We start from the raw sequence: 72,089 nt of genomic DNA, 5'->3' as shown, positions 1-72,089 counted from the left end.
TTATGTCAATGATATGCAGAAAGATGATCTTTGGACTGAGCTGAAGGCAAATTTCACCCTACCGCCAGAGGAGGATCCGGAGAAGCCAGTTATAGAGCAATTAATCAAGTCTCATGCTCTTAAGAAGATGGCAGACCTATTCAGGAGGTGGAAGAATGAGCTGAAAACGTTTGTCGACAAAGAAGAGACACCAGAATTCATCGGCCGGTATGAGAAGATCAGAGATCACTGGCCCGCATTTGTGGCCCATAAGACATCGGAAAAGAGTAAGAAGATGTCAGCGACAAACAAGAAGAATGCTGCGAAGAAGAAGCTTCACCATCGAACGGGGTCAGGTGGCTACCTCAAAGCCCGACCTAAGTGGGCCAATGCTGAGAATGATCTGCTTGAAAAAGGGATCGAACCACAGACAATGAACTGGACAGACCGTTGCCGGACTTGGTTCTTCGGGGCTGGCGGAACCTTGGACCCTGTATCAGGGAGGTGCGTTTGGACGAACGAGCTTTTGAGAATACCAGTCAAGAAGATTCAGCAATATATCGATAGAGCGCAGGAAGGGATGTTCGTTCCAGACAGAGAGAACGACGAGCTCACAATGGCCCTCGGGAATCCTGAGCACCCTGGACGGACACGAGGCATGCCAGGCTCCGTTCCGTGGAAGGCTGGTTTTCTGGACGCGGGCGGTTACAAAAGCCAAGAGAGGAGGAAAAAAGTGGAGCAGATCCAAATTCAGAAGCTGCACGAAAGGGTTCAAGCGCTAGAGGAACGAGACGGCAATCGACATGCCGAAACTGCCCCCGAAGCTACACCGCCATCTCAGCGGAGAAGCAGCGTGGCTTCCACCGAGCTGCTTCAGCTGGAGCATGCGGCTCCTGCTAGCTACCCCGTGGATGCTATCACGGAGTCTCAACATTGCCACCTTATGGCGGAATGGCAGAACTTCAAAGTCAAGGCGGCTGTTGGCTCTGTTTTACCTCCTGAACCCGGCGCAACCTACCACTGCCGGCCGATTCCAGAAGGATATGCTAGGGTGATGGTGGATGAAATAACGGAGGGATTTGAGGAGCTCCAGCTTGACCACCCTACCGGTGAAGGGGAGACTCGGCTGGGTTCTGCTCTGAAGACTCCATGCCTATGGCGGAAGGAGCTCATCAAGCTTCCGAACTGGACGGCTCCGGCGAGTAAGGGCACTCCGCCTCCTCCTCCGGCGAGTGATCAGGGCACTCAGCCTCCTTCTCCGGCGCGTGGCGGCACTCCGCCTCCTTCTCCGCCAGGGCCGGCGCACCAGAGCAGCCAGCCTCCTCCTTCTCCGCCTCGTCAGCAAGGGCGGAAGAGACCCACCGCCGCTGCGGCTGCTCCGGCGCGTCGTAGTCCTTCTCCTCCGCCTCGTAAGCAAGGAAAGAAGACAGCCGCAGCCGCTCCGTCTGCTCTGCCGGCGCCTAGCAGTACAGCTGCCAGAGGCGGGAGGCAATACAGATTCGGTCCTTCTCTGAAGACTCCAGAGAAGTTACCATACGAGAGGACCGAGGAGGAAACCAGGAAGATCGTGCGAGCCGAAGTGACAAACTTCTTTGAAGGGGTGAAAGCAAAGAAACATCCACCTCCGGAGGAGAAGGTAGATCCGGTGAAAGCAAAGCGCACTCTGGCTGCCCTGACAAAACCACCAAAGTCTCCGCCGAGAGGCAACTATGAGCGCATTCTTGCAAAGACATATGCCGAAGCGGAGCGGTCGGGAAGTACTGTCAGTGATAAAAGGTTAAAAGAACGACGAGCTGGGAAAAAAATTGCCCAGCTCGGCGAACAAGCGAACCAATCGTGCCCCCCGCTCAAGGTGTCAAAAGACATCGTCGCTAATGATCCGAGTATGGTGCCCGGTTATAGCAATCTTGGAGATTACCTGCCCGACGATGTACATTATGAAATCATAGAGGTGGACGAACACAAATACCATTACGGGAAGCCTCTCGTCAAAGATGAAAGATCTCTAAGCACGATGATGCGAAGACTACATGATTGGTACATGAAAACCTGCAGAGAGTCTGATGGGATGGATACTTTGACGCTGAGAGTTAAACCGGAGCATGACCTCGTTGGAATTGATCTGCTGAATGTTCCATTTGAGGATTTCTTCCCGTTTTACAATCAAAAGGCCCTCGATAAAACAACGATCACTTGCTACTGTCTGTAAGTAGTACTACTTCTGTCATTAAGTCTCTCTATATATGTCAGCTCTTTCATTGCATGTATTTATACTTATCCTCACTATATTATGCAGATTGAAGATCGCCGAATTGAAGAAAAGACAAATCGGTGATATTGGGTTCATTAACACAAATCTCATAGATGCATATACGGTTGAAAAACATCCCAAAGAAGCCGAGGCCAACTTGCTACAATCGTTGGTATTAAATCAAAACAAAGATATAATACTCTTTCCTTACAACTTCAAGTGAGTGTTACTGTCTTGTGCATATTCGGTTTCCCTTATTAGTCCAGGTTATGGTAATGTAATTGATGACTTATGCATGCATGCGCAGGTTCCACTATATTCTCCTAGAGATTAAGCTTGAGGAGGGAGTAGTAACCGTCTTAGACTCGAGACGAAAAGATCCCCAGGACTATGCGAACATGACTCAAATGTTCGAGAAGTAAGTTAAATCGATCATTATCCACCATATCAGCAACTTTGTTCATTTCCTGATATCAAGTAATTGTTTTCTTTGTCTGGCAGGGTTTGAAGAAAATTCACCTCAAAAGCTCCGGGACTGCCAAAGAAGCTGCAATTTAATCACCCGAAAGTAAGTACTATAGTAGCATATTCCGCGCATCTCCTAGTGATTCAAGCGCTAGTTTCATCAATATCATTTAGCATGCTTTCTTATCAGTTTGATTGACCTCTATTTCTTGTATAGTGGTTGTGGCAGGAACCCGGGAATAATTACTGTGGATACTACGTTTGCGAGTCCATCCGCTACACGACCTGTGAGCGGGGCTACACTGAAGAACAATATGAAGTGCGTAAGCAATAATATTCACAATTTTATTTTATTACCATCATTTGTGTTGAGTTTCATTTATTCATATATATATGTATTGACCCCCTTCTTCAAATTAGATGTTTCGGAAGCGGGATGAACTCCTAGCACCAGATCGTATGCGAGGAATTCAAGAGGAATTGGCGGCATTCTTCCTTGACCATGTGATCGCTGAAAACGGAGAATACTATGTGGACCCTGTGTTCCTACAATTTAATTAGGAGATTGTATTGTAAGAGATAATTATTGTATATATGTAGCCGGTAGTGTCGGATAGATATACGAGAACTTGTTGTTCGACCAATATCTCGGAAAAGGAGAGGTGGTCGATATCACTTCTCTCTGTATGCATATGTTCATGACGATCTTCTGTTTCCTTCATTTGATTACTAGCTAGCGTGTCTACTCCTCTCCATACGTATATAGTACGTAGCGTCGACCAAGCACGGAGATAAGAGAGGACACTTCTCTCTATTAATTAGCTAGCTAACACAATATACGAAACACCTAAATTAACCCCCCAAAACCCCTAAACCACCCCCTTTAAAAAAACAAAAACCTCAGCTCCTGCCAGCTGCTGACACGTGGATGCCTATTGGTCCCGGTTGGTGACACCAACCGGGACAAAAGGCTCTGCCTATTGGTCCCGGTTGGTGGGCCTATTGGTCCCGGTTGGTGGCACCAACCGGGACCAAAGGCCCTCCTGTCTAGGCTCCCGCACCGGCCACGTGGACGGCTTTTAGTCCCGGTTCGTGTAAGAACCGGGACTAAAGGGCTAGGGCATTAGTAACGACCCTTTAGTCCCGGTTTCAATAATCGGGACTAAAGGCCCTTATGAACCGGGGTAAAAGCCCCTTTTCCTACTAGTGATGCAACCCCTCTAAATACCACAAGAAACATATAGACAATATGCTAACACGCAAACATATATATTCATGTATGTCTAGTTTTGTGCCATTTTAAGTTCCATGGGTTTCCAGAACTATCCGATTATACTGAAGTTCAGACTATATATATACCACATGTGAGTCGTCTCCCAAATCTCAATAAACTCATGTGAAAATGTGGCAGCTCAAATATTACGCATAAATGTCGACCCTTCACTCCGATACCAACATTTTAGGTATGAAAAAGCAGATCATCGGACGCACACTGTACTTCAGTCTGTATCATAGATTCATAGTAATGCCTTGTGCTTGAGGAATTGAACTGCTGCTGCTTGTCTAGCGGAAAAGAATAAATAAAGAACTGTTGCTATCTGAATAATGGTCAGTTGGTCACCCTACCAAACTTCTGAGCAATGCACAACTCCTAAAATGCAGAAGGCAGGCCAATCGTAGCTGAAGAATCGAACTGTTCCTATATGAATGAATGGTCCTCTCTCTCTCGTTTCTGAGCAATACGCAACTCCTATCCAACTGCTAGCTAGGGGCAGCGCTTGCAGATTACTCAAAACTTACTGTCTGCAGCACCCTCGCATACGTACTACGCAGCAAACAAAGCAGCTAGCTCCTGCGTCGATCGCCGCAACGGCCGGGCTGCATCGATCACGCCAAGAAACGGCCGGGCTGCATCGATCCAAACCATCGAGTATGGCAGTATGTTGCTTTGTTCTCAAGACAGCGCCCCTGACTGACAGGGATCCCCTTAAGTAAAACCCTAGCTGCCTGACTACGAGGCGCGTGCATGCATGGGCAGGCATTGATGGCTGCGCCATTGTCGAGGATGAGCCGCGGGAGAATCTATGCATCGCGATCGATGCGACGCATGACACCGATGCTTCCGCAGCAAGCGTCGGCCTGCTTAATGGTCATGCTGTGTTGGCTAGCTGTAGCAACTGATCGAGCGGAGCCATGCATGCATCATGCGTGGATGTGCGCATGGAATAGCTAGTTAGGTCAGTCAGCCACTGCGTGGACACGAAGGGACCAAGATGTATGGTCTCTGCTTCATGCTGTGAAGCGTACGTTAGCGTTGGCACAAGATCTTGCCTGCAGATGCAGGAGATATAGTGCTCTCACGATTTTAGGGTCCTGCAGGCGATACTTTAAAAATAGACTTCCTGCTGATTCTATGCAAAAGAAAACAGGAACACTCCGATGCTTGATTTAAACTTCCGAGCTACGTGCTGAATTACTGGTCAGGAGCTATGAATAATAGGAGGGAGACTATGGAGAGCCTCGCAGAAAGCAACACAGATCAACTGGAACTTCGCTGCAAATGTATGAGTAGTTGTCTTGGGTGGTGAAGCTGAGAAGGCCCTTTGGCTTCAGCTTCTTTTCCTCTTTTGTTCTTATGTGCCCTCTTTTCTCCGGCTGCTGCCTCGGGCAGTCTTGTACAGTTTTTCCCTCTAATATAATGAAAAGGCAGAGCTCCTGCCGTTCCAGTCAAAAAGAAAAAAGAAAACAAATGTATGAGATTTTATGTGCTCATTTGGCTATTTAATTCAGCATTTCTGACTTGATTATGCATGTAATGCAACGAAAAGTGCTCTTGAGGGCCCAAATACTACATGGAATAGTACATGTTGAGATTTTTATCGTCCCCTTTTCATGACTGCTGACGGGAAAGAATTGCAAAACGTACCAACATACGTTGGATATATCCTAGAAAATGAGGATGGAAATCCGTATATGGAAAGTTACTATTCACACATTCTACGTAATCAGTCATCCAAACAGTGTCCAATTGCGCAAATTAACAAAAACTGTACACTACGTACTACACCGTGTTGAGTGAGTTTTTAACACTGATTCACATAATAAATACTATAAGGTTGTCAGAAGATTGACTTCCTCTCGTTCTCCTTCCCTAACCCTAGGCAGCTAGGGCAAGTTCTTCCCTCTCGGCTTCATTGGCAAGCCCGTGGATTTGCCTCCCCACTGCCTACAGCTCCGGCGGCGGGTGGTGGGGAGGGGAATCCCGGTGCCTCCGCTCTGGTTAGTAGTTTAGGTTAGAGTTTTTAGGTACTCGCAGGCGCGGCACTAGGGCGGATGGCGCTTCTTCTTCAAGTTTGTCTTCCAGGCTTCGATCCTCCTCGAGTTCATCCGTCTGGACGTAATCGACGGAGCTCCGGCGTAGATTCTTTTCGTTTCCTTGGGATGGTGAGGTTAGGATTTCTCGTCATGTGGCGAGATTTGGCATCGATTGCTTCAGATTTATGCAAGAGGGTTCAACGGCGATGACTGCGGCTCCAGGGTTTTGGTCCTTAGGGGCACATGCACGAAGACTTCCTGGCTGAAATCGACAAGGTCAAGCCGGCTCCAATAAGGGGGCAACGATAGCGGCGCGTCGGTGGCTCATTCTGGTGGCAGTAGTGGTCGTTCGGTGGTCACACGATCTCGATGTAATTATTATTATGTTTGAGATGCTTAGTACTGCCGGTGAACTTTTATAATAGATATGATGCTTCCGCAAAAAAAAAAGTTGTCAGAGGAAACTCTATACCGTGTACTAAAACCAAAAGTTTCAGCCTTTAAAGTGTGCAACTTTTAAAACATGCAATCTTGAAAGTTTGCAATATGAAAACATGATTTAGTTTTTCATTGAACAAATAGAGTGAGGTGGAGATGACAATGATTCTATGTTTATCCAAAGACTTGGAGAGATGATTGGGATTTTAAAAACCACAATGTACTTTGAAATAGAAAACCTCGTGGAAGAAAGTATATGTTTGGATGTTAAAAGGTGTAAGAAGCATCCATTTGAACTGAAATTTCTATATAATCTTGATTGACTCAACAATGAAGAACTTGCATCGTTACCTTGTTGAAGCCATTTACTACATGCGAATGTTTAGGCCATCGTTGGCTGGCCCTGGCACCAAGGATGAAAATCTTGGGTACCAGACATGGTACCCGAGATGCAGACAAGAAAATCTTGGCACCCAGGATGAAAATCTTGTCATGCGAGTCTCCAGCCAGACATGGTGATGGCGGTGCTAGCGCTTTATCACTTCCTAAAGACAATTTTGTGGAATAAGTTGACTTAGTCATAAGCGTGAAAAGATAAGGTAAGAAGGAGCATGTTAAAACTACTCCCTTTTCATATGGTGAATGATTCTGCCATAGTTTTCTATGTTTTGTATTCTACATGTTGGTGATTTTTGCTACATTTTCTTGCATCAACTTTAAAAAAAATATGGATGTGTGCATCTGAGTATGTAGAGGCCGGGAGGTTTACTTGAAAAATCTAGTTGTTTGCAGAAACTTGTATGTATTCGAAGTATGTAAGCATATGACTAATTAGCAGGCCAAAATGAAAATGGTAAGTTAGGCAACGTTTCAACTTCGAAACATGCATGGAATATTTTTATGCAAAACTAAAGTGAAAAATTATGTTCAACAAAACAATTATCTGAACATGTTTGCATAAATACCAAAGGCAATGGACAATTAATTAATCGAATTGAGCATAGGTACATAATGAAGTCCTTTCTGTCCCCAAGCCATAGGCTCACATCTATTACGAGATTGCATATATATAGTTGGCCTTTCCTGGATATATTTTTTGAACAATCACTGGGTGGGTGGGAGTTCCCCACCTGAATATATTTACCACCTGAACATTGCAGGTACCATGTTACAATAGAGAGGAGAGGTGCAACTGCAAGATATGGCGGTGTCCTTTTGAGAGATGTCATTTAATCTAAAAATCCAAAGCAAAAAGTCTAGAACAATGTTTCTAATGGTGCTTCTGGAGCTATGTGACTACGCTCGGAATGAAGTGGTGTTCCTTAAGTCCCAAATCTTCCATAGAATAGTGAGAGCGACCATTGGCCAAATGCTGGGGTCGAGGCCCGAACGAGAAGGCACATCCCAAATGAGTTACATGGATGGAGGGGCAGCAAGGCCAAAATCAAGCCACACTTGTGAAGCTTCCGGACAATGGAGCACAATATTCTTGGCATCTTTCATGAGGGCATCACACCTAGGACAAGCTGCTGAAGAAACAATTCACTCGTGCAACAGGTTTGCCTTGGAGTTTAAACGATCCCTCAAAATGAGCCAAGCGAAGATCTTTACTTTTATGGGGTCATTAGAGGACCAAATGTAGTCGGAGTTGCACTCGACTGGTCAGTGATGATTGTGTAGGTGTTGTGAGCGGAGAAGGGCAGTCCATGAAGTAAAGAGTGTTCATCATTGGGTTCACTTCAGGGGAAATCCCGCAACAAAGACAAAACGGTATTTCCTGATAATTATAAATGTGAATGCATGTTTAATCCTCATAATATATTCATAAGATATATCTGATATGTAGTGTATCCATTTAGAAGTAAATAATAATAGCCCCGCAAAAAAAAGGCGCCCATGTGCAAGAACAATGGATTAGCCTACACAATACCCTAACTTGCGTACCATGACTATTGACCAATAGGTTGCTGAGATTCCTTGGTCAAACTAAGAGGCTAAGCTTCCAATTATATATAGACATATAACTACTGATTGCATTCATGCACTTATATTTTAAGATATATACTACTCCCTTCGTTCCTAAATATTTATCTTTTAGAGATTTCAAATGGACTACCACATACGGATGTATATAGACATATTTTAGAATGTAGATTCACTCATTTTGCTCTGTATGTAGTCACTTATTGAAATCTCTAGAAAGACAAATATTTAGGAACGGATGGAGTATTTAAGTAAAGTATGTGGCTGTGCATGCATGCATGCGTCGATTAGTTGGAGAGAATTTGGGAAAAGGGAATCTTGGCTTCATTCACAGAATGACCATCATTTGTCACTTTGCAATCCATTTGAACAATAAGCTTCCAGTGAAGTGCATCAAGTGTTGTATACTTGAAGTGCATCAATTAATCTAAAAAAAGTGCATCAATCCGTTTGCATCAAGGGTTTCATCAGAGAATGGCCATTGCTTGTGGAGTACTTTATAAATAAAGCAAACCACCAAGGCCACAAAGCTGCTAACCTTGGTACAAACATGTTATCCTTTTTATATAGCTGATCTAAACTATTCTCTAATACTACAATTCAAACTAAATTAATTAGCAACTAACACTCTTGTGCCACTTTAAGCCCCACTTAGATAGAATATTGCAAACACAATAATAGGAGAAACAGAATATTACTATAGAATGATTCCTCTATAGGATGTAATGTCTTGTGGGTTCCTGTAGAAATTGAAAATGCAATTATTACAGAGTAATTGTTTAGATGCTTGGGTATCCCCAGGCCTGAAGCTGCAAGACATTTCTAAGCTTTACATAAAAAGCTGGGCACCATTGCCTATTTCCTATTAAAAAATGTTTAGATGCTCTACAGGAAACGGCAATAAAATGTTTCTCTAACTGAAATTTAAAAAGGGGGAAAGGATTACCCTCTTACTTTTTAACTTGTCAAAGTGATTTAACACGAGCTTTGAACTCATGTTCTATAATCTCCTCCAAAGAAAAGGAAATTTGTATGTAGGATAATAATGGTGCATACATACAACCCAACAGGATTATGAACAAATTCTCATGTAATTTCAATTGTAAAATATTATTATATTTTTCTTCAGACGAGCCCTTTATGCATTTAATCCTGTCAATTAAGTAAGTAGTTGGCCGTGAGATTGCCAAGTGTGATCATCAAAAGCTTGCAAGTTAATGTGGTGCATGACACGTACGTAAAAACTGATTGACTTACTGGATCGACTAGGAGTAGATCAGTGGGATATTGTCTGTATTCGGGTGTTTACCTTAGCGTTCCGGCCATTGCTGGTTCGTCGATGGAGGACTGCGCACGGGCAGCGACGGTCGGTGTAGAGGTCGACGGTGAAGTGCATGAGTGGCAGCGGTGGAGCTTCCCCATCGCTTCAGTGCCTCCCTCTGGATCGGATAGGGTTAGGAGTGGGGAACAGTGGCGGTGACGAACCTCGTACCCCGTGCCCCTGGTCCCCACCTCCTCTTTATAGCACTGCGCGACAGGGGCCCACCAGCCTTGCTTGGGCTGGACGCCCCCGATCAGGGCGTGGGTCAAGGGCCCAATGAGCCGTTGGGCCCATTGGTGGAGAGATCAACCTAACATTCTCCCCCTTGATCTCATCATTATACTTTTAACTTTATACTTTGAAATAACTCTTTTCAAAGTACTTGTTCCATCACAGATTTGCATGTAGAGCATGTCTCAACATCACGGTTCATTCCCGATAGAATCAACACCTACAACACACTCCTCTGTTTTGAAACAGATTCTTTAACCTTGGGCCCTTTTATTGTCCGGAAATCTTAGACTATACCATAAAACCCATGTCGACTGTGTGTTCACCGAACACACTGGGCGGCAAGCCTTTAATAAGCAGATCTGCAAACACTTGTCTATTGCTTTTATGCTTCAAGCATTTCTACATGATTCCGGACTTTCTCCTTTACAACACATAACTCTGTGTCAGTGTGTTTGGCATCAACACTTGACTCGTTGTCATAGGAGCGAAAAACTTAAAATGGTTATCGCTGTTGTCAACCATTATCAATTCCGGGTACTTGTTTCTTTAACCTTTTTTGCCTGTCCCTCAGCCTCATATCATGTTGTACATTATCTTTACATCATATTAATGATAATTGATTCATTCTTTAGAGTTTTTCCACACAAAAACTCCAAGTGTGAAAGTCAGCGACAATTGTGGATTTCGCTGTATATTTCACGAGTCCTGTCTTTGTACTCACAATCTTTTGAGAGCACTTATTTCTTTCAGCATGAGGCCGATATCCTTGACTCCATTCCAGTGATCTATATCTGGACTGGACATTACCAAAACAACCCAGTTACGTGAACTGTGTCACTGTAATGTTATACTTTTGCATTCATTAAGCTTCCAACAGCTGAAGCATATGGTACCATATTCATTTGGTCTATTTCGTATTGACTTTTGGAACACTAAAGTTCCCAAAATCATTACCCTTTACTATAAGAACAGGCGTAGGTTTTCTCGCATGCACACTTTGGAAACTTTCCTTAGCATGCCCATGCGACACACCTAATACCCCTTTTATTCTTTTCTCGGTGAATCTTGATCCTTATAACGAGAGACATTCTTTTAAACTTTGAGGACAAGAACTTCTTTTCCTCCTGCAGTCGAATTAACATCACTACTAACAAGCAGAATGTTATCCGCATGTACAAGATATAGGAAATGAAATTCCCATTCTATAACTTTATACAAACACAATTGTTCTCTCATTTTCTTTAACCCAAAACAACATTTGATTGCTTTAGTCCATAAAAGACTTCTTTAGTCAGTATCCCCTGTGTTCTTTACTTTCATCTGATGTAACTCAGATCATGATGTGCTACCAACACTCATTGTAATCTATTCAGTGTAAAATGCGCTACAAACCTTTCGATTTTAGTCGTGTTTTACACCTTTACATATTTCCTTTGGAGTCACATTGTCCTTGTAGACTCTTTACAGCCTACTGTTTTGGCTCCATTGGAAATTACTCATGAGTCCCGAACATCGTCAGAATTCACCAATTTCATTTCATCTCACATAGTCTCTTATCATTTAGATAAGCAGACACTTCTCAAAACTCGATTGAGCGCTTTAAATGAGGTGGGATCAACCTCCATTTGAATTTCACTAACATAGACTTTATAGTAATCAGAAGTATCTGATTTTCTCATTCCTTGAGACCATCTGTGTCTCAGGTACTGGCACATCTTTCATATGGGGATGTTGTTGCTCTGTCATTGCCAAGAGGCAAATTAATTGTAGTCTTTCACTTCCAAGAGGCAATAGGTTTTACAGGGACCTCCTGTTTAATCATTCCTCCTTTATAGAGCTAACAACGGGTGTTGTATAGGTCATACAACATGCTCCCCCAGATACAATCTATTTGAGTCTTAGGTATCTTCATACCATGCTCCCCTAGATTACTCCATCTTCACAAAGAATGGCGTATCTTTAAACTTTATTATTTGGGTTTATTCTGTTAAAATTTTCTTCTTTATGGCACTTTAAGCACTGTCTTAGTATTCCTTAGTCTGCTTTCGGAACTGTAAAAGATCCAGGAATACATCTATTTCTTTTCTTTAGGGGTATTATTATGATCGTCGTACTCCCCCAAATGATCACATTCTTCATTAATGGATATCTCATATTTCTTTCTCCCCCTCGAAATGTGGCAAGAACTTTTCTGCCACAATTTCGAAAAACCATTCACAACTCTTGTGAATTGAGGAAACTTCGAGTATCTACTTCATGTATCTGATTACTTCATATGTAATGAAGTTATCTGTTAACGATATGGGAGTACTTTTTCCTTATTCCTCATTCCATTGCGGAAACTCAAAATAGTTCTTTATCATTAGTACTTTTGCAAGTCACATGTAACACCCTGAGAATCATGCTACAGTAACTCCCTGTGATTAAGCTAATCATGTTGCTAAACAGGGCTTGATCACATTTGAATCACCTTCCTTTTCAAACTCCTAGTTCAAACTTCAAATATAATTAAAGTGAAAATAAAAGTTTTCAAAAATTTAAACAAAAATGTTCGGTGGGTGTCAAATAATACGCTGGTAATTATGGTGGAGAAAACACATTTTTATAAAATACCTAAATACTTTTAAATGAAATAAAACAGAAAAGAAAATAAACAAATAAAAAGAAAACAGAAAACAGAACAGACAGAGAATTTTTTTTATAAAATACCTAAATACTTTTAAATGAAATAAAACAGAAAAGAAAATAAACAAATAAAAAGAAAACAGAAAACAGAACAGACAGAGAAAAAAAAAAGAAAAAAGAGAGAAGGCCCTTTCCCCCCACTGGACCCGTGGCCCAAACTGGGCCGCCACCCCCGACCCCCCGGCCCAGCCCACCTCTCCCCCCTCGCCCCCTTCCCTGTTCCCCCGACCGGGGTCGAACAGTGGCCGTCCCCGCCGCACCCCCTCGCCGGCGACGGGGAGGATAAGGGCGCCAGCACCCCTGCCTCCTCGGGCCTCTCTCCCACTCACCCCCGCTCTCCCTCTCGGCCTCTGCGCCTTCCCCCCCGCCAGATCCACCTCCCTCTCCCCTTCGATCCCCCACTGCCCGCGCGTGCTCGCCGCCGTTCACCGTCGTACTCGCGGCCACCGTGCCCCGATTGCCCCGACGACGTGCCCGGACGACTCCCCGCCGTCGACTACGTCGACTACGCCATCGGGAACGAGCCGAGCGCCTCTGCACCGACCTCCCCGAGCTCGTCTTCAACCTTCGGCTGCCGTCGTTCGTCGCCGATTCCGGCTACCCCGCGCCCTCCCCGAGCTCACTGCCAATCCCTACGGCTCCGCTGTGAGCTCCCGCTTCTCCTCCCCCTCTCCGTTAGCTCGCCCTCGTTCCCTAGCTGCTCCCCCACGCGCGCCCGAACGCCGCGCCGCGGAGCTCGCCGCCGGCGGGTCTCCGGTGACATTTTGGTCACGGGCTCAAGCCCGTTGCACTCCCCACCGTACGTAGACCCCCCCCCCAGCCCCTCCGCTTGCTCGATAGCCCGCCGTAGCCGCGTTTCCGTCGGGCACCCGTAGCACCTCGCCGCCGGCGAGCTCGTAGCGCTCGCCCCCGCCCGTTCCAGCCCCTCCGGCCACCACCGTTGGACGCGCGGCGCCGAGCCGCGTCGAACGCGCCCAGCCACGCCCCCGCAAACCCCCTGTGCGTGAAACCCGCACCCCTCCCGAGCCGCGCCGCCGCGTTTGGCTCGCCGGAGTTGCTCCGGCCGCCGTACTGACCTGACGCTGACGTGGCTGGCCTGGGGCCACCCCAGTGCCCCTGCCAGTGGGCCCCGTGGGCCCCGTTGACTGGGTCAACGTGCTGACTGGGCAGGCCCAGTCACTGACGTGCGGGCCCCGCCGCAAAAATAAAAAAAAAGAAAAAAAAAAGAAAAAATGTTTTATAAATAAAAATAATTAGATTAACTAATCACTCACTGACATATGGGGCCCACCCCTCTAATTAGACTGTTAGTTTAGTTTAAACAAATATTAGACTAACAGAGGCTGACATGTGGGTCCCACTGGACCCACCTGTCTGGTTTGACTGGTCAGCCGACCTGCTGACCTGCTGACGTCAGCATTGCCTCATGCTGACATCATAATTCATTTTTGCTTAATTTAAATAATTCCAGAAATTCAAATAAACTTTGAAAATTCATATCTTTTAAACCGTAACTCGGATGAAAATGTTTTCTATATGAAAGTTGCTCAGAACGATGAGACGAATCCAAATACGCAGTCCGTTCGTCCACCACACCTCCCTAACCTATCGAACTAGCAACTTTCCCCCTCCGGTCCGTCTGTCCGAAAACGCGAAACATCGGGAATACCTCCCGGATGTTCCCCCCCTTCACCGGTACCACCTACTGTCGCGTTAGGACACCCCTAGCACCGCTCATTGTCATGCCACGCATCGTCATGCTTATGTTTGCATTGTATTTACTGTTTCTTCCCCCTCTTCTCTCCGGTAGACTACGAGACCGACACTGCTGCTGCCCAGTTCGACTACGGAGTCGACGACCCCTCCTACTTGCCAGAGCAACCAGGCAAGCCCCCCCTTGATCACCAGATATCGCCTATTCTTCTCTATACTGCTTGCATTAGAGTAGTGTAGCATGTTACTGCTTTTCGATATCCTATCCTGATGCATAGCCTATCCTTGCTACTACTGTTGATACCTTTACCTGCAATCCTACATGCTTAGTATAGGATGCTAGTTTTCCATCAGTGGCCCTACATTCTTGTCCGTCTGCTGTGCTTAGTTAGGTGGGGCTGCAACGTGTTGATCTTACGAGGCCGGGCATGACCCAGGAAAGTGTGTCCGGCCAAATGGGATCGAGCGTGTTGGGTTATGTGGTGCACCCCTGCAGGGAAGTTTATCTATTCGAATAGCCGTGTCCCTCGGTAAAAGGATGACCCGGAGTTGTACCTTGACCTTATGACAACTAGAACTGGATACTGAATAAAATACACCCTTCCAAGTGCCAGATACAACCCGGTGATCGCTCTCTAACAGGGCGACGAGGAGGGGATCGCCGGGTAGGATTATGCTATGCGATGCTACTTGGAGGACTTCAATCTACTCTCTTCTACATGCTGCAGGATGGAGATGACCAGAAGCGTAGTCTTCGACAGGACTAGCTATCCCCCTTTTATTCTGGCATTCTGCAGTTCAGTCCATTGATATGCCCCTTTACACATATAACCATGCATATGTAGTGTAGCTCCTTGCTTGCGAGTACTTTGGATGAGTACTCACGGTTGCTTCTCTCCCTCTTTCCCCCTTTCCTATCTATCTGGTTGTCGCAACCAGATGTTGGAGTCCACGAGCCAGACGCCACCGTCGACGACGACACCTACGACACTGGAGGTGCCTATTACTACGTGCAGGCCGCTGACGACGACCAGGAGTAGTTAGGAGGTCCCAGGCAGGAGGCCTTGCCTCTTCGATCGTTGCTACTTTTGTGCTAGCCTTCTTAAGGCAACTTGTTTAACTTATGTCTGTACTCAGATATTGTTGCTTCCGCTGACTCGTCTGTGATCGAGCACTTGTATTCGAGCCCTCGAGGCCCCTGGCTTGTATTATGATGCTTGTATGACTTATTTATGTTTTAGAGTTGTGTTGTGATATCTTCCCGTGAGTCCCTGATCTTGGTCGTACACATTTGCGTGCATGATTAGTGTACGGTCAAATCGGGGACGTCACATCACACTTGCATATCATTCTTATCTTTAGGTTCGTCTGTAACTTTTATTCTCTTTGGATGACCGTTGCACATAAGGTGTACGGTCGATACTAGGAAAGCATAATAGCTACTCCATACTTTCTCCCAGAGTGGGACACATTAAACGCACATGAGTCATCATATCTTTCTCCTGTCACACAGGATAAGTCTTAGCCAAAATTTCTCCTGACGTATAGGATTTTTGACATAATACTATGTCAACTTTACCCAGTTACGCTGGTATTTTCTCAGGCTTTCCCCGCCATGCGGGTTTTATCATAATCCTCTTTTCCCGCTATGCGGGTAATTCCCTGTAAGGAACATAAATGCCAGAATTGGCTCTTTTGACTGCATATGCAATCATGAAATTCAGGAATAAATCCGAACGCTCTTTGACACACATGCTTAATCCGACGTTGGTCAAATTAAACACGCATGTTGCTTGTTTCATCTCAAAAAGTGTTGACTGAAAAATCTTCTTCCTATAGAATACATGAAAGACATTCGTCAACCAAGACTCTCAATGATCTATTTGTTTTCTTTTCTTGGATTAATATCCAAGAATTCTTTTCTTTTGAAGCCATTCTTTAGAGAGAACATACTCCCTCACGTTATGACCTTTCTTGGTCATCTTTCGGGTAACAAGTACCTAGCCATTCGCTTTCACGAATGAAAGCATGGAAAACTTTTAGTTTGAGAAAACTTAGCCAATAATCAACAATAATGAGCATAAAAAATAACCCTACGTTGGTCTGGTTAAAAAAATATGCACATTAAACTTTTTAAAACTTTCTTTATACTCTAAATCACCGTTGTGGTAGAATTAGAATAAAACTCGTTCTTCTACATTAATTCCATATCACCGTTGGGCGGAAATGGAAATAATGCATATAACTCATAAACAATGTGATGATAGTATTTCTATTAAACAACTTTGCTAAGAAATAATCATCATCATCAACTTTATTGCAGCGGAAACAAGAAATATGCATTTCTCTAGTTCATCTTTAACTGTTCTCTGAAAATTGATCACTTTGACACAAAATTTATCAGAGTTTAAGCTTTGAACATTAGACTCATAGAATTATAGTATTGTTATCATCAACGTTAGTCAGAAAATAACAATACCATATTTTAACTTTAAAACAAATATCTTTCTTTTGTCATAGCGGAAACTATATGCATCTTATTTCACCTGGATCTTATTTCACCCACAGGGGAAAAACAATGCTAAGAACAGTTCTTCCAATTAAATTTTCCCGTTGGTTCCAATTTAATTGGAGGATCAAACTTTTACTTTGCAGCGGAAACTTTACAATATTCTATTCAAAAACAATTTTATTTTTCTTTTAAAAGAGCACTTTTCTTTATTTTGCAGCGGAAAACATGAATAAAAAATTCATGGACTTTATATTCTTTATAGAACTTTTATTTGACCGAATAAACAAAATCATGAACTTTTTAATTTTCTTTATAAAATTCATGAACTTTTCTTTTTCTGAAAATTTTCTATTTGCATTTTCAGAAACTTTTTCTGTCACTTTTCTATTTTCTAGACAAAATTTTCGTTGGAAAAAATTGCATAGGAAAGCTATTTAAAATCTGCCCAGAAACTGGACAAAATCTGCAGCAGCAACGGCGTGCGGCTAAGGCCTCGGCCCAGCGCGCGGCCCAGCCGGCCTGGACCCGCCTATACTTTCGGCCCAAGAAGCCCGCTGTGCACTAGGGTTTTGATCCTGGCCGTTCACCGCGATCCGACGGCCGCGCGCGCGATGCGATCGAACGAAACAACCAACCGCGCCGCTCGGGACGAACCCTAGGCCATTCTTTCCCTCTCGCGCCGCTCTTCTCTCGCTCCCGAAATGAGCCGTTGCGCTCGACGCCGGCCACTCGGTCACCGTGCCGCGCCGGTCGCCGGCGACGGTGACGCACCACCGCGCCGTGCTGCGCCGCTCGAGCTCCCTTCCTTCCTTTTCTTTCTCCATCTCTTTCTTCCTCCGCCTCCTGCGACAGAGAAAAAGAGAGAGACACCGAGGGCCCCGTCGGCCGCCGGCGACGGCGTCGCCACGGCAGCGCGCGAGCACCCATTCTCCACTTTCCCCTTCCCCTTTTCTTCCTTTGATAGAGAGAAAGATGCGAGGCCGAGGCCACCTCTGCTCCCTTGTAGCGCCCGACGGTGTGGAGTGGCGGCGCCGTTGCCGATCCCTTCGCCGGTGGTGCGTTCCCCTTGGGGTGAGCGCGCCGCCGTCAAGCGGTTGGGCCGCGGTGCCTCCCTCTCTCTTTTTTTTGTCTTTTTTCTTTTCTTTGCCGGCATAACGTTGAGCTAGCTCCGGTTGTTCTTCGTCCGACGCCTCGGCTTGCCGATGCGCGTCCGAATCGAGAGGAATGACGCGGCCGTTGCGGCGGCGCAACTTTTCCGACGAGGAGTTCTTTTCTCTCTATCTGCTTCGATCCGAGATCGAAATCGTATCTGTGTTCGTTTTCTTTTCTCTTTTGATTCGTTTCCGAATCTTTCTTTCCCAACTTGATGTACTCACTAGACTGGCTCTTAGATACCATTGATTGACTTACTGGATCGACTAGGAGTAGATCAGTGGGATATTGTCTGTATTCGGGTGTTTACCTTAGCGTTCCGGCCATTGCTGGTTCGTCGATGGAGGACTGCGCACGGGCAGCGACGGTCGGTGTAGAGGTCGACGGTGAAGTGCATGAGTGGCAGCGGTGGAGCTTCCCATCGCTTCAGTGCCTCCCTCTGGATCGGATAGGGTTAGGAGTGGGGAACAGTGGCGGTGACGAACCTCGTACCCCGTGCCCCTGGTCCCCACCTCCTCTTTATAGCACTGCGCGACAGGGCCCACCAGCCTTGCTTGGGCTGGACGCCCCCGATCAGGGCGTGGGTCAAGGGCCCAATGAGCCGTTGGGCCCATTGGTGGAGAGATCAACCTAACATAAAACCTCCTTCAACTTCACGAAGTGTCTGGACAGTTAATTTTGTGAGGATAATCTACCTGCTACGGATCAGTTGCTAACTTGGAATGAACAGATAAATTTACAATAATCCGTTATCTGTGATATATTCTAATCAGTTTTGTCTAGCTGAACCTCGCATATTGACCAGATTCCTGTAAGAGCATTTGTGCATCGAAGCGAGCGCGCTAGATAGCGTAAGAGGCACTTCAGCCAACAATGCAAGTAAGAGAAATAATCAGGTACTTCAGTCAACAATGCAACAAGGTTGTCTAAGTTAATCAAGGAGGACGGCATGTGACAGGAACTTATCCAAAATAAATACTTGGGAGATCCAAGAGTCTTAGGTAGAGTGGAATCAGGGAGTCTAATTTGTGGCCCGGCCTGATGAATGTAAAACGGGATTTTTTACGGCTTGGGATGTTTAACAACAAAGATGGCTCTCAAGTGAGATTCTGGGAGGATTATTTGGTTTGGAAACACATAGCTCACCAAAAAATATCTACGCCTTTACACATTAGTGAGGGTAAAAAATATCTAGATTTGTGCTGGTTGTGGCTTGTTTTTTATTTTTGAGTACTATGTTGGTGTTAGAGATTGATGGTCTTGAACTTTAATGAAATATGGTTGTGTGCATCGTAATGATGCAGAGGCCATCGGGGTGCTACAAGACTGGCACTAGTGCTGCAAGCCGTCATGAACTGCCAAAATGGGGACACCACCGACGCTTAAAAGGGGCAGCGTCGGTGTTGCAAAGTACCGTCGCCGATGCGGTAACCGAGGATGCTACAAAGATTGTTAGTGTTGCTGCAACCTATCACTGCGCTACTACAAGGGGAGGGGGTGGCGATGATGCAATGAAGTTCCTCGGCACCAACAACACTCACGGCGGTGGCAGCTACACCCAAGAGTACACACGCAAGCAAGCTAGGGGGGATTAGATCGGGTGGCGAGGTCTAGGGCAAGCACTACCCTAATTTTTAACACATATGGAGCGCCATAGGAAAGATACTACCGAAAACATGACTAATCTTGTGGGCAAAAAACGACGAGAAGTCGTTAGGAATAGTATGTGTGTATATAAAAAAAATTATACACATGGCAAACTAAATGAGTCTTAAGAACACGCCGACCATTAGATGATTCTGTTTTAGTTGATATTGATATATCATCATGTCAACACGATAGGGAAAAAATTGGTGGAGACCGTACGCAGATCTCCTCTTGTGTGTGCCCTCTACGATCTACCGCCACCTGTCAAGCTAGAGCATCCCATGTAATCCTTTCGCCACATGCATCGCTCCTTCCCTCGGCTCCTTTTCGCTTCTCGGCGTGTTCCGCTCGATCTTAGAAATGTGTCGAGGTCGTGCAGAACGTGCCAAGAAGCCATCGCGCGAGTCATGAACACGGGTGAGTGTCAGACACCTGTCACTTCGGTTAGACAGGTGTCGGCAGATCGCAGAGAGTGCACACGAGGAGATTTTGTTAGTCTTTGATGGAATTTAGTCTATTTTGGGTAGCCCAATAACTATTTCAGAAATTTCTAATAAATCCTAGAGGCCCATTTAACCCAATTGTGCAAGGCAAGGGATACTACTAAAGTTTAGTCCCACATTGCTAGTTTAGTGGGAGTTGGACCTTCTTATAAGGGAGGTTCTCTTGCGCCTATAAAAGGGAGGTCGCTCCTCTCAGAGAGACGCACCAGAACTCATTCTTCCTCTCGCCACCGGTTCCTGAACACTGCGCTCTGCGCGACTACTGACTTCTTCGTCACGGACACCCCGGACCCCGACGTCGACAACCTCCTCCACGACATGGCTAACGAGGACACCGACCCCAAGTCCAGTGCTACTGTTGCAGCTGATGTCCCGTACGTGTTCTTGTTTTTCCTGTTAGAGGTTCTGCCACAGTTCCTTGTTCTAGTCCTTGCCCTACACATGATAGGTTCTACTTCATATATGCTACTTGGTCTACTATCTACTCTAGAGATGTTCGGTTCTAGTTTATATTTGCAGATGTTATCTACCTTCTCTTTGTCAGATCGCATGACTTGATTTATCTCTGCTACTTTAGTCATGCTTTATCTAGTATTTCCGTTAATAAAATCATATGGTAAATTGCTCATATTTCCAACAATCCAAAAACTTATTATAGGCAATTTACCCCGAGTGGTTTTGCTGCTTCCATGAGACCTCCTATGTTTGAGGGTATCCACTATAAGAGGTGGCGCGTGAGAGCAGTCTTATGGTTTCAAACCATGAGTTGCTATGACGCCACTCTTGGCAAACCTGAAGGAGAGTTTGATGCTCAACAGGCACAAGCTTTTCAGAAAATGGATACTCTGTTTAAGGCTGCTCTCTTGAGTGTTCTTGGTGAGAACATAGTTGATGCTTATGCTTCAATTGATAATGGAAAAGATATGTGGGATGCACTCGAGGCCAAGTTTGGGGTCTCGGATGCTGGCACTCAGCTGTACATCATGAAGCAATTCTATGATTACAGGATGACTGAAGAGCGCTCCGTGGTTGAGCAAGCTCATGAGATACAGTCATTTGCTAGAGAACTTGAGCACTTCAGTTGTATGCTACTAGACAAGTTTGTTGCCGGAGGTATCATCACTAAGCTTCCTTCTTCGTGGAGGAACTTTGCTACCTTACTGAAACATAAGAGACAGGAGTTTTCCGTCCCGGATCTCATTGGCACTCTTGATGTGGAAGAAAATGTGAGAGCAAAGGATACATGTGCTCGAGGTATTGAGGGAGGATCTAGTGCCAATCTGGTGCAAATGGGTATTCAAGAAGAAGCTTAGGCCTGATGGTACTATTGAATAGTACAAGGCTCGGCTCGTGGCTAAGGGTTATACCCAAAAGGAAGGTGAAGACTTCTTTGATACTTACTCACCTATGGCTCGACTGAGCACTATTCGAGTTCTACTTTCACTAGCTGCCTCACATGGTCTTCTCGTTCATCAAATGGATGTTAAGACTGCTTTCCTAAATGGAGAGTTGGACGAGGAAATTTATATGGAACAACCAGATGGGTTTGTAATAGATAGTCAGGAAGGGAAAGTGTGCAAGTTGCTGAAGTCGTTGTATGGACTCAAGCAAGCACCCAAACAGTGGCATGAGAAGTTTGAAAGAACTTTAACAGCTGCAGGCTTTGTTGTAAACGAAGCTGACAAATGTGTGTACTATCGCCATGGTGGGGGCGAGGGAGTTATCCTTTGCTTGTATGTTGATGACATACTGATTTTCGGAACAAATCTGAATGTTATTAAGGAGGTCAAGGATTTTCTATCTCGCTGTTTTGAGATGAAGGATTTAGGAGTGGCTGATGTCATTCTGAACATCAAGTTGTTGAGAGACGATGATGGTGGGATTACATTGCTTCAATCTCATTATGTGGAAAAGATCTTGAGTCGCTTTGGCTATAGTGACTGCAAGCCCTCTCCAACACCATATGATGCGAGTGTGTTACTTCGAAAGAATCAAAGAATTGCTAGAGATCAATTGAAATATTCTCAGATTATTGGCTCGCTTATGTACTTAGCAAGTGCTACAAGGCCTGACATCTCTTTTGCTGTTAGCAAACTGAGTCGGTTTGTCTCAAAACCAGAAGATGTGCATTGGAAAGCTCTAGAGAGAGTTTTGCGTTATTTGAAAGGCACTGCAAATTATGGAATTCACTACACCGGGCATCCAAAGGTGCTTGAAGGGTATAGCGACTCAAACTGGATCTCAGATGCTGATGAGATAAAGGCCACGAGCGGATATGTATTCACTCATGGAGGTGGCGCTGTTTCTTGGAAGTCTTACAAGCAGACCATCTTAACCAGGCCAACAATGGAAGCAGAACTCACAGCACTAGATACAGCTACGGTCGAAGCAGATTGGCTTCGTCGGCTCTTGAATGACTTGCCGGTTGTTGAGAAACCTGTACCGGGTATCCTTATGAACTGCGACAATCAAACTGTGTTCACGAAAGTGAGCAGCTCAAAGGATAACATGAAGTCATCGAGACACGTTTAGAGAAGGTTAAAGTCTGTCAGGAAAATGAGAAACTCCGGAGTTATTGCATTGGATTATATCCAAACGTCTAAAAATCTGGCAGATACTTTTACTAAGGGTCTATCACGTAATGTGATAGATAATGCATCGAGGGAGATGGGTATGAGACCCACAATATGAGTTGTTCACAGTGGTAACCTATTCTTTGTGATCGGAGATCCCGTGAATTAGATATGGAAGACAAGCTGTTGGTCAACTGAGAGGAGAGTATCCTTACTATCAACAATACCACTCCATGAAGATGCAATACTCTCCTAATCTGCATGGCAGGTTGATGTATATCTTAATGTGTTCTAAGTGGCTCATTTAAGCAGAGATGTTGTCCTGCAGAACATCTTTTGAAGAACACACCTATATGAGTCTGATTGTCAAACGTCGCAATCTATGAGAGTAGGGTTCTCTTTAGTAAACTCATGAAAGGTCTCGGAGTATGACGCATAAGCTCCACCCGCGGGGAAGACCCACGGTAGCCACGTATCGGTCAAGGCTTTATGTGAAGCTAGATTCGCAGAAAACTTGCAGTTCAAGGCCCAGTCCACTGTTCAAGTTGCTTACTAGTGTAGCATAGAGTTCTAGGTGGAAGTTCAACTTAACAGTCTCCACTGCAGTACCGGTATATAAAACAGTGTTTTGGAACCAAAGGCAAATTTCTGTGTGCCTCTGGGATCTGGTGGGGGATTGCTGGAATTTCGTCTATTTTGGGCAGCCCAATAACTATTTCAGAAATTCCTAATAAATCCTAGAGGCCCACTTATCCCATTTGTGCAAGGCAAGGGATACTACTAAAGTTTAGTCCCACATTGCTAGTTTAGTGGGAGTTGGACCTCCTTATAAGGGAGGTTCTTTCCCCACTTGTATGAGCATGAGAACAAGAGGGACATCCACGCGTGCTCCTCCTCCGCCGCCCACCTCGCCTCGCCTCGCCTCGTCACGACGCGTCGCGGGTTGCGGGAATGAGCCGAGCCAATGTCTAAATTTTTGCCACGCACTACGGGTATACGAAAGGCCACTCGGGAGCTGGAAAGTTTTTGCTGTAGTGGATATTGAATACGAACGTTGCACCCTTCGGCTGCTGCCCGTTCGTTTCATCTCCCACGTTCCCTTCAGCTTCCGGCGCAGCCTCTCGCCTCCTTCTCTTGCGCCTATAAAAGGGAGGTCGCTCCTCTCAGAGAGACGCACCAGATCTCATTCTTCCTCTCGCCACCGGTTCCTGAACACTGTGCTGCTGCTACGATCTTCCTTATCCCGGCTTGCGGCGTGCACCGCAGGTCGGGACAGTAGGCCTCCGAAACCGCACCTCTTTGAGTCCTGTACGGGAGAAGGGTGATAAGGTTTTTGGGGAGCGCTCTGCGCGACTACTGACTTCTTCGTCACGGACACCCCGGACCCCGACGACGACTACTTCCCCGACGTCGACAACCTCCTCCACGACATGGCTACCGAGGACACCGACCCCAAGTCCAGTGCTACTGTTGCAGCTGCTATCCCGTACGTGTTCTTGTTTTTCCTGTTAGAGGTTCTGCCACAGTTCCTTGTTCTAGTCCTTGCCCTACACATGATAGGTTCTACTTCATATATGCTACTTGGTCTACTATCTACTCTAGAGATGTTCGGTTCTAGTTTATATTTGCAGATGTTATCTACCTTCTCTTTGTCAGATCGCATGACTTGATTTATCTCTGCTACTTTAGTCATGCTTTATCTAGTATTTCCGTTAATAAAATCATATGGTAAATTGCTCATATTTCCAACAATCCAAAAACCTTATTATAGGCAATTTACCCCGAGTGGTTTTGCTGCTTCCATGAGACCTCCTATGTTTGAGGGTATCCACTATAAGAGGTGGCGCGTGAGAGCAGTCTTATGGTTTCAAACCATGAGTTGCTATGACGCCACTCTTGGCAAACCTGAAGGAGAGCTTGATGCTCAACAGGCACAAGCTTTTCAGAAAATGGATACTCTGTTTAAGGCTGCTCTCTTGAGTGTTCTTGGTGAGAACATAGTTGATGCTTATGCTTCAATTGATAATGGAAAAGATATGTGGGATGCACTCGAGGCCAAGTTTGGGGTCTCGGATGCTGGCACTGAGCTGTACATCATGGAGCAATTCTATGATTACAGGATGACTGAAGACCGCTCCATGGTTGAGCAAGCTCATGAGATACAGTCATTTGCTAGAGAACTTGAGCACTTCAGTTGTATGCTACCGGACAAGTTTGTTGCCGGAGGTATCATCACTAAGCTTCCTCCTTCGTGGAGGAACTTTGCTACCTTACTGAAACATAAGAGACAGGAGTTTTCCGTCCCGGATCTCATTGGCACTCTTGATGTGGAAGAAAATGCGAGAGCAAAGGATACATGTGCTCGAGGTATTGAGGGAGGATCTAGGGCCAATCTGGTGCAAATGGGTATTCAAGAAGAAGGTTAGGCCTGATGGTACTATTGAAATGTACAAGGCTCGGCTCGTGGCTAAGGGTTATACCCAAAAGGAAGGTGAAGACTTCTTTGATACTTACTCACCTGTGGCTCGACTGACCACTATTCGAGTTCTACTTTCACTAGCTGCCTCACATGGTCTTCTCGTTCATCAAATGGATGTTAAGACTGCTTTCCTAAATGGAGAGTTGGACAAGGAAATTTATATGGAACAACCAGATGGGTTTGTAATAGATGGTCAGGAAGGGAAAGTGTGCAAGTTGCTGAAGTCGTTGTATGGACTCAAGCAAGCACCCAAACAGTGGCATGAGAAGTTTGAAAGAACTTTAACAGCTGCAGGCTTTGTTGTAAACGAAGCTGACAAATGTGTGTACTATCGCCATGGTGGGGGCGAGGGAGTTATCCTTTGCTTGTGTGTTGATGACATACTAATTTTCGGAACAAATCTGAATGTTATTAAGGAGGTCGCTGTTTTGAGATGAAGGATTTAGGAGTGGCTGATGTCATTCTGAACGTCAAGTTGTTGAGAGACGATGATGGTGGGATTACATTGCTTCAATCTCATTATGTGGAAAAGATCTTGAGTCGCTTTGGCTATAGTGACTGCAAGCCCTCTCCAACACCATATGATGCGAGTGTGTTACTTCGAAAGAGTCGAAGAATTGCTAGAGATCAATTGAAATATTCTCAGATTATTGGCTCGCTTATGTACTTAGCAAGTGCTACAAGGCCTGACATCTCTTTTGCTGTTAGCAAACTGAGTCGGTTTGTCTCAAAACCAGAAGATGTGCATTGGAAAGCTCTAGAGAGAGTTTTGCGTTATTTGAAAGGCACTGCAAATTATGGAATTCACTACACCGGGCACCCAAAGGTGCTTGAAGGGTATAGTGACTCAAACTGGATCTCAGATGCTGATGAGATAAAGGCCACGAGCGGATATGTATTCACTCATGGAGGTGGCGCTGTTTCTTGGAAGTCTTGCAAGCAGACCATCTTAACGAGGTCAACAATGGAAGCAAAACTCACAACACCAGATATAGCTACGGTCGAAGCAGACTGGCTTCGTCGGCTCTTGAATGACTTGCCGGTTGTTGAGAAACCTGTACCGGGTATCCTTATGAACTGCGACAATCAAACTGTGATCACGAAAGTGAGCAGCTCAAAGGATAACATGAAGTCATCGAGACACGTTCAGAGAAGGTTAAAGTCTGTCAGGAAAATGAGAAACTCCGGAGTTATTGCATTGGATTATATCCAAACGTCTAAAAATCTGGCAGATCCTTTACTAAGGGTCTATCACGTAATGTGATAGATAATGCATCAAGGGAGATGGGTATGAGACCCACAATATGAGTTGTTCACAGTGGTAACCTATTCTTTGTGATCGGAGATCCCGTGAATTAGATGTGGAACACAAGCTGTTGGTCAACTGAGAGGAGAGTATCCTTACTATCAACACTACCACTCCATGAAGATGCAATACTCTCCTAATCTGCATGGCAGGTTTATGTATATCTTAATATGTTCTAAGTGGCTCATTTAAGCAAAGATGTTGTCCTGCAGAACATCTTTTGAAGAACACACCTATATGAGTCTGATTGTCAAACGTCGCAATCTATGAGAGTAGGGTTCTCTTTAGTAAACTCATGAAAGGTCTCGGAGTATGACGCATAAGCTCCACCCGCGGGGAAGACCCACGGTAGCCACGTATCGGTCAAGGCTTTATGTGAAGCTAGATTCGCAGAAAACTTGCAGTTCAAGGCCCAGTCCACTGTTCAAGTTGCTTACTAGTGTAGCATAGAGTTCTAGGTGGAAGTTCAACTTAACAGTCTCCACTGCAGTACCGGTATATAAAACAGTGTTTTGGAACCAAAGGCAAATTTCTGTGTGCCTCTGGGATCTGGTGGGGGATTGCTAGAATTTAGTCTATTTTGGGCAGCCCAATAACTATTTCAGAAATTCCTAATAAATCCTAGAGGCCCACTTAGCCCATTTGTGCAAGGCAAGGGATACTACTAAAGTTTAGTCCCACATTGCTAGTTTAGTGGGAGTTGGACCTCCTTATAAGGGAGGTTCTTTCCCCACTTGTATGAGCATGAGAACAAGAGGGACATCCACACGCGCTCCTCCTCCGCCGCCCGCCTCGTCACGACGCGCCGCGGGTTGCGGGTTGAGAGACGCACCAGAACTCATTCTTCCTCTCGCCACCGGTTCCTGAACACTGTGCTGCTGCTACGATCTTCCTCATCCCGGCTTGCGGCGTGCACCGCAGGTCGGGACAGTAGGCCTCCGAAACCGCACCTCTTTGAGTCCTGTACGGGAGAAGGGTGATAAGGTTTTTGGGGAGCGCTCTGCGCGACTACTGACTTCTTCGTCACGGACACCCCGGACCCCGACGACGACTACTTCCCCAACGTCGACAACCTCCTCCACGACATGGCTACCGAGGACACCGACCCCAAGTCCAGTGCTACTGTTGCAGCTGTTGTCCCGTACGTGTTCTTGTTTTTCCTGTTAGAGGTTCTGTCACAGTTCCTTGTTCTAGTCCTTGCCCTACACATGATAGGTTCTACTTCATATATGCTACTTGGTCTACTGTCTACTCTAGAGATGTTCGGTTCTAGTTTATATTTGCAGATGTTATCTACCTTCTCTTTGTCAGATCGCATGACTTGATTTATCTCTGCTACTTTAGTCATGCTTTATCTAGTATTTCCGTTAATAAAATCATATGGTAAATTGCTCATATTTCCAACCGTCTCCTCCCCCTTTTTCCCCAAACAATATTAGTGCTCTTCTACTCAGAGAGGGTCACTCTCGATCGTTGTGCCGACGTTCCACGAATTGCTGGCTAGCTAGCTTGCCATCGTGCGTACGTAGGTACTCCTACATGCGTGACTACGACGCAGAGATGAGAGATAAATCACGAACCCCATGCGCAAGCGCGTACGTGGAAGTTTTCGTGTCTTAATTCATTTCTTCCTAGCTAGCTGTGCATGCAGTGACTGTGTCTCTACGTTGCTTTGATTCCCTATGTCACCTTGATCAATGTGCTGCACTGTAGTACATGTAGCACTTCAAATACGCCATCCCCCGGCCCGTATATATGTGATCTTTTACCCCGTGTGAGTTTCATGACGTACGCCTTCCTACATACGCTGTAATTAGCTGTAATTATATGGTCAATCATGATACGTAGAGATCCTAATTCCTATGCAGAAAACTTTATGTGACTTATATATAACCTCTAGAAAACGCATATAAAATCTCATAGTCGTACGTTAATTGTCATATACTACTATATATATAGATCCAGAAAGTAGTAGTACATCATACCGAAATGCTACACCTTTTGCGAATGAAATGCTACACCTTAACCATATATCCAGAAAGTTACCAGTTGTCTGACTGGACAGACAGTTGACAATGTGCTAGCTCGTTAAGAAACTTCAAGACGAGCTGCCACGCAAAGTCACTAATTAGTAACTCAGCTTTCAAATTCACCTAGGCTGAGATCTCTAATCGGGACGAGTAAAGTAACAAAAGTCATTCCCATAGCCAAGACAAGAGCGCAAGATTGGGCATTAATCTAAAGCGCAGCGCAATAAAGTAAGGCGATTTGCAGGGAATAGAAGAAGAATGGAGAGATTGGGATTTGGGGCGATGGAATTAGAGGTTTAATTCCCTTGTTCCCCTGACTCCCACGTGCAAAGTCCAAACTGGAGCACAGATAGTCTACCACTCTACCGCATAGTACTTCTTACAGACTAACCCTTGCTCACTTTGCTCTCTCCAACACATTTTTTTCCTTTGAGAGAAAACAAACACCAAGTCTAGATAATAGGCCTCGATAATTTTTTGTGGCAGGGGCGCATCTGCAAAAGATCACACAGGAATGATACATTAGTGTTCCAGATGGAGACACCAGATCGCTCCTTCTGAGGCCAGTTTTGGGGCAGGGTCCCCTAATCAAGGGACAATAGCCCCTTCTTTTCATTTAGTCCTTCCAAAACCGCCCCAAGACATGCCTGGTCCATATTACTACATGTGCATGGACGTTAGTTCTGTGATCCTATCAGTATGGTCAATGCTCTCGTAAAGAATTTAGCTACCTATATAGTATAGCACCAATGGCCAGCTCAAACCCATCCATGCACAGCCCAGGCAGTATATACAACATTTTATAGACCTAGGGTTTGTCTCTGGTGAGCATCTTGGACTGGCTAACCCTGCTGCCCCGCAGCTGCCCCTTCCCATATAACCCATGCACATCCTCTTCACTTCCCTTGCACCATCATCTTCCTCTTGTTTCTCTTGCTTCTCTCTCGCTCTCTCTATCCTTCGTTGGTTTGGGCACAAAAGGCAACAGGAGATTTTCCAAGGTTTGTGCTCTTCCTTTTGTTATATATTATTACCTCTATGCATGATGAGGAAGGTGGAAGGAGCTTCTGATTTGGTTTTGCTGATTGGTTCCACACACATGGTGTTTGCTTCTTCTTCTTCTCAGATCGATCTTAGGGCCGGCGAGGGAGAGAGCCAGCATGCATCCGAGTGGCGGCGCGCTGTCGGTGCCACCGGGCTTCCGGTTCCATCCGACGGACGAGGAGCTCCTCTACTACTACCTGAGGAAGAAGGTCGCCTATGAGGCCATAGATCTTGACGTCATCAGGGAGATCGACCTCAACAAGCTCGAGCCATGGGACCTCAAAGGTAGGTGACCAAGCCGGCCGAGGCATCCCGTATTCAGGCAGCTAATTGATAAACATTAACTCAATCGTGCTGACAAACTATATGCATGTGTCGTGTCATGTAATGGCAGATCGGTGCAGGATAGGCACGGGGCCGCAGAACGAGTGGTACTTCTTCAGCCACAAGGACAAGAAGTACCCGACGGGGACGAGGACGAACCGGGCCACCACGGCGGGGTTCTGGAAAGCGACGGGCCGCGACAAGGCCATCTTCCTCGGCAGCGGCTCCAGGAGGATCGGCATGAGGAAGACGCTGGTGTTCTACGTCGGGAGGGCTCCCCACGGCAAGAAGACCGACTGGATCATGCACGAGTACCGCCTAGACGAAGACAACGTCGAGGTCCAGGTAGGCAAAGCATTCATCAGACACGAACTGAAAGCAAGTCCCACAGATACCGGGCTGTCTTTTCTTACCAGTATAATTTGGTCCGAAATGCAGGAAGATGGCTGGGTGGTGTGTAGGGTTTTCACCAAGAAGAGCTACACGAGAGGCGTGAACCCGGCGGAGATGGCGGGGTACGACGACGACGAGCTCCTCCACCCTTTCCCGGTTCCATCTTCCACCGCCGGCGCAATGCAAATGATCACGGACCAGAAGCACATCATGCACAACCCCGGCCACCTCATGCAGCAGCAGCAGCAGCACTACGACTTCCCTTCCTTCGACGCGTCCATGCAGCTCCCGCAGCTCATGAGCGCCGAGCACGAGCAGCAGACGCTCTCCTCCTTCCTCCCCGGCGCACCGGCCGCCGTCGCCATGAGCTCGCACGAGCTCGAGTGCTCACAGAACCTGATGAAGCTCACGTCGAGCGGCGCCAACGGAATGCTCCACCACGGTGGCGGTGGCGGTGGAGGCGACCCCCGCTTCCCCGGCACGGATTGGTCCATCCTGGACAAGCTCCTCGCCTCGCACCAGAACCTGGACCAGCTCTTCCAGGGCAAGGTTGCCGCCGCAGCAGCGGCATCAATGGCACCTTATCAGCAGCAGCATCAGCAGCAACTCATGGAGCAGCTTGGAGGCAGCAGCACTTCATCCATGCAGAGGATGCCACTGCAGTACCTCGGCTGTGAGGCCGCCGACCTCCTCAGGTTCTCCAAGTAGCTAAATGGAGCTTTGCCTAGCTAGCTGCCATGCTATATAGTACTGTTGATCTGATCAGCTCCTGTTTTTCATGTTTTTGTTAAGACCTGGTTCATTTGATCGTCGATCTACCTTGGTACGGAATGCATCTAAATGTGTATAAAGGAAACTTTTGTATATGTGGCTTCGAGTTTGCCTTAATTTGCTTAACCTACAAAATTTGGAGCTAGTATTGTTTAGCTACACTATACCTATTAGAGCAGGTAGGGCAGTTAATTTGCTCCACTAAGGTTCTATATTCATTCAACAAATTAATGGCAAACTCGAAGTCACATTTACAAAGAAAAATCTAGCAATGCATACGGTGGTGTCTTTTGCGCTCTGTTGTGGAGCTAGCCTGGTTGGAGACGATGAGGATATAGTTTTGAAGTTTCAATTTGGCTGGACTTGCTTCGAAGGTTTGCTTGTTGGAGATATATGAGTGTGAAGAGAGAGTAGGGCCTTGGGGGCTGTTATATGCCCTGTACTGTGGGTACCTGTTCCCTTTCATAACTTCAGAGTATCTGGTTTCCATTTATTCCTTTGTTTACTAAAGATGATACTCCGCGGGTTGTTGCGGAAATTGCTTGCATTTATTTCAATCAGATTTGGTTGAATGAATAATTAGTATTTGAATTAACACATGAGAATTTGGAAGTAAAATACATACATTTTATTGTATTTAATTATTGTATAGTTTTAGAATATTTATTACATTTTTTAGTAAGAATATTTATAGCAGCATGCATGATGCATGTAAGGTAGGCCTTTTTCCATGCATAGTGGAATGATGAGTTGGCAATTGTATGTTGAGAGAACCCGTAAGAAAAATGCATGTTGAGAGAATTAGAGTTAGTGGGAATCAACTATTTAGGTATACATGATATAGGATTCAAGGGTGCTCATGAATGATTTGATTTATTTAGATCAAAAACATCAATGGATTGGTTTGAATGGTATCAAGCTGAGGTTTTAATTTGATTTTCAAATTACTAACTTGGGATCGAGTGGGAGAAAAAAGTTCAGGATTAGAACTAAGAACATTGGTTCGGTGGCTTTATGAGAAAAAAATATAAAACGATAATATACTTAGGGAAGACAAATAATTCAGTTTGGTCATCTGAATTTTGGATTGGAGTAAGGTGAAGAAAACGTATGATTTCTTGTTCTTTTTGTGAGGAAAGAGAATGTATAGTTTTGTTTACTATTCATGATGAGATGATCATATATGTTTGAGGCACATATCAATGGTTATCATATCCTATTAACTATGACAAAACCTTTGTCTTTGATTTCCCATTCTGTTCAAGCAATAAAAGGGGAGTATAAATCCAAATTCAAACATAAGGGTGAGTTTACAAGATCATTTGAAAACATAAGGTGAACAAAATTCAAATAACTAGGGAATAATTAACTCAATTCTTCATACAAAAATAAACTTTCTTCATGAGAAAGGGGTAAAATTGTTTTACTCGCCGTGGTAAACAGTTCTGCAATGGAATATATCGAGCTAGGCTTGTTAAGTTGGGCAATGGGATATATCGAGCTAGCCTTTTTAATTTCCGCAATGGATGGCGATGTTTTCCCCCCCTAATATTCCATGTTGCTGAAGGTGCCATATTTCAAATTATTGCTAGAACTCAACGTCAAAAAATATTGTAAAAAGGACTAAGGCCGTATATTAAGTATAACAAGTCTTTACAAACACATTCTTACACTAAAAACATTACATCCAATTCCTCAGGTGTGGCAAAATCTTCTTCATCCTGCATCTACTGTAAATATCAAGGCAAGATTACTATCGTAAATGTATCGGTTTCATGTGTCAAGCTTTTGATCTAGCAGGGTTTGTATCACGGAATGACACTAGATAAACTTTGGCCCTTTGTATTTTGGCTAGCCAAAATGAGTAGAGTAAGCTTTTTCTATTGAAATTTTGTCAAGCCCCAAACCGTTTCCTCTCCTAATCCTAGTGGGAGGCGATCCTCGGCGCACCACACTACCACTCCCCTCCTTTGGTAGGTCGCCGCCCCCCTCCTCCTCTATTGGCTCTGCAATAAAGACGTCTCTGGTGATGCATCATTTATAGTGGTGTTGCCATCTGCCGACGAATAATTATTCCTCGAGATATCCCATCTCGTCCGTGTTGCCTACGACAACATTGATGGTTCACGAGCATAGGTTTCTGTTGTCCATTCTAGATGGTGAGGCTAGGGTTTGTCGGCGGCGGCAGCTTCCCTTCATAGTTGGGTCCTCCGGCCTCATCGTTGTCACGTAGGTTCGGCCTCTGTACGCGGCGGGAGTGAGGCGTGCAAGATTATTTGGAGGTCAATCTCTTTGATCTACAGCTCTTCTTTTTTCGATAAAGGGCGACTTTATTATCTCAAAATGTAGCATCAACCGGATACAAAGCATTATGAGTAACACCCGGCCTCTGCATAATTAAGATGCACACAGCCAAATCCAGAAGTCTGACAAAAATTCATGAAAAAAAATCGATACATCGGCAACAGTAGAGTCCTTTAGACCGACTTCTTCTCCGGGGTGATGGTCCATGACCTCTATGACTTCCTGTCCACTATCAACAATGTTAGGCTAGCTCCGGTGTTCGAGTGGCTTGTGCCTGTGCACCGGGTCGTTCAAGGTGAAGAAGAGAGTCGCCCCCCAGGGACTTCAATTTAACTTGTTTAGTTTCTAGGGTTGTTTGTAGCGTCGGTTTGGTTAATAGATCTGAGTGTTTTCTCCCGAAAAGAATATTTTCTATTGATTCTTCTGTAAAATTATTGGTATTTTTATTTAATTTTTAGCTAATTATGTTATTACGGTAGGTTTTTATTACCGAAGTGATGAGGGTAAAAGAGGTGCCATAATTACACACACAAAATCTTGGTATGTCAGATATATGCATTTTACCTTCTCAACAAGAATTAGTTACTTTACACCCATGCTTATACAAGAGTTGGAACTTTGCCCTCCTAAATTGGGCAATTAGGTCACTTGTTACCTTTTCTTTCTTTCTTTCTTTCTTTCTTTCTTTCTTTCTTTCTTGTGTTACAACTTCAGAAAGGCCCCTTTGTGTTTCTGAACAGCCTGAGTCGGAATCTCGCTGCCACCATCCATTACTTGCACACTTGGCATGATCAGCTGTACACTGCAGGTCCAATTCAATTGAGCGGTGCTATGGGGACGATAAAGTTTGGACGACTTGTGCACGACGGTTAAATCCAGCCGAAGAATGTCGAGCACAGCCCAGCAGCGGCCGCTGGATCCGTCGATCGTGCAGTTATCGTCCAAACACTGTCGTGTGTGAAGCATTTTCGAATTCAATTTGAGCCCCTGCACGTAGACGGAGCTCTTCGCCGTGCGGTGCCTTTGTTTACTGAGACCAATGAATTTACCTATTTATGTAACAGTGTTAGAGTAAGAGAAAGCAACGCCAGATGCGTCACGCTTCCTCCTCCTCACCGTCTGAGTTAACTAATCGTCTCACCACGCACATCAAAGTCCCTGTTGATGAGTACATCAACATAAACATATACTACTATTGAAGCTACTTCTCTCTCTACTCTCACAGAAGAAACGGTAGCTGCCGCGTTGCAATGTCCAATGTGGTAGCATCAAGTCAGCAACCGTCCAGGCTCAAGCTCCGGTTAACCGGTGCAGAGTCAAATAAAGCGTTTGCAAACATGAAACATATCTATAGTGGTGGTAGCAATCAATCCACCAATTGTGTTGTTTCTTCACGTAAAGAACTACCATACATGTGGTCAATGTTGTAACAAAAGAATAACGGAAGTGGTTGTTGTTACAGTGTCGCGTGGACGGCTAAGCTTACAACAAAGCCTAGCAAGGCACCGACCGTGACCTGCGCTTCCGTGTGGCCGACGGACTCGCTCAGCCGGTTATACTCCTCTGTCAACTCAGTTAGCTCTGGCTCTGAGCTTTGGAGGGAGTTCCATCTCGGCGATCTGGTCGCATCCGTGCGCGTCGAGGAAGGCGCGGCGTTTGAACACTGCGACATAGATGCGTCCCGAGGAACGGAGACAAGCTCCGTGGCCATCTCGCGGTTTGCAGGGAGGGGTTCAGAGGTGGAATTCACCTGGCCACCACCGTCCTCCTGAACTTGAGTCGTCGTATGCTCCCGTAGGGTCCATAGCTTGTTCAAAAGCCTTGCGTGCTTGCCCACCTCTCTTCTGACTCCCTATTGAAAACAACAAATAAGCATGGCATGAGCATTAGCTACGGTGGTTTTAATACTTGCTTGTGAAAGCGCACAAGAAATTTCTAATCTGAAACGACGCTATCAAGCTTCGTGTGAGATTTTTGCGGGCCATTAACAAAGCTCAGATTTTAGTTTGGCATAAAATGCAGTATGGAGGATAAATAGATGGGAACACGTACTGCCCATGTACCCTAAAAACTTGCAACTGACAGGGATACCCACTACAGTGCCTCACAAAGAAAACATGGGTACTAGCTGAACTGGTCAAACTTTTTACAGCTGCATCCCACACCAAGCTGCGAAGAAATTAACCATGTTCAAATGCACTGTCAAAGAATTCGGTGGCACTGACAACGATATATACAATTACTTAGTGGAGGCTAGATCACACATGCACTGGTTTTATATGTGCACAGATGGAAACAAAATCAGAAGCAATGGGGGAAAATCTCAGATTGATAGCCCTGAAAGTCACGCTTCATGTAAAGGTACATGATAGTGATAGTGCTTCTGCTTCGTACTTCAGTGCAAACTGACATTTCTTTTCGTCAGAATATATCAGCTAATATCAGGGGCATCATACATCCATACTACAAAGTGCAGCTCAGCATGTTCACCATTTTTGGAAGTATTGGGATTGCAAATATACTAGTACAGCATAGTGTGAGGAAATTAGAGGCAGTCCACATGGCATGTCTAACAGATTCAAGAGGACAGAGGCAGAAAACAAATGTATCAGACCAATGTCATTTCTTTCTGGATTCTTTTTTTTTCATCTTAAGAGATGCGTGTGAAACATGATAGTTAAACTTCTAACACCTTTGACCACCCAGTTTCGTGAAAAAGAAACCGCAACAGCAATGGGGAGATCTAGGCCAATACAGCAGAAATGAAGAGTCCGCTGCGTATTAAGAGAGTTACATCCCTGATAATAGATCATGTTCAAGCATTTGTACTAGGTCTCGATCAAATCAATGTCAAACTTGAGTTCTGCAAGTTTCATGAAAAAACACAACAGCAACGGGGAGATCTAGCACAATACAGCAGATATGAAGAGTTCGCTGGGTACCAATAGAGTCAAATCCCTGACAATGCAACATGTTCTCATGCTCGTACCAAGTCTCGATCAAATCAATATCAAATTTGAGTTTACAATACTTTTTGGGATTTGGCAGATTGGACATGCAAAAAAGCTGAATCACATCACCGGCACACTTGAATGATCAATAAGCTGACTGATGTTGATAAATGGCCAGATTGATAATTTAGTCGACATAAGAGAGAAAATAAAAGCATTAAACCTACCATACCTGAGCATCATACATTACAATTGACGCAAATACCACCGACATCCCGAATATGGAGTCAGCAAACCCCCTGCATTCTAAACCCCGAATTAAGAATAAAAACACAAACACTAAGGACAAAAACAAGCAGAAACATGTCAGCCCTGAGCTAAAGCATGTTAAAGAAGCTAACCTTTCTAGCGCAAGCGAAGTAGTCACTGCCACAACTGCCTACAATATGAAGAATAATAGTCAGATTCAGACAAAATTGAATTGTCACTTTGGCCTTTACCTCTCAAATATATATGATTGTGCACCTGTCAAGGTTTACGAGTCGAAGAGTCGACGAGTCGTTCCAAGGTTGAGACTCATAGACTAATCGTGACTAGTCTAGACTAGTGCTGGACTAGTCGACATGGTACTGTAGTACTCAACTATTAATACCTAGTAGTAGTATGTAGTATATTACTAACAGTACAGTATGCAATAAAACCAGGAGTGCTAGGCGATGCTCGCCAGGCCCAGCCCAGCGCCACGCAACACCCCCCAGCTGGCCCATTTGGGCCCAAGTGGCCAGCCTACTTAGCCTCCCAGTCACTGGAGCCCTAGCTCCCGATCGATCCCATTGCCGCCGCCAGCACCATCACGCACAGGAGCACGCGCGCGCACGACCCGTGCCTCCAGCCGCCTTCCGCCAACCCCGGCCGCTGCCATCGACCACCGCCATGTCTCCTCCTCTCCTCTCCTCTATCTCTCTTACTTCTCTTTCTTCTCAGGGCCGCGCACGCCTACGTGCCACGACAATGGCCGCCGCCCAAGCATGAGCTCCGGCCGGACTGGGTGACTTATCCCCTCAGAATTTTGAGTCGGTCGACTCAAATAGCTCGACTAGTCCAGACTAGTCTGTCGACTGCTCGACTCAACCAAGTAGTCTACAAGAGATTTGTAGTCGGCACTCAAACTGCGACTCGTAGACTAGTCTGTCGACTAGTCTCGACTAGTCCCTCGACTCGTAATCAGTGGCACCTGTATAAAGAAGTAACATGTTGTGATGATACCTTTGATTCCTATTCCACGGTATATGTTTCCTAATGTAACCTTTCATTTTTACTAACAAAGCATCTCAAAAATCTAAACACCATCCTAAGTATTGATTTGTGATTCTAATCATGATGGTGCAAATGGATAAAGCATGACGATTCATGGGAGCAAAGAGTAGTCAGCCTCTGTACATAGGGAGAGTAGTGCGTAAGTATAGTTTCTGGATCTGTCCCCTTTTCCAACTCACAGTAATTCAGCTGCCTTATAATGCTTTCGGTGGCCATACAGGATTAGTGGGTGCCTTGTTGCAAAATTCCCTGGTTGTAACTTTCCTCGTATGATTGACAGTCACATTTGTGCTCCCTGTGATATCTCATGATTTGTGTTCACCCTTTTAAATACATGTCCCATGTGTCCTTAATTTTTTTTCTCTTTTTACGATGTTTTTTTAGCACTAATGCTTCATTTCGAATTGTGTTGTGCTTGTACTTCAGAAGCATATATTTAAGAGACTATTCATTAGATAGATGGCCACCGGAGACAAGTTAATTATTCAGCGTGACAGAGAAGATATGTACAATCGTCAAACGAAAATCTGCAACTAGTTGCAGGCACGGCCCATTGTGAAAATACAGTTTGTGAGCTTTCAAGGGAAAATACAAATGCATAATTTGCTGCAGTATGAGCATTTACAAAAATAAGTCATCCAAAAAATGTGATCACTCGTGAATCGTGCAACGACACGAAATCATGTATGTAAAACTGGTATATAATATGTAGTACAACCAAGATTTTATTTCAAAATGTTTTGAAACATTGAGATGCATATTCACAATATGGGTTGCGAACACAAGTAATTGTGGAAAATCCACATTTCCGTTCTATCTCCATTCTTAATTTCTTACTGGTTGTTGCCTAGAATTCGTGCAGCCCAACTTTACAAACCATTATGCTGTTTCATTCTTGCAATGGAAGGGACGAAAAGCCTTTGGCTCTAATTCTCTTCCAAAGTTCAACCAACAAGAGATAAGAACAATCCACATCATCAGCAATATAAAATAACAATCATTAAAAAATTCATTTGATGTTAAATTTTTCTCATCGTCTTATAGTGCTACCACTACATGTAAATGTGGAGTGCCCGTTTATAAAGTTGTAGAAATGTGATGGTGAGAATAGCCTCTGGAAGAATTTGACCCCTGTAACAGGAGCATAACCTTATCCCAGGCAGGGCCTAAGAAGAGACAAACACGCTCTTGCTCACTCCAGTAAAGCAGCAACACAACAAACTGAAGGAATTAATGGTCGGTAGACGATGGTCTCACCGCTGAGTGAGTGGAGGGCATCCCCCCTGACTGGGCGGCGACCCTGACGATGTCGATTTTGCCCCCACCCCTGCCGGAAGTGAAGGGCTTGGCCAGCTGCCCGATCACACCGGCCACCGTCGCCGCAATCAAGACCTTGAAACACGAGCCCGAGTCCTTACTCAATCGGAAAATGAACGCAGCAGTCCGTTAAGCTAGTTATACGGCGAACCTTGTTGTGCGCAAGCTCGGCGACGTCCTCCGGCCGGAAATGGAGGGAGGACGCGGCCGTGAGGGCCCGGCGGCGGCGCGGCCCGTGCCTCGGGGGAGACCAGGAGGAGGAGGAGGAGGGAGAGGTGAGCGCCGCGGAGGGGGGTGGGCGGCGAGCGAAGGACGACTGGGTCATGGCCATTGGATTCCCGGGAGCCTGCTCCCTGCTGCCGCCCGCTTCCCCTGCTGTTGAGAGAGTGGGACCGACCAACAAATGGGCTCTCCTCTCTTCTTTCATGTGGCCCTCCTCTTGTTTTAAACTTCCTTATCATTATACCATTTGCATCTCAAGGGCTTCTTTTGGATTAATGGAACTTTTTTTTTAGAAAACTTCAATCTATTCATAATCAATCATGTACAAAGAACATCAGATGTAACAAAAATTACAACCACATCCATGAACCATCTTGCAACGAGCAAGTCGAATGCGTGTCGTCGTCCCTTCCTCACCGGAGTCAGGCAAACCCTGTTGTAGCAGACAGTTGAAAAGTCGTCGTGTTAATGTCTCATAGTAGACAAAACAGCAGCCATCGTTGATGAAGAGTCTTAACTATATGTAATCTTCCAAAAGTCCGGTGAAATTTCTTCGATCCAAAGAGAGTCTTAACTATATGTTACTCCCTTCGTCCCAGTGTTTACGGGACGGAGGGAGTATTATTCTTGTAGGAAAAAACAGCTCAACTATCGTGAGAAGGGACAGCGACAAGCATTCTAATGCGTATCACGCTGAGGTATTCCGAATGAAACACAAATGTGATTCCTGGGTAAAAATAACTGAAAATGTTGTTGTGGGCATCAATCTTATAGTTCATGAAGATGATTTTTATAACCCAAGCACTTTTTGTAGTAAAGCGTCATTTGGGAAACTCTGCGCACGTGGTGTAGAAGAACCCTGTCCTAAGAAGGGGGCAAATGCGTGCAAGGACCAGAGTTTAGTGCAGCAGCGCTGGATAAGAATAAGATACCCGCACGGCAGTGGGACAGCGAAAGCTCCAACGACCAAAACAGGGGAAAAGACAAGCAAAATAGCAGCAGAATGTAACCCCAACTATGCCATAAGAACGACTCAAACCACGCATGAGAAAAAAAAGCACCCACTAATAATACAAAAAAAAAGCTTATGGAGGTTCATCAAATCATTCCATGATCACATATTTTGGCAAGGCAGGGCACCCACCCATACATCACATGTCCAGCGTTCACCATTTTTTGGTTAGTCACATGTATGCAGGGGATATTCAGGAAACGGGGTGTGGCGGTTGGTGAGTTCTGGGGACCAAAAGAGAAGAGTTCCATATCGACATGGCTCTGTGCAAAACGGTTACGAATGCAGCGCGGCGTAGGGCTTATTGGTGCTCCACAAAAGGTGCCACTGGCCGGAAGCAATATCAGAAGACACCGCCTTGCTGCTCAGAGAAAATAAGTGTTCCCATGTTAGTGACAAGAAGAATATATATACTCCCTCCGTAAAGAAATATAAGTGTTTAGATCACTACGCACTCTTATATTTCTTTACAGATGGAGTACTTTACAATGACGCAAAATAAAACAAATAGCTGCCAATGAACCACGCGCATTCAGGAGTTCGTTCAATGCCATGGACTTATGGTGGGGATTGATGGACTTAACAACCTTTGTCCCTTTTTTTACATGCAAGTTATTGGCAAGCGGTATAACTAAATGGAAGGAGACTGAAAAGCTAGCGGGTCACCATGGTACATACAGTATAGAGACAACTGAGTAAGTATCTACTCCTGGAGTCCTGTCTACTAAGTAGCAAGTGCAACCTGTGACTTCTGTCTACTGTCTACTCTCTCCGTTCTGAATTATAAGCTGTTCTAACTTTTTTCTGAATCGGATGTATATAGACGCGTGTGTTTGTTCACTCGTTTCAGTCCGTATGTAGTCCATACTGAAATATCCAAAACGTCTTATAATTCGGAACAGAGGTGATACTAATTAGCTAGTTAAAAAGGTACAAAAATTACTACTCTACAAAGACCAACAACAGATTAGGAACAACGATGAAGATTGATTATGCATGGGTAATTGACAAGCATTTGCCACTATCTTTAGGCTGAACCAACAAACACATGTGTCCATACTAGTACTGTAGTACACTACACAATCATTCTGCAAATCTCATGTACAATTTAACATGGCTACACACTACAGTCATTCTGCAAATTTCATGTACAATTTAACATGGGTCCACACTACACATAAGCATTGGATAAAATTGGTTTCTAGGTACAGCATGCCAAATACCTTAAGCATAACCATACAATGTATATTGCTTTGTATTTCAGCATCTGTAAACAAAGAACTTACCATGATAGCTTCAATCTCTTCCTCAGATAGTGGTTTGCGCTTGGGAAGCTGTGAAGCTGGCCCTCCAACAGCATTATGAGAAGGTGCGGAAGGCACATCTGATCTAAAGCGGTAATTCTTTTTCTCTCCAGAAGATGGTGCCTCTACTTTAGCTCCTGAAAATCAAATTGTAAAAAAATTAGTTACACCCCTTTCCATGTATTATGAGTAAAGTACTTTGTAATATTACTGATGAATATAAGACAAATTAGCAGTAGAAGTTAGTGCTAGAGGACAGCACCGATATCCAGAATGCCATTCTTTTGCCACTGGAGGGAGTTATACACAATGGGAGAAATGTAAATTTTCCCCAAACTTGATTAGCCTGTGCCAATTTCTCCAAGTTAAGCAGCCTCTTCTAACTTTGCCATGAGGCGCTTTTTGGAAAACAACTAGCAGCTATCTCCACCTCCTATTTTTCCCTGAAAACTTTTAATCTCAATAATTACAACCTGACCCAACACATTCCCTCGGTTCACTCAAGCGCCTGTCTCTCTGTTTCTCGCCAAACAAACTGCATTACCACAGTGAGCAATGAACTTCAAGGCGAACTTAAAGAGACTGCTGGGAAACTGACAAAGGTCAACCAACTGAGGAACAAATTTACAGTTCTCCCCATTATGACCTTTTCTCGACAGATGTGCTACCTTACTATACGCAGGTTTGCTTGTTTAATTTGGCAAAACAAAACTGCATGACCACAGTGGACAATGAACTTCAGGTCAAACTTAAAGAGAGATTGCTCAAGCTGAGGAAATTGATGAAGGCCGACGAACTGAGGAACAAATTTATGGTACTCCCCAGTATCAAAACTTTTCTGGACAGATGTGATATCTTCTTATACACAGGTTTGTTTGTTCTATTTGGCAAAACAAAACACAACTGCATGACCAGTTCAGTGGTTGCAGCAAAAAGCCAAGATAGCATGTGAAAGCAACTCACTGTAACACCTACTTCAGAGGTACAATATTACTAGGCCAGGCAACAATCAGTAGATAAATAGAATGCGGAAACCAAGTCATTGCAACACTGTCATAAATGGAAGGTGTGAAACTGTAGGGTGTTCTGTTCCAAGAGGATATGTTAGTTTGTAGGCAGTATGTATCTAGGAAATTTTATTTCTCTATTTATTTCCCTATTAGAGAGGCGACAACTATATCAAATATTTCCTTCTTTTCAATGAAATGATATGCACCGCCTATTCTCGTGAAGAAGAACCAGAAATCAGGTTGATAATGAGAAAATAGGTGATCAAGCTAGGACTTGGTGTAGTCAACCAGCTGTGTGCACTTGCATTCCAACTTCCAATTGCAAGCAACATTCCTTCTTCCTACAATATCTTTAAGACGGGAATGGGAGTCAAAATCCAGCAGTTGATCAGGCTCATCCACATCTTTGATCACGAATGATGGCAACTCAACCTATTTTGAGAGGGCAGATAGACCGATGGCCATGTAGGTGACCGAGCCTTCACCCAGATCTGCTCAATGATGCCAGCTTAGCATAGACGCCCGTGCACACTGCTGCGAGAGGGCTTGCTGGGTGGTTCTGGGTCGCAGATATCTTAGGAGCTTTGGGCATCCATGGCTGGGTTGAGTATGTCCCACTGTGGTGCACGGCGAGCACGGTCGAACTTATCATCGATGGAAATGAGCTTCAATGGCATTGAACTACGGACGGCAAGTACTCTGCACGCTCCTACTACGAGTCATTGTTCCAGGGCTCAGTCCTCTCCAATTCATGGAAGCTAAACTGGCACTCTTGGGTTGGCATGTCTATTCTGTTGCTGGGTGGCCGACCGCTTGGCACAGCGAAGCCTGCTGCCTAACCTGCTTGCTATCTGATTACGCACCAGAGACGATGTACAATCTCCTTGTGGATCATGTCTTCTCCCAGCAAGTTCGGCAGAAGACCCTACATTGGACAAGGTCCGCTAGGAAGCCACATGGACTAGGAGAGAACTTCATCGACTAGTGGAAGCAAACTATGTGCTCGTTCACTACGGCTCAGAGGAAAGGGACGGTGTCATTAATCCTTCTGACTGACTGGCTGATTTGGAAGTAATGCAATATGTGTGTCTTCGACAGGGAGCGCTCAGATATTCATGTCTGCTAGAGAAGATCAAGGCTGGGGGGGCCAATCTTGATCTGTGGCTGGCACTGCTTGCTTGTCGTCCCTGTTACAGTGTCACCGGCTAAGCTTTGGTGTTGTGTGTCGGATCTCTAAGGCTTGTACATAAAACATTTTCTTTCGATTAATGCAGTGACACACAAAGCTTTGTCAAAAAAAATCCTAGCAGTAACCAGGTAGCTGCTGATTACAGCTGACAAAAAGGACAGATCAGTACTAAGAAAACTGATGGTTGAATTGCAATCTCAATGAGAGAGATTGCAATTTCAATGAAAAATGTACAGTAGAGAAGACATCATGTCCTCTACTCCCAAACACATGGTTGGTTATAACAGTCTACAACATGACAACGACAAGGCCATAGAACGACATGGCAACAACAGTTATCGTGCAACACATTCACACATCCAATCCAAACCACCGAAACAAGGTGAAATAGAACGTTACTGCTTATTCATGGCCAGGAAGGCGTGGATCTTCAGTCGGTGACTAAAAATGACTAATGTCAAATCACCTTTAAAAGTTGAAAGCATCCATACAGATTTATTAGCATCAACCCTACATCTGAATGGTATAACACTATTGGAAATGAACAACTACAAAACAGAGAAATATCACGAAAAGCGTCTTGAATTCATCCTAATCCACAAAACCTTCTCTTTCCCATCAAGTTCCTTGCAAGCTCGTCTCACCCCCTAATATCCCAGTTTCATCTATCTTATGTGAACAAGAATAGCTTCAATTTGGCTTACACTCTGAAAAGCTACCTGAAACCAAATCACGTTCAGACTCTGCTAATTTGTGCAGCAAAATCACATCTCAAGCAAGCCAAACATGTTGCATAGATCAATCAACTGCTCCACAAAGGCGTAATTAATGACGTTTCCCAACCACAAATTACCACTGATAATTCACCCGAATCCAAGAAGAAAAACCTAGTTACGTTGCAGATTCGAGACTACTGAGCTTACCCAATCGGGACATGAGGGTCGCGTGCTGGTCTGCAGGCTGCGCCGCTGCGTCAAGGAAATCAACCCAAAGAGATACACGAATTAGATCTCCGACATGCTAGACCATAGACCAGCAAAATTTAACCCTAGAATCCCACATGAGTCGAAGGGGGGCAAAGGGGGAAAGAGGGCACCTGCTGGGGATGGGACTTTGAGATGCCTCTTGGGGAATCTGATCATGGGAATGCGCGGCATCTTTGCGCTGGAATCCGGGGAACAAATCCAACAAAATTTCTCCGCGAGACGCTTCTAGGGAAATCGCGATGCTAAAACCTGATGTTCCTCTCCGGTTCGTTCTTTTCCCTTCCGGTCGCTTTTCTTGCGGTGGGAGGCGAGGAACCGGGGCGGCGGCAGGTTTTGCGTATAGCTCCAGCGAAATTAGTATATTTGTGTACGGCTGCTTTTTCAAGTCTGAAAAAATAGAACCGGTATATTTGGGAGGTTTTTAGAAAGGATTATGCTAACGTCCGATCGACCGGAATATAGCAACAAATCCGAGAACATGAATTTTTGGGACATGATGGCACGCGATGCCGTAATCCTTGTCGTCTGCATGCGCATCGCCATTACTAATTAATATAAAGCTTTTTGCAATACGATGGCAGTCACTCAATGACACAGGAATATACGGCCGTGGGTGGGCAATGACGCTTTAAATTCGTATGATACAACATTGCCTGGTAGTTGAGTTATGGCACCCCATAATATGCAAGGGATGACAAAAACGATTCCCAAGCTCTTCGCGATGCTGAAATCGACGAAGATAAAAATTAAGAAAGAGCATCAAGTGTTGATGGTTAACAAGACCACTAGTTTTAAGAAAAAAGGCGAGGAAAAGAAAGGGAACTTCAAGAAGAATGGCAAACAAGTTGCCACTCACGTGAAGAAGCCCAAAGCTGGACTCAAGCCTGAAACTGAGTGCTTCTACTGCAAAGGAAATAGTCACTAGAAACGGAATTGCCCCAAATACTTGGCGGATAAGAAGGATGGCAAAGTGAACAAAGGTGTATTTGATATATATGTTATTGATGTGTACCTTACTAGTATTAATAGTAGCCCCTCGGTATTTGATACCGGTTCAGTTGCTAAGATTAGTAACTCGAAATAGGAGTTACAGAATAAACAGAGACTAGTTAAGGGCGAGGTGACGATGCTTGTTGGAAGTAATTCCAATGTTGATACGATCACCATCGCACACTCCCTCTACTTTCGGGATTAGTGTTGAACCTAAATAAATGTTATTTGGTGTTTGCGTTGAGCATGAATATGATTTGATTATGTTTATTGCAATACGGTTATTCATTTAAGTTAAAGAATAATTGTTGTTCTATTTACATGAATAAAACCTTCTATGGTCATACACCCAATGTGAATTGTTTATTGAATCTCGATCGTAGTGATACACATATTCATAATATTGATGCCAAAAGATGCAAAGTTGATAATGATAGTGCAACATACTTGTGGCACTGCCATTTTGGTCATATCGGTGTAAAGCGCATGAATAAAATTCCATGCAGATGGGTGATGCGTCTCCGTCGTATTTACTTTTCTTAACGATTTTCCTCTTGTTTTGGACTCTAATTTGCATGATTTGAATGAAACTAACCCGGACTGACGCTTTTTCAGCAGAACTACCATGGTGTTGTTTTTATGCAGAAATAAAAGTTCTCGGATTGGAACGAAACTTTGCGGCACGCTTAACAGAAGAATGCTCAATATTAGAAAATTCTAGGAAAATCCTTTGTATGCAAGGGTGCATGTGCATAAATTGCCTTTCAAGTTCAACTACAAGCATGGCAATAGCGTCCGCGAGACTACTAGTTCTATGAAGAATAGAACTACCCATAGAAGCCAAAGCACCGGCACAAGTTAAGAAATCTTGAATAACCCCTTTTCCAATAATATTACCACTACCAATTCGGAACTTTTTTGTATGTAAGATAGGGGGTTTTTCAGCAGGAGCATCAGAATTTTCCATGTTATTACTATTGTCCATATCGACAATAGTTTCCCCAGTTTCAGACATAACGACAGAAAGTGCGAGGAGCAAAAAGAAAGAGGGAGGCGAACGGAAAAGAGAGAGGGCGAATAAAACGGCAAGGGTGAAGTGGGGGAGAGGAAAACAAGAGGCAAATGGCAAATAATGTAATGCGGAAGATAAGGGTTTGTGATGGGTACTTGGTATGTTGACTTTTGCGTAGACTCCCCGGCAACGGCGCCAGAAATGGCTCATTGTCGGGAGTCCAAATCTTGACTTGACCTTGCGTAAGCCTCCCCGGCAACGGCGCCAGAAATCCTTCTTGCTACCTCTTGAGCACTGCGTTGGTTTTCCCTTGAAGAGGAAAGGGTGACGCAGTAAAGCAGCATAAGTATCTCCCTCAGTTTTTGAGAACCAAGGTATCAATCCAGTAGGAGGCCACGCACGAGTCCCTCGCACCTACACAAACAAATAAAATCCTCGCAACCAACGCAATAAAGGGGTTGTCAATCCCTTCACGGTCACTTACGAAAGTGAGATCTGATAGATATGATATGATAATATTTTTGGTATTTTTATGATAAAGATGCAAAGTAAAGAAAGCAAAATAAACGGCGCTAGAAATAGCTAGTTGACGTGAGATTAATATGATGGAAAATAGAACCGGGGGCCATAGGTTTCACTAGTGGCTTCTCTCGACAGCATAAGTATTACGGTGGGTAAACAAATTACTGTTGAGCAATTGAGAGAATTGAGCATAGTTATGAGAATATCTAGGTATGATCATGTATAAAGGCATCACGTCCGCGACAAGTAGACCGACTCCTGCCTGCATCTACTACTATTACTCCACACATCGACCGCTATCCAGCATGCATCTAGAGTATTAAGTTTAAAAGAACAGAGTAACGCTTTAAGTAAGATGACATGATGTACAGGGATAAACTCATGCAATATGATATAAACCCCATCTTGTTATCCTCGATGGCAACAATACAATATGTGCCTTGCTGCCCCTACTGTCACTGGGAAAGGACACCGCAAGATTGAACCCAAAGCTAAGCACTTCTCCCATTGCAAGAAAGATCAATCTAGTAGGCCAAACCAAACTGATAATTCGAAGAGACTTGCAAAGATAACCAATCATACATAAAAGAATTCAGAGAAGATTCAAATATTGTTCATAGATAAACTTGATCATAAACCCACAATTCATCGGTCTCAACAAACACGCCACAAAAGAAGATTACATCGAATAGATCTCCACGAGAGAGGGGGAGAACATTGTATTGAGATCCAAAAAGAGAGAAGAAGCCATCTAGCTAATAACTATGGACCCGAAGGTCTAAGGTAAACTACTCACACATCATCGGAGAGGCTATGGTGTTGATGTAGAAGCCCTCCGTGATCAATGCCCCCTCCGGCGGAGCTCTGGAAAAGGCCCCAAGACGGGATCTCACGGGTACAGAAGGTTGCGGCGGTGGAATTAGGTTTTTGGCTCCGTATCTAGTAGTTTGGGGGTACGTAGGTATATATAGGAGGAAGAAGTACGTCGGTGGAGCAACATGGGCCCCACGAGGATGGAGGGCACGCCCAGGGGGTAGGCGCGCCCCCTACCTCGTGCCTTCCTGGTTGATGTCTTGACGTAGGGTCCAAGTCCTCTGGATCACGTTCGTTCCAAAAATCACATTCCCGAAGGTTTCATTCCGTTTGGACTGCGTTTGATATTGTTTTTCTGCGAAACTCTGAAATAGGCAAAAAACAGCAATTCTGGGCTGGGCCTCCGGTTAATAGGTTAGTCCCAAAAATAATATAAAAGTGTATAATAAAGCCCATTAATGTCCAAAATAGAATATAATATAGCATGGAACAATAAAAAATTATAGATACGTTGGAGACGTATCAAGCATCCCCAAGCTTAATTCCTGCTCGTCCTCGAGTAGGTAAATGATAAAAACAGAATTTTTGATGTGGAATGCTACTTGGCATAATTTCAATGTAATTCTCTTAATTGTGGTATGAATATTCAGATCCGAAAGATTCAAGACAAAAGTTTAATATTGACATAAAAATAATAATACTTCAAGCATACTAACTAAGCAATTATGTCTTCTCAAAATAACATGGCCAAAGAAAGTTATCCCTACAAAATCATATAGTATGGCTATGCTCTATCTTCACCACACAAAGTATTTAAATCATGCACAACCCCGATGACAAGCCAAGCAATTGTTTCATACTTTTGATGTTCTCAAACTTTTTCAATCTTCACGCAATACATGAGCGTGAGCCATGGACATAGCACTATATGTGGAATAGAATGGTGGTTGTGGAGAAGACAAAAAGGAGAAGATAGTCTCACATCAACTAGGCGTATCAACGGGCTATGGAGATGCCCATTAATAGATATCAATGTGAGTGAGTAGGGATTGCCATGCAACGGATGGACTAGAGCTATAAGTATATGAAAGCTCAACAAGAGAAACTAAGTGGGTGTGCATCCAACTCGCTTGCTCACGAAGACCTAGGGCATTTTGAGGAAGCCCATCATTGGAATATACAAGCCAAGTTCTATAATGAAAATTTCCCACTAGTATATGAAAGTGATATCATAGGAGACTCTCTATCATGAAGATCATGGTGCTACTTTGAAACACAAGTGTGGTAAAAGGATAGTAACATTGTCCCTTCTCTCTTTTTCTCTCATTTTTTGGGCCTTTTCTCTTTTTTTATGGCCTTTCTTTTTTTTAGTCCGGAGTCTCATCCCGACTTGTGGGGGAATCATAGTCTCCATCATCCTTTCCTCACTTGGGACAATGCTCTAAAAAAATGATGATCATCACACTTCTATTTACTTACAACTCAACAATTACAACTCAATACTTAGAACAAAATATGACTCTATGTGAAGGCCTCCGGCGGTATACCGGGATATGCAATGAATCAAGAGTGACATGTATGAAAGAATTATGAACGGTGGCTTTGCCGTAAATACAATGTCAACTACATGATCATGCAAAGCAATATGACAATGATGGAGCGTGTCATAATAAACTGAATGGTGGTAAGTTGCATGGCAATATATCTCGGAATGGCTATGGAAATGCCATGATAGGTAGGTATGGTGGCTGTTTTGAGGAAGGTATATGGTGGGTGTATGATACCGGCGAAAAGTGCGCGATATTAGAGAGGCTAGCAATGGTGGAAGGAAGAAAGTGCGTATAATCCATGGACTCAACATTAGTCATAAAGAACTCATATACTTATTGCAAAAATCTATAAGTTATCAAAGCAAAGTATTACGCGCATGCTCCTAGGGGGATAGATTGGTAGGAAAAGACCATCGCTCGTCCCCGACCGCCACTCATAAGGAAGCCAATCAATAGATAAATCATGCTCCGACTTCATCACATAACGGTTCACCATACGTGCATGCTACGGGAATCACAAACTTTAACACAAGTATTTCTCAAATTCAAAACTACTCAACTAGCATGACTCTAATATCACCATCTCCATATCTCAAAACAATTATCAAGTATCAAACTTCTCATAGTATTCAACACACTCATAAGAATTTTTTTTACTAATCTTGAATGCCTATCATAATTAAAGCAAATTACCATGTTATTTTGTAGGACTCTCAAAATAATCTAAGTGAAGCATGAGAGAACAATATTTTCTATAAAACAAAACCACCACCATGCTCTAAAAGATATAAGTGAAGCACTAGAGAAAAACTATATAGCTCAAAAGATATAAGTGAAGCACATAGAGTATTCTAACAATTTCCGAATCATGTCTGTCTCTCTCAAAAGGTGTGTACAACAAGGATGATTGTGGCAAACTAACAAATAAAGACTCAAATAATACAAGACGCTCCAAGCAAAACACATATCATGTGGTGAATAAAAATATAGCTCCAAGTAAAGTTACCGATGAAAGTAGACGAAAGAGGGGATGCCTTCCGGGGCATCCCCAAGCTTTGGATTTTTGGTGTCATTAGATTATCTTGGGGTACCATGGGCATCCCCAAGCTTAGTCTCTTGCCACTCCTTGTTCCATAATCCATCAAATCTTTCACCCAAAACTTGAAAACTTCACAACACAAAACTCAGCAGAAAATCTCGTGAGCTCCGTTAGCGAAAGAAAACAAAACACCACTTCAAGGTACTGTAATGAATTCATTCTTTATTTATATTGATGTTAAACCTACTGTATTCCAACTTCTCTATGGTTTATAAACTATTTTACTAGCCATAGATTCATCAAAATAAGCAAACAACACATGAAAAACAGAATCTGTCAAAAATAGAACAGTCTGTAGTAATCTGTAACTAACGCAAACTTCTGAAACTCAAAAAATTCAGCCAAAATAGGACGACCTAGAAAATTTATTTATTGATCAGCAGCAATTGTAATCAATATTTTATCACGTTCTGGTGATTTTTAACAATTATTTTCGTGAACAGAAAGTTTCTGGAATTTTCAGCAAGATCAAACAACTATCATCCAAGAAGATCCTATAGGTTAAACTTGGCACAAACACTAATTAAAACATGAAAACACATCTAACCAGAGGCTAGATCAAATATTTATTCCTAAACAGAAGCAAAAAGCAAAAAAAACTAAAAATAAAATTGGGTTGCCTCCCAACAAGCGCTATCGTTTAACGCCCCTAGCTAGGCATAAAAGCAAGGATAGATCTAGGTATTGCCATAATAATAGGATAGATCATTAAAACTCATTTCATATTCTCTACGTTCAGCAGCAAGTTTTCTTTGAGGCAAGCAAAAGTAATCAAAAGGGCTAAATTTAATGGGATAAAAGTCCCCAAGATCAACTTTAGGAGGTATAAGTTCCTCCTTCGGCCCTTCGTATTGCACAACTAGTTCATCATGATAAGCATTCTTTTGACAAAACTTTGTGAGCCTATACTCGAGAGAATATCCTAGCTCATTATTTCGAATAGCAAAATCATTACTAAGTTCAGAAATTCTATCAACTAGAACATCGGTAGGGACCTTTTTTCTAAGGTTTTCATTAAAAGCAACATAGTCTAGAGATTGAAAACGCATTATTTCCTCTTGATCGAATAAGATAGTTTTTATGGGAGGACGGCCAGCGTCCACCCTATAATGCGCAAAGATTTCTTTGGCCTCTTTTATTATAAATCTGAACTCATGAGCCAAAAAGATAGTAGCGGCACGCTTAACAGAAGAATGCTCAATATTAGAAAATTCTAGGAAAATCCTTTGTATGCAAGGGTGCATGTGCATAAATTGCCTTTCAAGTTCAACTACAAGCATGGCAATAGCGTCCGCAAGACTACTAGTTCTATGAAGAATAGAACTACCCATAGAAGGCAAAGCATCGACACAAGTTAATAAATCTTGAATAACCCCTTTTCCAATAATATTACCACTACCAATTCGAATTTTTTTTGTATGTAAGATAGGGGTTTTTTCAGCAGGAGCATCAGAATTTTCCATGTTATTACTATTTTCCATATCGACAATAGTTTCCCCAGTTTCAGACATAACGACAGAAAGTGCGAGGAGCAAAAAGAAAGAGGGAGGCGAACGGAAAAGAGAGAGGGCGAATAAAATGGCAAGGGTGAAGTGTGGGAGAGGAAAACGAGAGGCAAATGGCAAATAATGTAATGCGGGAGATAAGGGTTTGTGATGGGTACTTGGTATGTTGACTTTTGCGTAGACTCCCCGGCAACGGCGCCAGAAATGGCTCGTTGTCGGGAGTCCAAATCTTGACTTGACCTTGCGTAAGCCTCCCCGGCAACGGCGCCAGAAATCCTTCTTGCTACCTCTTGATCACTGCGTTGGTTTTCCCTTGAAGAGGAAAGGGTGACGTAGTAAAGCAGCATAAGTATCTCCCTCAGTTTTTGAGAACCAAGGTATCAATCCAGTAGGAGGCCACGCACGAGTCCCTCGCACCTACACAAACAAATAAAATCCTCGCAACCAACGCAATAAAGGGGTTGTCAATCCCTTCACGGTCACTTACGAAAGTGAGATCTGATAGATATGATAAGATAATATTTTTGGTATTTTTATGATAAAGATGCAAAGTAAAGAAAGCAAAATAAACGGCGCTAGAAATAGCTAGTTGACGTGAGGTTAATATGATGGAAAATAGACCCGGGGGCCATAGGTTTCACTAGTGGCTTCTCTCGACAGCATAAGTATTACGGTGGGTAAACAAATTACTATTGAGCAATTGACAGAATTGAGCATAGTTATGAGAATATCTAGGTATGATCATGTATATAGGCATCACGTCCGTGACAAGTAGACCGGCTCCTGCCTGCATCTACTACTATTACTCCACACATCGACCACTATCCAGCATGCATCTAGAGTATTAAGTTCAAAAGAACAGAGTAACGCTTTAAGTAAGATGACATGATGTAGAGGGATAAACTCATGCAATATGATATAAACCCCATCTTGTTATCCTCGATGGCAACAATACAATACGTGCCTTGCTGCCCCTACTATCACTGGGAAAGGACACCACAAGATTGAACCCAAAGCTAAGCACTTCTCCCATTGCAAGAAAGATCAATCTAGTAGGCCAAACCAAACTGATAATTCGAAGAGACTTGCAAAGATAATCAATCATACATAAAAGAATTCAGAGAAGATTCAAATATTGTTCATAGATAAACTTGATCATAAACCCACAATTCATCGGTCTCAACAAACACACCGCAAAAGAAGATTACATCAAATAGATCTCCACGAGAGAGGGGGAGAACATTGTATTGAGATCCAAAAAGAGAGAAGAAGCCATCTAGCTAATAACTATGGACCCGAAGGTCTGAGGTAAACTACTCACACATCATCGGAGAGGCTATGGTGTTGATGTAGAAGCCCTCCGTGATCAATGCCCCCTCCGGCGGAGCTCCGGAAAAGGCCCCAAGATGGGATCTCACAGGTACAGAAGGTTGCGGCGGTGCAATTAGGTTTTTGGCTCCATATCTTGTAGTTTGGGGGTACGTAGGTATATATAGGAGGAAGAAGTACGTCGGTGGAGCAACGTGGGCCCCACAAGGCTGGAGGGCGCGCCCAAGGGGGGTAGGCGCGCCCCCCTACCTCGTGCCTTCCTGGTTGATGTCTTGACATAGGGTCCAAGTCCTCTGGATCACGTTCGTTCCGAAAATCACGTTCCCGAAGGTTTCATTCCGTTTGGACTCCGTTTGATATTCTTTTTCTGTGAAACTCTGAAATAGGCAAAAAACAACAATTCTTGGCTGGGCCTCCGGTTAATAGGTTAGTCCCAAAAATAATATAAAAGTGTATAATAAAGCCCATTAATGTCCAAAACAGAATATAATATAGCATGGAACATTAAAAAAAATTATAGATACGTTGGAGACGTATCAGCTCCCCTTGTGTCGAATCAATAAATTTGGGTTGAGTACTCTACCCTCGAAAATTGTTGCGATCCCCTATACTTGTGGGGTATCAAGACCTTTTTCTGGCGCCGTTGCTGGGGAGTATAGCTATATTTGTTCAGTCACTTGGGATTATTATCAAATTGTCACTATGAAGAATATGAAGGATGCTAAGACTAAGATATTTCCCTCTAAGACAAGGGGAGGTAAGGAACTGCCATCTAGCTCCGCACTTGATTCACCTTCTATTATAAGTAAACTTGCAACACCACCACATGCTATCAATTCTGATATGTCGCAAGTTATTGATGATGCTACTTCTGCTATGAATGCTACTCTTGATGATGCTAGTACCTTGCTTGATGATAATGGGCCACTAGGTGAATTTCTTGATGAACAAATTGCTAGAGTAAGACAGCATGATATCGTTGAAACTGATGATGAGCTTGAAACTGAAAATCTTGAAACACCTATTAGAACTAGTTCTCCTAGATATGAATTGCCAAAAGTACCGGAAGGTTATGTTATGAATGAGGAGACAACTAGAGACATTCTTGCTTGTAAGGATAGAGATGATTTGGAAAAATTATTATGCAAGTATAAAGAAAAATCTTTGAATGCTAGAATGAAATGTGATCCTAAGTTTGCTACTTCACCTATCTTTATTGATGATAAGGATTATGAATTCTCTGTCGACCCAGAGTTGATTACTTTGGTTGAATCTGATCCTTTCCATGGTTATGGAACTGAAACTGTTGTGGCACATCTTACTAAGTTGAATGACATAGCCACCCTTTTTGCTCATGATGAGAAAATTCGTTATTATTATATTCTTAAATTATTTCTATTCTCATTAAAGGGTGATGCTAAAGCTTGGTACAATACTCTTGCTCCTGGTTGTGTGCGTAGTCCCCAGGACATGATTTATTAATTATCTGGAAAAAAATCGCTGCTCATAAGAAACAAGCTGCTTTACAGGAAATATTCAACTTTGTGCAAATTGAAGAAGAGAGTCTCCCACAAGCTTGGGGAGGCTTCTCCAATTGCTTAATTCTTTGCCTGACCATCCTCTTAAGGAAAATGAAATACTTGATATCTTTTATAATGGACTAACCGATGCTTCTAGGGATTTCCTAGATAGTTGTGCTGGTTGTGTTTTCAGGGAACGAACTATTGGGCAAGCTGAAGAATTATTGAATAACATATTAAAGAATTATGATGATTGGACTCTTCCTGAACCACCGCCTAAACCCACTCCGAAGAAGAGAGGTATCTTATATCTCAGTCCTGAAGATATGCAAGAGGCAAAGAAATCTATGAGAGAAAAAGGTATTAAAGCCGAGGATGTAAAAAATTTACCTCCTATTGAAGAAATACATGGGCTTGATACACCACCACCATCTAAGGTGGTAGATGTAAATTCTCTAATGAAATTTAATGATAATGATAATCCTCAGAATATGCACCCTAGCCAATGCCTTTATGAGTTTGAAAATTACATTAGAAAGCAAGATCACTTCAATGCAAATGTTATGAAACAATTGAAATACAATTCAGATATGATTGCTCGCTTGAGTGACTTGTTATTTAGAATCTCAAATGATGTTAGAGGTGTGGGGAAGCATGCTTCTATGGTTCAAACTCAATTAGAACAAGTTGCTAAATCTCAAAGAGAGTTGTTAGATGAAATAAATAATAATATCAATGATCATGTTGTTAGAGTAATGACTAGAGGAGGTAGGATGACTCAGGAACCACTTTATCCTGAGGGACACCCAAAAAGAATTGAACAAGACTCTCAAAGGATTAACACTGATGCACCTAGTCCTTCTACAAAGAAAAAGAAGAAGAAAAATGATAGGACTTTGCATGCCTCTAGTGAACGTGAAGTAGAAAAACCTCCTGATAATGATAATGAAGTTTCTATCTCTGACGCTGAAACTCAATCTGGTAGTGAACACTCACCTTTTGATAATGAAAAAGATAATGATGAGGTTCGTGAAGATACTCAAACAAATAATAAAGAACCAGACAATGATGTTGAGATAGAACCAGCAGTTGATCCACCCAAGAACAAAAGATATGATAAAAGAGACTTTGTTGCTAGAAAACACGGTAAGGAAAGAGAACCGTGGGTTCAAAAACCTATGCCCTTTCCACCTAAGTCAACTAAAAAGAAAGATGATGAAGAATTTGAACGCTTTGCTGAAATGATTAGGCCAGTCTTTTTGCGTACTCGCTTGACTGATATCTTTAAAATGCCTAATTATGCAAAATACATGAAAGACATCATCACCAATAAGAGAAAAATACCGGAAGCTGAAATCTCCACCATGCTTGCTAATTATACTTTTAAAGATGGAGTACCTAAAAAACTTGGAGATCCGGGAATACCAACTATACCTTGCTCCATCAAAAGAAATTATGTGAAAACTGCCTGTATGTGATTTGGGAGCTGGTGTTAGTGTTATGCCTTTCTCTTTATATAAAGACTTGATTTGAATAAACTCACACCTACTGAAATATCTTTGCAAATGGCTGACAAATCAACTGCCATACCTATCGGTATTTGTGAGGATGTGCCCGTTGTTGTTGCTAATGTTACTATTTTGACTGACTTTGTTATACTTGAGATGCCCGAGGACGACAACATGTCGATTATCCTTGGTAGACCCTTCTTGAATATTGCAGGTGCTGTTATTGATTGCAATAAAAGCAGGGTCACTTTTCATATCATTGGTAATGAGCATACGGTGCTCTTCCGAAGAAACAATTCCAAGTGAATGCTATTAATGTTATTGAAACTCTTCGACAATCACTATTGGAAGTTTTCAACTACCTCTACCTACTGTTAAAAAGAAATATGAAATGCCTATTGTTGGGGACATTCATATCCCCGTTGAGGTAACTTAGTGATTTACGAAAGTTCTTCGGTTTCATACTAATCGAAAGTGGTTGTTAATAAGACTTGATCAACCTTATTAATGGATCATTTTTGAGAGGTATGAAGTTGATGAATTTAGTAAGCACTACCTTATGTCCCTACCTTTTGTTTTTGTTTTTATTAGTTAAATAAAATAAAATGCCATGTGTTTGTCTGTTTTTTGAATTTCCCGTGCAATAAAAAATGACCCAAAAATAAAAGTTCTCAGAATGCTCTGAAATTTTAATACGATTTTTTTCCGAATATTTAAGAATTTTGGTGCAAATAACATCAGAGGGAGGTGCACCAGGTGGGCACAACCCACCTGGGCGCGCCAGGACCCCCAGGCGCGCCCTGGTGGGTTGTGGGCCCTCTAACTTATCTCTTCATCCCACATCACCACCTACCTCAAGGAAAAAAATCATCATTGCTCTCGCTCTCTCTCTCTCTCTCGTGTTCTTGCTCCTGAACTCGCGGATTTCGATCTCTTTGCTCGAAGCTCCGTTTCCGAAACTGTTTCGGGGATTGTTGCTTGGTATGTGACTCCTCCGTTGGTCCAATTAGTTTTTGCTTTAGTGGAATAATTAGCTACTCTTGGTGTTGTTGTAGATGAGCTTACATGTTGAATTCTTAGAGTTCTAAGTAGTTTGAATGCTTGATATGGCCTCTATGCATCCGTATGAGTAGTTGCTACCAATCTTGTGAAGTTTTGTTAACAAATTTTTGTGACCCAAAAATTTTCAGAAAATTGTACGTGAATATGATGAACCTCTTTGGAAGGAGTTCTTTGAGGAGGAGATCCTCGAAGGCATCTTCTAGTAGCAGTTCCGTTCGTCGGTCTTATGTTGAACCAAGTGAAAGTATCATACGAGATGTCGCCACCAAAACATGCTTATGGTCATGCAACGATTATATGGTGAGTGTGGGCATTAAGGAAGAATTTGAGCAATATGTTCACAATGTCGAGCTCGGTCCCTACATTTTAGATAAGTGCAACCAACACCTCACTCTCACTGAATCATTTACCAAAGGATTTAAATTCCATCCTGGTGAGTCTAGGGTGTCATTTAAACTATATGAAAATCCATTTACCATTTCTTTAGAGAGATTTGCTCACCGCTGCAAAATCCCATTCTGGGGTTCTCTTGACGAACCACCAAGATCTGAGTTTGAGATATTCTTGACTAGTCTTTGCTATGGTGAAACTAGGGGAGTGACGCAGGGTAGAATAAAGAGCATTCATTTCCCGCAATCCAGTACTTCACGTTATTTAATGGAAAATGTATTGTAGGTAAATAAGATTGTAGTACACTTTGTGCTCCAGACTTGAGCCTCATATGCACCGCTCTCACCGGTGACAAAAGTTATAATCTTGGAGCGATTGTTGCACGTAGGTTGCAACACAATGCTGGTAGTGGATATTTTTATGGTGGAATTTATGCCACACGCTTAGCAAGAGAGCTGGGTGTTTCACCTTTGCCCTATGACCCTATTTTACCCACGCAGTGTTGGAGAACGTAGCAGAAATTCAAAATTTTCTACGCATCACCAAGATCAATCTATGGAGTAATCTAGCAATGAGGGGAAAGGGAGTGCATCTACATACCCTTGTAGATCGCGATGCGGAAGCGTTGCAAGAACGCGGATGAGGGAGTCGTACTCGTAGCGATTCAGATCGCGGTTGATTCCGATCTAAGCACCGAAGAACGGTGCCTCCGCGTTCAACACACGTGCAGCCCGGTGACGTCTCCCACGCCTTGATCCAGCAAGGAGAGAGGGAGAGGTTGGGGAAGACTCCATCCAGCAGCAACACAACGGCGTGGTGGTGATGGAGGACCGTGGCAATCCCGCAGGGCTTCGCCAAGCACCGCGGGAGAAGAGGAGGAGGGAGAGGGGTAGGGCTGCACCGAAAGAGAGATGTTCTCGTGTATCTTGGGCAGCCCAAACCTCAACTATATATAGGGGGAGGGGGCTGCGCCCCCCTTAGGGTTTCCACCCCCAAGAGGAGGCGGCCAGCCCTAGATCCCATCAAGGGGGGGCGGCCAAGGGGAGGAGAGGGGGGGCGCCCCACTAGATGGGCCCTAAGGCCCATCTGGACCTAGGGTTTGCCCCCTCCCACTCTCCCATGCGCCTTGGGCCTTGGTGGGGGGGCGCACCAGCCCACCTGGGGCTGGTCCCCTCCCACACTTGGCCCACGCAGCCTTATGGGGCTGGTGGCCCCACTTGGTGGACCCCCGGGACCCTCCCGGTGGTCCCGGTACATTACCGATTTCACCCGAAACTTTTCCGGTGACCAAAACAGGACTTCCCATATATAAATCTTTACCTCCGGACCATTCCGGAACTCCTGGTGATGTCCGGGATCTCATCCGGGACTCCGAACAACATTCGGTAACCACGTACATACTTTCCCTATAACCCTAGCGTCATCGAACCTTAAGCGTGTAGACCCTACGGGTTCGGGAACCATGCAGACATGACCGAGACGTTCTCCGGTCAATAACCAACGGCGGGATCTGGATACCCATGTTGGCTCCCACATGTTCCACGATGATCTCATCGGATGAACCACGATGTCGGGGATTCAATCAATCCCGTATACAATTCCCTTTGTCTACCGGTATGTTACTTGCCCGAGATTCGATCGTCGGTATCCCTATACCTTGTTCAATCTCGTTACCGGCAAGTCTCTTTACTCGTTCCGTAACTCACATCATCCCGTGATCAACTCCTTGGTCACATTGTGCACATTATGATGATGTCCTACCGAGTGGGCCTAGAGATACCTCTCCGTTTACACGGAGTGACAAATCCCAGTCTCGATTCGTGCCAACCCAACAGACACTTTCGGAGATACCCGTAGTGCACCTTTATAGCCACCCAGTTACGTTGTGACGTTTGGCACACCCAAAGCATTCCTACGGTATCCGGGAGTTGCACAATCTCATGGTCTAAGGAAATGATACTTGACATTAGAAAAGCTCTGAGCAAACGAACTACACGATCTTGTGCTAGGCTTAGGATTGGGTCTTGTCCATCACATCATTCTCCTAATGATGTGATCCCGTTATCAACGACATCCAATGTCCATGGTCAGGAAACCGTAACCATCTATTGATCAACGAGCCAGTCAACTAGAGGCTTACTAGGGACATGGTGTTGTCTATGTATCCACACATGTATCTGAGTTTCCTATCAATACAATTCTAGCATGGATAATAAACGATTATCATGAACAAGGAAATATAATAATAACCTATTTATTATTGCCTCTAGGGCATATTTCCAACTGTCTCCCACTTGCACTAGAGTCAATAATCTAGTTCACATCACCATGTGATTAACACTCATAGGTCACATCACCATGTGACCAACATCCAAAGAGTTCACTAGAGTCAACAATCTAGTTCACATCACTATGTGATTAACTCAATGTGTTCTGGTTTGATCATGTTATGCTTGTGAGAGAGGTTATTAGTCAACGGGTCTGAACCTTTCAGATCCGTGTGTGCTTTACGAATATCTATGTCATCTTGGGGATGCTACCACGCGCTATTTGGAGCCATTTCAAATAACTGCTCTACTATACGAATCCGGTTTACTACTCAGAGTCATCCGGATTAGTGTCAAAGTTCGCATCGACGTAACCCTTTACGACGAACTCCTTTTCACCTCCATAATCGAGAAAATTCCTTAGTCCACTAGATACTAAGGATAAGTTCGACCGCTGTCATGTGATCCATTCCCGGATCACTATTGTACCCCTTGACCAACTCATGGCAAGGCACACTTCATGTGCGGTACACAGCATAGCATACTGTAGAGCCTACGTCTGAAGCATAGGGGACGACCTTCGTCCTTTCTCTCTCTTCTACTGTGGTCAGGTCTTGAGTCTTACTCAATACTCACACCTTGTAACACAGCCAAGAACTCCTTCTTTGCTGATCTATTTTGAACTCTTTCAAAATCATGTCAAGGTGTGCATTCTTTGAAAGTATCATCAGGCGTCTTGATCTATCTCTATAGATCTTGATGCCCAATATGTAAGCAGCTTTATCCAGGTCTTCCTTTGAAAAACTCCTTTCAAACAACCCTTTATGCTTTCCAGAAATTTTACATCATTTCGGATCAACAATATTTTATTCACATATACTTATCAGAAATGTTGTAGCACTCCCACTCACTTTATTGTAAATACAAGTTTCTAACAAACTTTGTATAAACCCAAAAACTTTGATCACTCCATCAAAGTGTATATTCTGACTCCGAGATGCTTGCTCTAATCCATGGAAGGATCGCTGGAGCTAGCATACCTTTTAGCATCCTTAGGATCGACAAAAACTTTCTGATTGTATCACATACAACCTTTCCTTACGAAAACTGGTAAGGAAACTTGTTTTGACATCCATCTGCCAGATTTCACAAATGCAGCTAATGCTAACATGATTCCGACGGACTTAAGCACCGCTACGGATGAGAAAATCTCATCGTAGTCAACTCCTTGAACTTGTGGAAATACTCTTTGCCACAAGTCGAGCTTCATAGATGGTAACATTACCGTCCACGTCCGTCTTCTTCTTAAAGATCCATTTATCTCGGATTTCATGGCTTCTAACCATTTGTCGGAATATGGGCCCACCATCGCTTCTCCATAGCTCATAGGTTCATCGTTGTCCAACAACATGACTTCCAAGACAGGATCACGTACTACTCTGAAGTATTACGCATCCTCGTCGTCCTACGAGGTTTGGCAGTGACTTGATCCGAAGTTTCATGATCACCATCATAAGCTTCCACTTCAATTGGTGTAGGTGCCACAGGAACAACTTCCTGTGCCCTGCTACACACTAGTTGAAGTGACGGTTCAATAACCTTATCAAGTCTCCACCATCCTCCCACTTAATTCTTTCGAGAGAAACTTTTCCTCGAGAAAGGACCTGTTTCTAGAAGCAATTACTTTTGCTTCCAGATCTGAAATAGGAGGTATACCCAACTGTTTTGGGTTTTCTATGAAGATGTATTTATCCGCTTTGGGTTCGAGCTTATCAGCTTGAAACTTTTTCACATAAGCATCGCAACCCCAAACTTTTAAGAAACGACAACTTAGGTTTCTCTAAACGGTGTCGTCTCAACGGAATTGCGTGGTGGCCCTTTTAAAGTGAATGCGGTTGTCTCTAATGCCTAACCCATAAATGATAGCGGTAATTCGATAAGAGACATCATGGTATGCACCATATCCAATAGGGTGCAGTTATGATGTTCGGACACACCATCACACTGTGGTGTTCCAGGCGGTATTAATTGTGAAACACTTTCCACAATGTCTTAATTGTGTGCCAAACTCGTAACTCAGATACTCATCTCTATGATCATATCACAGACATTTTATCCTCTTGTCACGACGATCTTCAACTTCACTCTGAAATTACTTGAACCTTTCAATAATTCAGACTTGAGTTTTATCAAGCAAATACACTCAGCATCTACTCAAACCATCTGTGAAGTAAGAACATAACGATATCCACTGCATGCCTCAGCACTCATTGGACTGCATACATCAAAATGTATTACTTCCAATAAGTTGCTCTCTTGTTCCATCTTACTGAAAACGAGGCCTTTCAGTCATCTTGCCCATGTGGTATGATTTGCATGTCTCAAGTGATTCAAAATCAAGTGAGTCCAAACGATCCATCTGCATGGAGTTTCTTCATGCATATATACCAATAGACATGGTTCGCATGTCTCAATCTTTTCAAAAACGACTGAGTCCAAATATCCATCTACATGGAGCTTCTTCATGCGTTCTATACCAATATGACTCAAATGGCAGTGCCACAAGTATGTGGAACTATCATTACTATCTTATATCTTTTGGCATGAACATGTGTATCACTACGATCGAGATTCATTTTAGGTGCAAGACCATTAAAGGTATTATTCAAATAAACAGAGTAACCATTATTCTCCTTAAATGAATAACTGTATTGCGATAAACATAATCCAATCATGCTCAACGCAAACACCAAATCTCAATGGTAGAGGGAGCATGCGATGCTTGATCACATCAACCTTGGAAACATTTCCAACACATATCGTCATCTCACCTTTAGCTAGTCTCCGTTTATTCCGCAGCTTTTATTTCGAGTTACTAACACTTAGCAACCGAACCGGTATCTAATACCCTGGTGCTGCTAGGAGTACTAGTAAAGTACACATTCATATGACGTATATCCAATATACTTCTGTCGACCTTGTCTGCCTTCTCATCTACCAAGTATCTAGGGTAGTACTACTTTAGTGACCGTTCCCCTCATTAAGAAGCACTTAGTCTCGGGTTTGGGTTCAACCTTGGGATTCTTCACTAGAGCAACAAATGACTTGCTGTTTCATGAAGTATCCCTTTTTCCCTTGCCCTTCTAGAAACTAGTGGTTTTACTAACCATCAACAATTGATGCTCCTTATTGATTTCTACTTTCGCGGTGTCAAACATCGCGAGTTGCTCAAGGATCATCATAACTATCCCTGATATGTTATAGTTCATCACGAAGCTCTACTAGCTTGGTGGCAGTGACTATGGAGAACTATCACTATCTCATCTGGGAAATTAACTCCCACTCGATTCAAGCGATTGTGGTACTCAGACAATCTGAGCACATGCTCAACGATTGAGCTTTTCTCCCTTAGTTTGCAGGCTTAAGAAACTTGTCAGAGGTCTCATACCTCTTGACGTGGGCACTAGTCTGAAATCCCAATTTCAGTCTTCGGAACATCTCATATGTTCTGCGACGTTTCACAAACGTCTTTGGTGCCACAATTCTAAACCATTAAAACTATCACGTAGTCATCAAAACGTGTATGTCAGATGTTTCGCAACATCTATAGACGACGCTGAGGTTCAGCACACCGAGCGGTGCATTAAGGACATAAGCCTTCTGTGCAGCAATGAGGACAATCCTCAGTTTACGGACCCAGTCCGCATAATTGCTACTACCAACTTTCAACTAAATTTTCTCTAGGAACATATCTTAAACAGTAGAACTAAAGCGTATGACATAATTTGCAAAGACCTTTTGACTATGTTCATGATAATGAAATTCATCTGATTATTGAATGAACTCCCACTCAGATAGACATCCCTCTAGTCATCTAAGTGATACATGATCCGAGTCAAACTAGGCCGTGTCCGATCATCACGTGAGACGGACTAGTCATCATCGGTGAACATCTCCATGTTGATCGCATCTACTATACGACTCATGTTCGACCTTTCGATCTCTTGTGTTCCGAGGCCATGTCTGTACATGCTAGGCTCGTCAAGTCAACCTAAGTGTTTCGCATGTGTTCCGAGGCCATGTCTGTACATGCTAGGCTCGTCAACACCCGTTGTATTTGAACGTTAGAATCTATCACACCCGATCATCACGTGGTGCTTCGAAACAACGAACCTTCGCAACGGTGCACAGTTAGGGGGAACACTTCTCTTGAAATTTTAGTGAGGGATCATCTTACTTACTACCGTCGTTCTAAGCAAATAAGATGCATAACATATAAACATCACATGTAATCAAATAGTGACATGATATGGCCAATATCATTTTGCTCCTTTGATCTCCATCTTCGGGGCACCATGATCATCTTTGTCACCGGCATGACACCATGATCTCCATCATTGTGTCTTCTTGAAGTTGTCACGCCAACGGTTACTTCTACTTCTATGGCTAACGCGCTTAGCAATAAAGTAAAGTAACTTACATGGCGTTATTCAATGACACGCAGGTCATACAAAAATAAAGACAACTCCTATGGCTCCTGCCGGTTGTCATACTCATCGACATGCAAGTCGTGATTCCTATTACAAGAATATGATCAATCTCATACATCACATATATCATTCATCACATCTTCTGGCCATATCACATCACATAGCACATGCTGCAAAAACAAGTTAGACGTCCTCTAATTGTTGTTGCAAGTTTTTACGTGGCTTGTATAGGTTTCTAGCAAGAACGTTTCTTACCTACGTAAAACCACAACGTGATATGCCAATTTCTATTTACCCTTCATAAGGACCCTTTTCATCGAATCCGTTCCGACTAAAGTGGGAGAGACAGACACCCGCTAGCCACCTTATGCATCTAGTGCATGTCAGTCAGTGGAACCTGTCTCACGTAAGCGTACGTGTAAGGTCGGTCCGGGCCGCTTCATCCCACAATGCCGCCGAAACAAGATAAGACTAGTAGCGGCAAGAAGAATTGGCAACATCTACGCCCACAACTACTTTGTGTTCTACTCGTGCATAGAAACTACGCATAGACCTAGCTCATGATGCCACTGTTGGAGAACGTAGCAGAAATTCAAAATTTTCTACGCATCACCAAGATCAATCTATGGAGTAATCTAGCAACGAGGGGAAGGGGAGTGCATCTACATACCCTTGTAGATCGCGATGCGGAAGCGTTGCAAGAACGCGGATGAGGGAGTCGTACTCGTAGTGATTCAGATCGCGGTTGATTCCGATCTAAGCACCGAAGAACGGTGCCTCCGCGTTCAACACACGTGCAGCCCGGTGACGTCTCCCACGCCTTGATCCAGCAAGGAGAGAGGGAGAGGTTGGGGAAGACTCCATCCAGCAGCAACACGACGGCGTGGTGGTGATGGAGGAGCGTGGCAATCCCGCAGGGCTTCGCCAAGCACCGCGGGAGAAGAGGAGGAGGGAGAGGGGTAGGGCTGCACCGAAAGAGAGATGTTCTCGTGTATATTGGGCAGCCCAAACCTCAACTATATATAGGGGGGAGGGGGCTGCGCCCCCCTTAGGGTTTCCACCCCCAAGAGGAGGTGGCCAGCCCTAGATCCCATCAAGGGGGGGCGGCCAAGGGGAGGAGAGGGGGGGCGCCCCACTAGATGGGCCCTAAGGCCCATCTGGACCTAGGGTTTGCCCCCTCCCACTCTCCCATGCGCCTTGGGCCTTGGTGGGGGGGCGCACCAGCCCACCTGGGGCTGGTCCCCTCCCACACTTGGCCCACGCAGCCTTCTGGGGCTGGTGGCCCCACTTGGTGGACCCCCGGGACCCTCCCGGTGGTCCCGGTACATTACCGATTTCACCCGAAACTTTTCCGGTGACCAAAACATGACTTCCCATATATAAATCTTTACCTCCGAACCATTCCGGAACTCCTCGTGACGTCCGGGATCTCATCCGGGACTCCAAACAACATTCGGTAACCACGTACATACTTTCCCTATAACCCTAGCGTCATCGAACCTTAAGCGTGTAGACCCTACGGGTTCGAGAACCATGCAGACATGACCGAGACGTTCTCCGGTCAATAACCAACAGCGGGATCTGGATACCCATGTTGGCTCCCACATGTTCCACGATGATCTCATCGGATGAACCACGATGTCGGGGATTCAATCAATCCCGTATACAATTCCCTTTGTCTACCGGTATGTTACTTGCCCGAGATTCGATCGTCGGTATCCCTATACCTTGTTCAATCTCGTTACCGGCAAGTCTCTTTACTCGTTCCGTAACTCACATCATCCCGTGGTCAACTCCTTGGTCACATTGTGCACATTATGATGATGTCCTACCGAGTGGGCCCAGAGATACCTCTCCGTTTACACGGAGTGACAAATCCCAGTCTCGATTCGTGCCAACCCAACAGACACTTTCGGAGATACCCGTAGTGCACCTTTATAGCCACCCAGTTACGTTGTGACGTTTGGCACACCCAAAGCATTCCTACGGTATCCGGGAGTTGCACAATCTCATGGTCTAAGGAAATGATACTTGACATTAGAAAAGCTCTGAGCAAACGAACTACACGATCTTGTGCTAGGCTTAGGATTGGGTCTTGTCCATCACATCATTCTCCTAATGATGTGATCCCGTTATCAACGACATCCAATGTCCATGGTCAGGAAACCGTAACCATCTATTGATCAACGAGCTAGTCAACTAGAGGCTTACTAGGGACATGGTGTTGTCTATGTATCCACACATGTATCTAAGTTTCCTATCAATACAATTCTAGCATGGATAATGAACGATTATCATGAACAAGGAAATATAATAATAACCAATTTATTATTGCCTCTAGGGCATATTTCTAACACGCAGTACTTAGACTTTGATGCTATGAAACATCATAAGATCCTTAGAGGTGAACCCCATAATTTCACTTATAAATTGTTGTTTAATAAAAGTTCTGTGGTGGACACATATTTGCCTGCACCTGCTCTCTTTGATGTTCACAGTAGGGGAAGATATTATGTTCTTGAGAGCGAGGCCCGAGCTCATAACACGGCAGTTGTGGCCGCACGGCAGGCTGCAGCATCCGCACCGAGAGCCTCCATGAGCTATCACTCCGACCATTATGCAGGCTACTGACTGATTACCAAGTTAGGCCAAAAGCCTAAGCTTGGGGGAGTACGTATTTGCACCGACATTACGTTCATGTTCACACATTTCATTTCAGTTGTCTGTGTCCACACTTTTTCATTGTATTATCCATGCTAGATTTATTTTCTAGCTTTCTTCTTGTGTGTTTGAAAAACTTTGAGAAAATCCAAAAATATATTTCCTATTTCTTTTCGGTTTTTCTTCCTAGTTTAAATTGTTGTAGCACTAAAAAGAAAACCCAAAAAGATTTCTTTGTTCTTCTTTTGCTTGTCGGGAGCTCTCCCGTGTAAATAGTTTTCTCGTTTTTTATTTTCTTTCTTTAAGTTGATTTCTTTCAGAAAACCAAAAACTCCAAAAATACTTCAGTGTGTTCCTCTGAATTTCTTTTCTTTTTATTGAGTCATACCAAGGAGAAGACCACGATGAAAATGTTGAGTGGCTCTCATATGCATTATTGTTGATCTAACAAGGAGCCCATATTACCTTGTCTTCTCCTGTTGAATAAAACGTTTGCAGATTCCAGCTTAGTCCACGACACTCTTGCACTATTATTATTTTCATATCGTCCGGTCATGCAAGTGAAAGGCAATAATGACGATATTTGATGAACTGGCTATGGCAGAGAGAAACGGGTATGAACTCGACTTGTTCTTTTTTGTAAATATGTTTAACCTAGTATCCATGATTCAACCCACTATGATTAAACATGTTTGCAATGGCAATTAGAGATTATAGTTTCCCATGCCATGCATAAGTAGCTAGGAGTGGATAATGATTTATCTTGGATGTCAACATTGCGTTAAAATGATTGTGATGTAGTATGATGATATGGTATCCTCCTCTGAATGTTCGAGTGGCTTGACTTGGCACATGTTCATGCATGTAGTTGAATCAAAACCAACACAACCTCTATGATATTTATGTTCATGGTGTTCATATCCACTCATGCTGTATCCAATGTTACTTATGCATAATGCATGTTCATGGTCGTTGTTGCTCTCTAGCTGGCCGCTTCTCAACCTATTTGCTAGCCTTCGCCTGTACTAAGTGGAAATTCTGCTTGTACATCCAAAACCTGAAACCGAAGTTATTCCAGATGAGTCCACCATACCTACCTATATGCGGTATTACCATGCCACCCTAAGTAAATTTGCATGTGCCACCTCTAAAAACTTCAAATAAATTAATATCCTTTTGGATTGTTCATAGAGCGACAGGAGGTAGTCAGTATCTTCCATGCTAAGCGGGTTATTCTCAGGATGAGTGTTTATTCACTCGTCATTGCACGAGAAGGGGCGGTAATAGGGATTCCTAGTCCCAAACTGCAAAAAGAATAGAGTTTACAAATAATCAAACAAAAACTCATACGGAGTAATAACCTTTACTTTATCGCCCGGGAACCGCTGCTAATGTGTTTAGCATGAAGATACCGATAACTGATGGTCGCGAAGTAAACAAGAAGGGTGCATTTCTCAAAATTTCATTTACCTCTGTTTTAAAAACTTGAGCTCTGGCACCGCTGCAAATCACTGCTTCCCTCTGTGAAGGAACTATCTATTTACTTTTATGTTGTATCATCACCTTCTCAAATAAGCGCCAGAACCTGAGAGCACTGCTGTCATGCTTATGCATTGTGTGTAGCTAATGTTGGGTGCATCATGACTAGATCTTTTCTACCATGAATTACAATGTTTAGTCGCTGCTTGAACTTTGGAGGTGCTCTGCATTTATGTTTTGCGGTCTCAGAAAGGGCTAGTGTAGCGATCCGACCTCAGATGGTCAAATCTCTGTGACTAAGTGTCATCCCTGGATCGGTAATGCTGACACACACAATACTCGAAGGATTTATAACAGAGTGCAATCACACACTTATTACATCGAATGTCTCAAAAGAGAACTTATTACAATAAATATGGCTTAAGGCCATCTAAATGAGATAACAGCGGAAGGCTTGGAAGATAAAGTGAGTCCATCAACTCCAACGGCATAACTGAGTGCATGACAACGACCTATCGCACCTTACTCGTCGTCTGAAAAGTCTGCAACATAATACGTTGCAGCCCGGGAACGGGTCAGCACATGGAATATGCTGGCAAAATAACACAGTAGAGCAATGAACAGATAAAGCTATCACTACATGCATATTTGGCTGGTGGAGGCTCTAAGGTTATATGTTTTTGCGAAAAAGCCAGTTTTTTCCTACATCAAAGGAATAAATTTTATTTAACTATCATGGTGGTTGAAACATTGAGAATGGTACCCCCCATCTCAATCCCAATTAAAAGTAATCATTAATAACCCAACAAATTTATTTAGAGTGATGAGACACAATAGGATAATCCAAGTACTAGATACTCAAAATGTCCATAACCGCGGACACGGCTAACCATGATTAGATTGTACACTCTGCAGAGGTTTGCACACTTTTCCCCACAAGACTCGATCTCCTCCGTTTGATTTCTCGCACTACATGGTGTTTGAGAAATGGATGACCGAGACACAGTCTTTCAGAAACATTAACTCTTTACTCCGGGTGGACCGGTACACCTACTTTCCCCTACATCTGCTAGTCCACCTCTTCAAGAGGTCATGTAGCATACTCAACTATGCCAGAGCCCATAATGGCTTGTGGCTGCACACGAAAGTTTGTAGCATTAAATATCTCACGATCCCTTTGAGCCTGGGTGGTGGACCGTAGGAGGATCACACGGTATGTCCCCGGGATCTCCTAGGACAACACTGGATTCCCCAGGTGCCCAAAACAAACAATCCACCCAGATGTGTATTAATGTTGCCACCTTAAATTGAACCAGTAATTAACAATCTCACATCTGTCATGGATACACTCAAACCCAATCCACGTCTACGAGCATAGCATGGCAATATAAGCATAACGTAGAAGTAACTCCCAGGGTTTGATAGTAAAACAGGGTAATAGGTTCTACCTCATCAACTACTTCCCAATACCCACAAATTAATCACACCCTAATCATGCAATGTTTGAGTATTATAAATAATGCATAAAACTGGGTATGAAAAGAGTATGATCAATGTGTTACTTGCCTTGCTGACGATCCGCGAAACCTAGAGACTCGTAGTAGCACGCTTCGCACTCCGGGAATTCTATCACAAACAAACAATAGCATACATAAGCAATCAATCAAAGATGCATGGGCAAAACTCAAATAAGATGATCTAACCAGAAAGTTCAACTTAAGAACTCCGGTTTGCAAAAAGAAACAAATAAAACGGAGCAACAAAGCTCAAACTACGAAAGAAACAAAATCTGATTACTAATCTGGACTAAAGTCAAATTTTACAGTACCAAAATCTTGTTCAAGTTAGTTAAACAGAAAGAGGGCTTCGAGACGAAGAACTAGGCGCTTGAATTGCCTGATTCCGATAAACGAGCGAAAAGATAAACTAAAACGAAAATCAGGGCAGAAATCACGATCGAAAATAATCGCGGAAAAACCCTGGAAAAAGAAAACTGACGAACAGGCTAACGAACGAACGTTCGCTGTCTGTGACTAACGGGTGAAAGGCGTTCGTTAAAATGAACGTACGGACGAACGTCCGCAATTTAACCGAACCGAAAAAAACCAAAACCAAAACCGATCTAAATAAAAAACGGGTTAGGGTTTTAAAAAAAACCGACCGGACTAAAGTCAACGGCGGCGGCTCGGTGGAGATCGGCGGTGGCGAGCGGCGGCGGCGGCTCACGAGGCGGCGGCGCGGCTTAGGGTTTGGCGGGGTGCGTGGGTGGGCTGGGGCTGGCTGCTGCTCGAGGCCTCGCCTCTTAAAGGGCCGGCCGGGTCGGTGTTCCAGGCTGACACGGCCCGGTAAGGCGGTAACTTTTTTTTAAAGAAAATGATTCCACGCAGAAAAACAAGGAAAAGAAATACTGAACAGACTCCAAAAATGCTGAAATAAATTTTCCCCGTCCTCTAAAAATATGCTGGACAAGGTGAACATTTATTTAGGACTCTAATGCAATTTTGAAAAACGCGTAATTTTTTCCTAATTCGAATAAAATAGCAATAAAATCCAAATAAAATTATTTATTTGATTTTAATATTTTTCCTCCAATATTTCATCTATTTTGGAGAAGTCATATTATCTCCTCTCATATATTTGATATGAAATATTTTCGTAGAGAAAAATAATTAAAACAAATGACCCTTGTTTCAATACTTGATAAAATTCAAATATGAAAACGGTGAAATCCCCAACTCTCTCCGTGGGTCCTTGAGTTACTTAGAATTTCGAGGGTCGCAAAGCAGATATGCAATAAAATATGATATGCATGAATGACCTAGGTATAACATTCCAAATTGAAAATTTGGGATGTTACAAAAACCTACCCCCCTTAAGATGAATCTCGCCCTCGAGATTCTGGTTAGCTAGAAAATAGGTGTGGGTGGTCTTTGCGTAGATCATTGTCTCATTCCCAGGGCTTCATCGTCGGTATGGTGGCTCCACTGAACCTTGCAAAACTTGATAACCTTGCTGCGAGTAACTCGGCTGGCAAACTCAAGAATCTTGACAGGTTTCTCCTCATATGTCAAATCACTATCCAACTGTATTGCTTCCAGGGGCACTATATCTCTTAGAGGAATATCGGCCATCTCTACATGGCACTTCTTCGGCTGGGAAACA

General features: G+C 43.8%; 3 protein-coding genes across 3 annotated transcripts; 1 reads left to right on the top strand and 2 right to left on the bottom strand.

The window, feature by feature from the left end:
• Positions 1-29,368: 29,368 nt before the first annotated feature.
• On the top strand, positions 29,369-31,470 carry LOC123167730 (NAC domain-containing protein 76). The gene is made up of 4 exons (XM_044585591.1): positions 29,369-29,587; positions 29,713-29,915; positions 30,025-30,299; positions 30,393-31,470. Exons 2-4 carry the CDS (start codon positions 29,747-29,749, stop codon positions 31,053-31,055), a joined length of 1,107 nt encoding a protein of 368 aa, XP_044441526.1. The 5' UTR covers positions 29,369-29,587; positions 29,713-29,746; the 3' UTR covers positions 31,056-31,470.
• Positions 31,471-34,771: 3,301 nt separating this feature from the next.
• LOC123164063 (uncharacterized) lies at positions 34,772-39,452 on the bottom strand. Its single transcript, XM_044581475.1, has 5 exons — positions 39,159-39,452; positions 38,948-39,082; positions 36,775-36,812; positions 36,606-36,672; positions 34,772-35,274 (listed from the first exon to the last, which is right to left on the bottom strand). The coding sequence occupies exons 1-5, from the start codon at positions 39,432-39,434 to the stop codon at positions 34,879-34,881; spliced, it is 912 nt and encodes a 303-aa protein (XP_044437410.1). The 5' UTR covers positions 39,435-39,452; the 3' UTR covers positions 34,772-34,878.
• Positions 39,453-40,297: 845 nt separating this feature from the next.
• On the bottom strand, positions 40,298-45,084 carry LOC123164065 (uncharacterized). The gene is made up of 4 exons (XM_044581476.1): positions 44,841-45,084; positions 44,668-44,712; positions 41,528-41,682; positions 40,298-40,602 (listed from the first exon to the last, which is right to left on the bottom strand). Exons 1-4 carry the CDS (start codon positions 44,899-44,901, stop codon positions 40,585-40,587), a joined length of 279 nt encoding a protein of 92 aa, XP_044437411.1. The 5' UTR covers positions 44,902-45,084; the 3' UTR covers positions 40,298-40,584.
• Between the last annotated feature and the right edge of the window lie 27,005 nt (positions 45,085-72,089).

The sequence above is a fragment of the Triticum aestivum genome, chromosome 7D (genome assembly GCF_018294505.1).
Source record: "Triticum aestivum cultivar Chinese Spring chromosome 7D, IWGSC CS RefSeq v2.1, whole genome shotgun sequence".
Lineage (NCBI taxonomy): Eukaryota > Viridiplantae > Streptophyta > Magnoliopsida > Poales > Poaceae > Triticum > Triticum aestivum.
The sequence above is the reverse complement of the archived record's forward strand: the minus strand, read 5'-3'. Positions and strand labels throughout refer to the sequence as shown.

Bases quoted from the DNA above. Each gene is read 5' to 3' on its own strand.
- LOC123167730 (XM_044585591.1), top strand. From the start codon at position 29,747: ATGCATCCGAGTGGCGGCGCGCTGTCGGTGCCACCGGGCTTCCGGTTC. The intron at 29,916-30,024 runs GTAGGTGACCAA...ATGTAATGGCAG, and splicing joins CGAGCCATGGGACCTCAAAG to ATCGGTGCAGGATAGGCACG. The intron at 30,300-30,392 runs GTAGGCAAAGCA...TCCGAAATGCAG, and splicing joins AAGACAACGTCGAGGTCCAG to GAAGATGGCTGGGTGGTGTG.
- LOC123164063 (XM_044581475.1), bottom strand. From the start codon at position 39,434: ATGAAAGAAGAGAGGAGAGCCCATTTGTTGGTCGGTCCCACTCTCTCA. The intron at 36,813-38,947 runs GTGAGACCATCG...TTCATATTGTAG, and splicing joins TGCCCTCCACTCACTCAGCG to GCAGTTGTGGCAGTGACTAC. The intron at 36,673-36,774 runs GTTAGCTTCTTT...TTTAGAATGCAG, and splicing joins ACTTCGCTTGCGCTAGAAAG to GGGGTTTGCTGACTCCATAT.
- LOC123164065 (XM_044581476.1), bottom strand. From the start codon at position 44,901: ATGCCGCGCATTCCCATGATCAGATTCCCCAAGAGGCATCTCAAAGTC. The intron at 44,713-44,840 runs GTGCCCTCTTTC...TCCTTGACGCAG, and splicing joins CAAAGTCCCATCCCCAGCAG to CGGCGCAGCCTGCAGACCAG. The intron at 41,683-44,667 runs GTAAGCTCAGTA...TTTGATTTTCAG, and splicing joins GACCCTCATGTCCCGATTGG to GAGCTAAAGTAGAGGCACCA.